Source organism: Triturus cristatus, chromosome 3_2, assembly GCF_964204655.1.
Source record: "Triturus cristatus chromosome 3_2, aTriCri1.1, whole genome shotgun sequence".
In the NCBI taxonomy this organism is placed as follows: domain Eukaryota; kingdom Metazoa; phylum Chordata; class Amphibia; order Caudata; family Salamandridae; genus Triturus; species Triturus cristatus.
The window spans coordinates 782,825,446-782,897,534 of NC_140584.1; the positions used below are offsets into that span (position 1 = coordinate 782,825,446).

The 72,089-nt window shown below is 46.4% G+C and overlaps 1 protein-coding gene across 2 annotated transcripts; it reads left to right on the forward strand.

Moving 5' to 3' along the window:
- Window positions 1-11,814: 11,814 nt before the first annotated feature.
- On the forward strand, window positions 11,815-37,847 carry LOC146858128 (gamma-crystallin 1-like). 2 transcript variants are annotated; one of them, XM_085646893.1, is made up of 3 exons: window positions 11,815-11,894; window positions 32,371-32,613; window positions 36,998-37,358. In XM_085646893.1, the coding sequence occupies exons 1-3, from the start codon at window positions 11,886-11,888 to the stop codon at window positions 37,274-37,276; spliced, it is 531 nt and encodes a 176-aa protein (XP_085503019.1). In that variant the 5' UTR covers window positions 11,815-11,885; the 3' UTR covers window positions 37,277-37,358. The 2 variants fall into 2 exon arrangements, with proteins under 2 accessions (XP_085503019.1, XP_085503017.1); XM_085646891.1 differs by lacking the exon at window positions 11,815-11,894 and having other exon boundaries at window positions 32,305-32,613; window positions 37,001-37,847.
- The last annotated feature ends 34,242 nt before the right edge of the window (window positions 37,848-72,089 follow it).

The window sequence follows — 72,089 nt, forward strand, 5'->3', positions numbered from 1 at the left end:
AGCGTGAGTTCTATGCCCTGGGAGGGATGCCCCATGTCATTGGGTCCATAGATGGGACACATGTTGCGTTGGTACCACCACAGGCACAGGAGGTGGTGTATAGGAATCGCAAACATTATCACTCCATTAATGCCCTTGTGGTGTGTCTGTCCAACATGGTGATTTCACATGTCTGTGTTCGCTTTCCAGGATCAGCACACGATGCCTTCATCATGAGGCGTAGCAGGGTGCCAGAAATGATGCTGCAGCTGCGGAACGAGCGAGCATGTATTGTTGGTGGGTAGACTCTGGCAGTTCAGTGTTTGGCGTCATCTTCCAATCTCACTGCCTGTGCTGACACACTTCTGTCCATGATGTTTCCTTGTAGGGGACGCTGGCTATCCCAACATGCCATGGCTGATGACGCCTGTCCGCAACCCCAGCACGGCTGCCGAGCACCTCTACAACAACGCACATGGGCGGACCAGGAGAGTCATTGAGAGGACGTTTGGACTTCTGAAGAGCCGATTCCGGTGCCTCCACAAGACCGGCGGAGCACTCCCATATGCCCCGGTGAAGGTGTGCAAGATCATCATCGTCTGCTGCATGCTGCACAACATGGCAGTGGAGGAAGCTGTTCCACTCATACTGGATCAAGATGACCAGGACCATCCACCCGTGGAGGATGAAGGGCTTGGTGACGGGGCAAGTGATGTGGAGGAGGAGGAGGCTGTGGAGGACATGCGGAGTCGGCTCATACGCAACTTCTTTGCTTAGTGGTGAGTTCCAGTGTCTGAGTGTGCACGCATTGGGCCGTGTGTGGCATGTGTTGCAATGTGTGTGTCCATCTGCATGTCTGCCAAGTGAGTCAGTGGTGTGTATTGAAGTGTCACTCAAGTGATGGCGCAATGGAAGGATGTTGTCTGAGGGTCATCATTGTCACCTGTCATGTTAACAACATGATACGTGTTAAGTACATGCTTGCGGATGTGCTCCTTTGTGCTGAATCCTTGTGTGTCTCTCTTCCACAGGTCCATGTGCATGCTGTCTGCTGGTGGCATTGTTGTGCTCCTGCTACTCCTCATGAACACAGCGACATGTGCTGATTCAGCGTCACATGCACGGGCAAGTGTTGAAATCTCCTCAGGGTAAGGGATGCCTCACGTCGTTTTGGGTGTGTGAATTGTTTGTAGTCTGTGTGCACTTCTCCGGTTCATGTGTGTTCCATTTGCATACATGGTGATCCTACATGGGGAACATGACATGGGGCAGGCTTCACCTGGAGCCATGCTCAGACTTGGTGACTGTCATGTGGCAGGGGATTGGGGATTGTGATGAGGCCATCATTGTGTGTAACACTGGCCTCGGAAACATACAGGTTGCACCGGGTTGACATGGTGTGTGATTGCCCCATCAGGGCCTCAATGGTGTATAGCGGCCTCTCCGTGGCAGCAGGGGGTGTTTAGCTGTTATCCGTCACTTGTGTGCCAGGTCAATGGGATGCCAGCATCTGTGTTGCAATGGGGGGTGCCAGTGTTGCTCCCACATGTACATCCACATGACCTGTGTATGTGTTGACAGAGTATCATTGTCATTCCAACACACATGACTAATAAATTTGTCCCTCTGTCTCCAAGGTGCCTCTTCCCTGTCAATGGTGCCCTGTTGCCACTGTGCGTGCCGCAGGTCTGGCATAGTTTTCATAGGTGGTGCATATGTGTCTATGTGTAGAGTGACAAGATGCTAGGGGTTTGTCAGGGAGTGGGAACTGTATTATGCACAAGATGCACAGTTCCATCCACCTCAAGGCAAGAGAGACCATCCCCCAGGGAAACTACAACATCTGTGTAGAATCCTACCCTGCAGTCTACGGACATGTGCCTCACGACTCCCATGGTACTTGTCCATATCCGGAGTGCATCTGCACAGCTCTGCTACTGCGTCGGGCAACCAGGCCACATCAACGTCCTAACGGGATGGGGGGAATGTTTCACAGCCAGCTGCAGGATGACCTTCTAGATCCACGCCCACACTCATGATGCAGCCCACAACCCCAACACAACCATGTGGCACAGTGATCCTAAACTGCATTCTGGCATCTCCATGCATCCAACCTTGGCCTAGCCACCATTCTCAACATCCGCCTGACGCAAGCATGCTGCACATTGTAGGGACACATGTCTAGACATACCTGGGAGCGGCAAGCCAGGTCACTCCACATGATCCCTGACCTCTGCGCATGACTGTTGCTCCCCTGAATGTGTCTGTAGCCACAGTTGTGCGGGAACCACTCAGCTGGTTGGGCCCAGCACAGGTGAGTTTGGTACTCCATGTCTGTATCAGATGAGACATTGGGACCCATGTGTGTCCTGGGCAAGACTGCGACCCCACGGTTTGGATGGTTGGAGTTAATTCTGAGATCAGGCATGCTTTGACTGTACGACACACACATGTATTGTAATAATGTAGAATCACGGCATCATCTTGTAAGTGTGATTAATTTATTTGTGGTGGGGTACGGGTTTGTGGGGATGACAAGAGGTGCACAGCGGGAGTGTAGAATCCAAAGTTCACTGGGGGAGTTGGTATCCTTGTCGTAGCAAAATGTCAGAGTCCATGCCACAGTCTTCGTCAACATAGGTCAGACAGTGACCAGCAAGTCCATGTGGCAGAGAATGTCATGTGCTGCTATTGGGCCAGAGGGCCAGGTGCCAGGCCAGGTGACCTGGGAGATGGTGATGTTCTGCTGACTCTCACAGTCTTTTTCGTGGACGACCCACCTTCCTGCGGGGACCCTCGGAAGCAGTCCGTGACGATGTCTGTGACGCTCCGTCGGATGAATCCTCCTCCTCCTGATCCCTCCCTGTGTCTGGTAATGGCCTTCGCCTGGTGCCACAGGGAGGGTTGCCCATGTTGTCGGCAATCCGACGGAGTACACCGGTCATTTGGGTTTGCACCGCCACGAGCTCAGCCTGTCTATCCTCCATCCTTCCTTGGTGTTGCAGTTGACAGGCATGTTGCTGGGACTGCAGGGTCTTCATCTCCTGGAGGGTCCCCTTGATGTCATTGAGGGTGGACGCAATCTGGTCCATGCCCCTGGTGTCACGCCGGTATGTATCCAGGATGTTGCTGACCTGGGACACTACCGGGTCCTGAGCTGCCTGGTCAGGTTCGCGCCTCCGCCGTCCTCCACTCCCGCCACCCCTGCCCACGTGCACCTGGCCTGCCGTTGTGGGTGCATCGGGTCTCCGGGACCCCTGAGGGATGGCATCTGCGTTGCCGCCTGCCTCCTCCTGGGTGCCCGGAGGACCGTGTCCCTCCTGGGCAGACTGGCTGGGTGGTCGTGTGCGGGCAGGGCTCCTGGACGTCTCCTGGGATGTGGCAGGAATGGGGGTGGTGGTTGGCACAGTTGTACCTGACGCAGGTGCTGCAGGTGGTTGGACACCAGAGGGGCCAGGTTGGTCTGGGTCATCCACGGAGTGGTGAGAGTCATCGCTGGCGGTGGGGTCATCATCCCGCGGAGCCTGGTCCTGTGTGACTTCCCCCCCAGTGTTGGGGGGTGTTCGTCGACGTTGACCTGTGTGTGAGAGAGACAATGTTAACAGTGTCACATGTGGCATCCATGTTGCATGCATTTCTGATTTGGCACTCTTCCTCTGGGTAGTTGGATCTGTCCTGCATTCCTCTCACAGTGCACTTGTGCATGGCTATGTCCCTTGGCCACAGCTGTCAGGGCTTTACGCATGTGTGAGACACAATCTTAGTTGATGCATCTATTTGGGTACACAGTCAGCAGTGTGGTGTGCGGGCGTAGCGAGCCATGCAGAGGCGCCTTACGTGTTGCACTGTACGTGGCCAAATGGTGTTTTGGCAAGGCAATTTGATGTTGCAGGTAGGGGACTGAAGCATTTGTGACAGGGTTCTTACCGACACGGTGGGTGGGTATACTGGGTGTGTGGTTAGGTCTGTGCCTGCAGCACGGATGGACTCGTGCACAGATTGACACATGGACCGGTCTTCATCTACGGAAGGGGGGGTTGAGGCACTGCCAGACCTGGTCTGCATGCACACAGTCCACCGGCTGACGAGTGGACATGGCCACACCACCCAAGGGTGATTTAGTCTCCCTGTGTCTCCCTTCCTCCCTCCCTCTGTCACCCTCCTCCCTCCCTCTGTCGGTCTCCCTCTGTCACCCTACTCCCTCCCTCTGTCTGTCTCCCTGTGTCCCCCCTCTGTCTCCTTCCCTCTCATTCCCCCTCTCCCTCCCTCTCTTTGTCACTCTCTGTCACCTCAGGCCAGCTTCCTGGGCACACACAGTTAGCCGGTCTTTGAATGGCCATTGGCTTGTTCATGTGAGTTAGTCCCTGTTCTCCGGGCACCCATTGGGCAGTGTGTCTGAGTGTAGGCTGCTGCTGTGGCGGTGTGTGCTGAGACTCTATCAGAGCGATGCATCTTCATTGTCTGCTGTTATGTGCAAATTGTGCCTTCAGACCCATGGCATCCTGCATGGCAGCCATCATTTGCAGGCAAGACAGTACTGTGTGGGTACACACAGTTTGTATGGCTGTGCCCTGGGCCATATGGGCTGAGGGCATTGTTGTGTGCTTGTGAGTTGCTCAATGTTAGTTTTGCTGCCCCCACTCCCAGCATCGACCACATCCTGTGTTGTGTTGGTGTTTTGTGTGGCCTGTGACTTGGCATGGCCCTGATTGATGCATGGGGCATGGAGGTGCCAGTGGCATGTGTGTGTTTGTGGAGTGTTGTTGTGTCCGGTGGTGGCTTGGGGGGGGTGGCATGCATGATTGATTGTGTATGGCATCCCCCCCATGTGAGGTGAGTTGTTTGTGTACTCACCAGGGTCTGGGAGTCCTGGCAGTCCGTGTAGTCCCTCCACCGCCAGCGTGGACATCACCTTCTCCTCCCAGGGATGGTATTGTACCGGTCTGGGGGGCGGCCCTCCTCCAGTGATGTTCCCCTGGTTGTGATTGTCAGTCATCTTCCTCTTGACCGTCCTCCGCAGATCGTACCACCTGGATTGGCACTCGTGCCTGGTCCTTCTGGTTGTCCCAACAGCATTCACAGAATCGACGATCCTCTGCCACATGGCGGTTTTTTCGGATATGCTGGTCTGTCTGACCAATGTCCCAAAGAGCTGTGGCTCGACTCTGAGGATTTCGTCGACAAGGATCTCCAGCTCCTCCTTTGTGAACTTTGGATTCTTGGTGGTGGACATGGCGTGGGGTGTGGTTGTGGGGGTGTGGGTGTGGATGGCTGTGGGTGTGTGGGTGTGGTAGTGGAGGTGTGTGTGTGAATGTGATGAGGGGGTGTTTGTGTAGGTGGTTGTGTGAAGGTATGCAAGTGTGAGGTTCAAGTATGGTGGTGTGGGTCGTCTGTGGGCTCTGGCAGCAGTGGGTCTGTTGCAAAGGCTCATGGTTTGTGTGTGTGGTCCATTTTTATTGGTCCATTTGTGGGTGTGGCTGTGTTTGAAATTTGTGTGGGTGTGTTATGAGGAGTGATTGAGTTTTGGGCCTCTGTTTGGCAGTTTGGCAGTTGCAGGTGAGTGTATGTGATGTTTGTGGGGTTGTTGGGCCTGTTTGGTGGTGTGGGGAAACTCTACTTGACTCTCCTTGTGTAAATATGGTTTGTCCGGGTTCAGTACGTGTTTTTTTGGCGTCAGTACGGTCCGTACATGCACTGGTGGGGGTGCGGTCCGTACATTCCCTGGTGGGGTGGTGGTTAGGTGCGTACATACACGGCTGGGGTGGGGGTTTGGTGCGTACATACACGGCTGGTGGTTCGGTGCGTACATACACGGCTGGGGGGGGTTCGGGGGCGTACATACACGGCTGGTGGTTCGGTGCGTACATACACGGCTGGGGGGGGGTTCGGGGGCGTACATACACGGGTGGGTGTTTGGTGCGTACATACACGGCTGGTGGTTCGGTGCGTACATACACGGCTGGGGGGGGGTTCGGGGGCGTACATACACGGGTGGGTGTTTGGTGCGTACATACACGGCTGGTGGTTCGGTGCGTACATACACGGCTGGGGTGGGGGTTTGGTGCGTACATACACGGCTGGTGGTTCGGTGCGTACATACACGGCTGGGGGGGGTTCGGGGGCGTACATACACGGCTGGTGGTTCGGTGCGTACATACACGGCTGGGGGGGGGTTCGGGGGCGTACATACACGGGTGGGTGTTTGGTGCGTACATACACGGCTGGTGGTTCGGTGCGTACATACACGGCTGGGGTGGGGGTTTGGTGCGTACATACACGGCTGGTGGTTCGGTGCGTACATACACGGCTGGGGGGGGTTCGGGGGCGTACATACACGGCTGGTGGTTCGGTGCGTACATACACGGCTGGGGGGGGGTTCGGGGGCGTACATACACGGGTGGGTGTTTGGTGCGTACATACACGGCTGGTGGTTCGGTGCGTACATACACGGCTGGGGGGGGGTTCGGGGGCGTACATACACGGGTGGGTGTTTGGTGCGTACATACACGGCTGGTGGTTCGGTGCGTACATACACGGCTGGGGTGGGGGTTTGGTGCGTACATACACGGCTGGTGGTTCGGTGCGTACATACACGGCTGGGGGGGGTTCGGGGGCGTACATACACGGCTGGTGGTTCGGTGCGTACATACACGGCTGGGGGGGGGTTCGGGGGCGTACATACACGGCTGGTGGTTCGGTGCGTACATACACGGCTGGGGGGGGGGTTCGGGGGCGTACATACATGGGTGGGTGTTTGGTGCGTACATACACGGCTGGTGGTTCGGTGCGTACATACACGGCTGGGGTGGGGGTTTGGTGCGTACATACACGGCTGGTGGTTCGGTGCGTACATACACGGCTGGGGGGGGTTCGGGGGCGTACATACACGGCTGGTGGTTCGGTGCGTACATACACGGCTGGGGGGGGTTCGGGGGCGTACATACACGGGTGGGTGTTTGGTGCGTACATACACGGCTGGTGGTTCGGTGCGTACATACACGGCTGGGGGGGGGATTCGGGGGCGTACATACACGGGTGGGTGTTTGGTGCGTACATACACGGCTGGTGGTTCGGTGCGTACATACACGGCTGGGGTGGGGGTTTGGTGCGTACATACACGGCTGGTGGTTCGGTGCGTACATACACGGCTGGGGGGGGGTTCGGGGGCGTACATACACGGCTGGTGGTTCGGTGCGTACATACACGGCTGGGGGGGGGTTCGGGGGCGTACATACACGGGTGGGTGTTTGGTGCGTACATACACGGCTGGTGGTTCGGTGCGTACATACACGGCTGGGGGGGGTTCGGGGGCGTACATACACGGGTGGGTGTTTGGTGCGTACATACACGGCTGGTGGTTCGGTCCGTACATACACGGCTGGGGGGGGTTCGGGGGCGTACATACACGGCTGGTGGTTCGGTGCGTACATACAGGGCTGGGGGGGGGGTTTGGTGCGTACATACACGGCTGGTGGTTCGGTGCGTACATACACGGCTGGGGGGGGTTCGGGGGCGTACATACACGGCTGGTGGTTCGGTGCGTACATACACGGCTGGGGGGGGTTCGGGGGCGTACATACACGGGTGGGTGTTTGGTGCGTACATACACGGGTGGGGGTTCGGGGCGTACATACGCGGGCGGGGGGTGGTGGGGTGTTCGGCGCGTATGCGGGCACATGTCTCCATGGTTGCTATGGGAGTTCGGTTCGGACGGTGTTTTTTGCGTACGGTTGTGAAATGGGGAGGACGGGAGGGATCGTACTTGCGCAGTCGGACTTTATTTTTCCGCACGGTGGGTTTCTCGCCCGGGGACGTGTCGGTGACTTTTCCCGACCCGAGGACGTGTGGGGAAATCTTCCCAATGCGATTCGTATGGACTTTTTTCCGTTCGAATCGTACTTGGCAGTTTGTACGCTACTTTGACGATTCGGACGGAAAAAAATCCGGATACGAGTCGGACGGGGAATTTTTTTACCGGATCGGAATTGGCACCATTATGTGAAAGCACAGATTGCACATGTCTTATACTTTAACCACACAACCTGTGCTCGTCACCGTATAAATCGGGGAAGCAATATCTTTTGATAGCGTGATCTCACCAGATACAGGAATTAAAACAGAACTATGATTCAATGCTATTATTAGGAAATCAGAATAAGAACTTAAAGGAAATGCTCTAAACTCATATTGCCTATGTGTTATAAATTGTACGTATCACTTTTTAAAGTGTATGTTACAGGCCAAATTCACAATGGCTCACTTAAGGGAACAATCTCTCTCCAATAATCTGTATACACAATTGTCCATCCAAGAGTGGAAACCATAAGAAACCTAAATAAATCCAATCTAAATATATCACAGAAAACAACTAGAAGGAAGAGCTAAAGTATATATTGTATAATTGGACAATGACACATTGATTGATATTATTGTGAGTGTTAGAAATGGGGGGTCTCTAGTTGGCAATGGTTTGCACCTTTGTCCAATAAGGGACCCTTCTTCCAAGTTATGGTAAGGGGGATACACTTCTAAAATAACCACTGCTCACCCCCTTGGTAGCCTGGCTTATCTCAGAGGCAGTGTGTAAAGCATTTGTGTACACATACAGAAATACACAAAAACACTACAAATGTACACCACACCAGTTTAGAAAAATAAGTAATCTTTATCTAAACCAAACAAGACCAAAACGACACAACTCTACAATACAGTAATCAAAATATGATCTTTGAAAGGTAGAAACGGTTCTGTCCCTAGCAAATTATACTTGCGACACTTTCAACACAAAGTACCTTGGATGTGTCAAAATCATAAACAAAAATAGCTGCAGGGAAGGTGATGCGTCGGTTCAATACGCACTGGAAAGTTGGGGCGTCGGTTCCTTATTCCAGGGAAGGTGATGCGTCGGTTCCTTACTGCCACGCATGGGAGGTTATGCATCGGTTTCTTCCTGTGCAGGGAGGTGATGCGTCAGTTTCTTGTTGTGGCCTCAGCGTTCTTGTAGACTTGGTGCCCCGGTGCGATGTGTGATGATCATAAATGCGTTGGTTCTCGAGGCACTGCATTGGTTTCTCCGGCAGCGGTCCCACAATGCATTTGTTCTTGCAGCCACACAGCATGCCCTGCATCGGAATCGGTGCGGTGAGCTCAGCCTTCGTACATCGTGCACTCGCTGAGGCGTGAGGCTATTTCTCCAGCCGCAGGCAGGCCCTGCATCGACTTCTTCTGTGATACATTGGAAACAGGTGCAGATGCATTGTGCTTCTCGTAGTTGAGTCTCTTTTCCAGCTCCCAACAACAGGAACAACCTCCAGAGGCCCAATTGAGCAACAGGCACCTCATGGCAGGTCAGAACTCCCAGCAAGGAAGTTTGGGCCCCACTTTTTATAGCACAAATTCCTTTGTTCTCTGGTGGCAGAGAAGCTCTTGCCCAGCCAACACCAGTTCTGTACTTTCTGGTGCAGCTGCCCGGGAGGAGGTGGAGACAGCAATGTCCAAGGCAGACCAGACCCATTCAGGTGTGAAAGAAATCTTCTCCCCCTACTCTGAATGCAGCCCAGGTCTATTCAATCCAGCCCTGACTCACCCTGGAAAGGCACAGAATGCACATCACCAGCCCTGTCACTCCAAAGCCAGACAGTCAATACACAAACCTAGCAGAGGCTAAGCAAGAAAATACCCACTTTCTAAAAGTGATATTTAAAAACCTAGAATGTAAAAATCATCCTCACTGAAAGATGCATCCTTACATTCTGAGTTAAGGCATACTAAACTTTACCTTCCTATCTTGTCCCCATGGGAAATTTATATGTATATGATGTTATAAACAAACTCCTATTCTATCCTATGGGACAGGTAGCCTTTGAATAGTGAAAAACGAAATTGGCAGTATTTCACTATCAGAACATGCGACGCACATCAGGGGATGTCCTACCTTTCACGTACTCTGCACCCTACCCACAGGGGTAACTTGGGCCTACCTTAGGGGTGACTCACATGTAAGAAAAGGGAAAGTTAGGGCCTGGTAAGTGGGTGAACTTGACAGGTCGACATAGCAGTACTGAACTTTACACAGACACTGCGATGGCAGATCGGAGACCCTTTTGCAAGGCTGCTTGTGTGGGTGGCACAATCAGTGCTGCAAGCCCACGAGAATGATGGATTTAACCCAGATCTCTTGACTGGGGGTGAATGTTATGATTTGTTCTGCATTCCGTCCATCAAGTGTGTGTCTTTTGCTTTCTCGCCCTAAGTGCGCCGGGTATGCCCAGACGTGGGTCCCGGGCTCACTGTGCCACTGGAATCAAGCTATCCTGGCTGATGAGGGGTGTAACCTGAAACCGGTCCCAGGATGCTTGTTTCCGGTCCAGAGAGGACCTGGCTTGGCAGTTCGGGCTGGACTGTTCCCATGAGGCACAGGGTCAAGTCTGATTTGCATATGGCAAGGTCTAAACTGGGGTGGCATGGTGAGCAAAAGAGTGATGGATTTAACCCAGATTTTTTGACTAGGGGTGAATTTTGTGATTTGGTCTGCATTCCGTCCATCAATTGTGTGTCTTTTGCAAGCCCACTAGCAGCATTTGATTTACAGGCCCTGGGCACACACAGTGCACTGTAATATGGATTTAACAGTAAACCAAATAAGCAAATTATGGAAACACTAATCCATGCCAACAATTTACAGAGGGAGCACTTGCACTTTGGCACTGAACAGCAGTGACAAAGTGCCCAAAGCATCTAGACCAGCAAAAACGAAGTCCAACACACAGTAAAAACACAGGAGGCAAAGATAAAAATACATGGCAAACCCATGCCAGGTCTAACAGTGAGCAGCTCATTATTATAAAAGTTGCTCACTAACTACAAACACAGCTATTTCAAGACAATAAGAAGGACAATATCAATGTTCAAAAATCCTAGTGCTGTTTTGTGTTTTTTAAATAATATTTTCCATTTCAGAAACTTTTAGGTGGACGGACCTTCAGTTTGGTGGAAAGGGTATTAATCTCCCTTGCGAAGGAGTACCCTCTCAGAGAAAACTCTAAATCTGCCCCTTAATTTTCTCCCAACAGAGTGAAGTAAGTTCTAGATTAGGACGTAGGTCGCAGCAATCTGCTTGGTAAGTAAGTGGTCCTCCTGCCCTTAGTCTATGTGGTCTACTTGATGCCTTTCGGCCTGATTTAGATTTCGGGGGCGGGTTGCTCCTTCACAGCGATGATGGATATCCCGTCCAGAGAAATATAAATCCCGTAGAAAATATTGAAATCTAAATCAGACCCTGTGTCAGGAGTTTATTTCACACAAGTGAACAGCGACCAATGCACGGTGCACATATTTCCTTGTACACATACACAGATGTGCCCCAAAGAACATACACTGCCAAAGACAATCTAAGCATTTTTATAAACTGAAACAAAATGAAGGTACCTTACTACAACGTAAACCTTTCTTTTCACACGTGTCCGTAGGCCCCAGTCCCCCCCGTGATACACACATCTGTCATAAACCCACTTGCTTTGTGAATTCGAACCTGTGAGACGTGCTTGACATACAAGTCAGAGCCAGGCCTCGAATGCCTCAGCGCAGCACGGACATTCAGCAATGAATGATGATCGCGTTCAGCCAAACACAGAACATGCAGGATGATGGGGACCCCGGTGAAACTGCAGCAGCTTGTGCTTTTATTTGTTTGATTTCATTTGTTTATCTGCGCCCTATGCGTGGAGGGAGGTTTGGGAGAGAGGAGAGCGGCTAAAGTTGCTTACCCGTAGTTTCTATTTAAATCAGACTTTGTTATGCAAACAGCACGTGTGCTGCAGACCTGTATAAATACAGTAGGACAAGCAGCGCTCGGGACCGTAGCACATCAGCTGGGCAGCCACAGGGCCAACCACCGCCACCCCACCATGGGAAAGGTAAAGCAATAATGCTAATGCCGCTAACTCTTGTTGGTGTTATCTTTTTTTCTACCCGAGCTTGTCTTGGCTCTACGATTATAATCCATGCTTTTAAAGAGGCATTTTATTTAACCTCTTTGCGACAGTGGGTTATATGACTAATATTGTATGTGCTTTCTCTCGCCCGCTAGTATTCCAGGACACTTATCTGACAGCTTGGCACGCTCAGTCTCGAAAAGGATAGCTGTAAAAAGTAGATCGTTGTAATCAGTATATTTGCAGTCCTGTAAAAGGCGAAATGTCTTACACTCTTTAACTATTCCCCTGTCTTCCAACATATAGCTCCAGGGTAGACGTTTAGAGAGTGAGGCCCAATTCACACTTGTGAGTCGGTGTGACATATTCTTGACGTAGGCGAGGTTTACCTCTGAATTTCCCCAAAAATCAAATATTAGCGAATCTGTCCTTGAGTTTGGAGATGTGGGGCCCGATCTTTATAAGGATTTTCACCTTTGCAAAGCCTTCGCTTTTTAAAGTAGCAGGTTATGTGAGGAGGAAATTGCAATGCATTAAAATGATAATGGAAACATTGCAAGTCCTTATGAACCACAAGGACGTGGACAGGCTTGGGTGTGGGGGAGAGGGTGGGGCTATGAGGCAGCATAGAATAGTTTCCCCCTTTCTGTGTGATCTATAAGGAAACGCATCAGTGGTTTGTTACTGTTCTGGGTTACGAACCACAACAATGAAGGTAAATGTGTGCCCTTCAAGTGCTTAGTGCCAGTTGGTTCTGCACCAATCATTTTGCACTTGCCTTTGTTTTGCTTTTAATCGAATGCTGTGCTCCTAAAGGTTTTTCTGCTGATGTTGCCCCAATAGTGACTTTGCACCTAAATGTGATTTTTCACCTAAATATGATTTTGCAGTAAATATGATTTTGCTCATAGTTGAAATTCAAATATGTTGCTTACTTTACACCAACGGTGATTTTGCACCTCTAGATTTGATAGTGAACATGAATGTGATTAGTGCTCTTAAATCCTTCCCAGACTCAAGTTAGTGTTGCATCAAGTGTGGGGTCTTACTAATGCAAACTTTTGGCACTTAACGTGACAAGGCAACAGGCCGTCTCCATCTGGGCACCTAAGATCTGTTACAATATCTCCAATAACGATAAAGACTACCACAACCTTCCACCAGCTTAGGAAAGAGCTGAAGATACACTTCTTTAAAGTACACTACATAATTTTTTGTAACTTTTAAAAATTAACTTTAGCATCAACAGCAACAGCTTATAATCGGATAAACGATACATCAGTAGCTGGAGGAAAGACATCACTGTGGAACAAATAAGTATCTGCGAAAAGGATTCAGGGTGCACATTTGTAGTGGTGGCTTCTCCACTAAGGCGGAGGAGCGTTGCCCCACTGCTTTGAAGCAGTGAACAAAAGGAAAAATAAAATGATAATAACGTAATATTATTATTATCTTATTTTGTCCTGCTGCAGAAGATTTGCGGGGCGGGCTGCTCGGCTCACAAGGCAGGTTAGGAGAGGAGTGGTAGCATCCTCCTAAGTGCACAATGACTGTTTGGCCGGCCCTCTCATGCGCACTACGCATGTCTTCCATGCAGGCTGCCTTACAGCCTGCGTAGAGAACATGCCCAGGCCCCCACTCCCTGGCTGAGCACTGAACCACGGCGTTCAGACCAATCACAACCCTGTGTTGCAGCATTGTGAATGGTCAGGGAAACCTGGCTGCCTGCTTCCGGTTTCATTCCAGAGGAGAGACGGAGAGACGTGGTGGTAAGGGTGTTTTTTTCTTTCTTTTATCATCCCCTTACCCCCACTACCCTCTGCCCTGCCACCTCCGATCCATGCCAGCCGCTACTGCACATTTGTTAATTCTCCCCCCACCAGTGAGAATATAAGGGCATCAAGTGTCAAACAATGGTAGAACAACATAGGATAAATTCCCTCCAATGCATGTGAGACTTCAAACTTTCCCAACATTGGTGAAAATTTGGAACAAACTGTGAATGAAAGGGTAAGGCGGCAGAGTACTCTGGTGAACTGGGTAGGGTTGAAAGGTCTGAAACATTGTGAAGGGGAAATGAGCAGATAAATGGCATGGTCAGTTGAACTGGGGGGCCAACTATGTAGGAGAGGCCCTGAGATGAAACCAATGGCTCGAGTGGCTGTAGAAAGGGGAAGGGAGGCTGTGAGTCAGTCCCCCATATCAGTATTTAATAAAGAATAACTCCAAAAACAGGATTTGGGTCCCAAGTAGTGAGCTGCAGAGAGCAGGGTAGGGGGCATCGACCAAGAGGGGTTCATGGTGAAGAAGTGCTCTCAAAGTGAGGGTTATAAATTTTGACAGTGACAGGAGCCTGTCCCATTTATGAGCAATTGGACATCCTCGGGGATGCCTTCTCGCGTGTAAAGTCTGAGCCTCTGCCCCAGCCCATCCAATCTAAATGTTTGCCGCCGGGCCTGACTAAGATGAGGCAACACATTTTTCAATTTTGTTAGCCTTGTCATCCTTATGGTGGTCTTCCCCCAAACCTTTTGCCTGCTTAACTCCTCTTTTTACTGAATCTTTTGTTGGCCTTAGGACTCTGAGCCCTTTACCACTGCTAACCAGTGCTAAAGTATATGTGCTTTTCCCCTACACATGGTAACATTGTGTACACAATTGGTATATTTAGTTTACTTGTAAGTCCCTTGTTGTAAAGTGGTATACCTTGTACTCATTGCTTGTAAATTAAATGCTATTAGTGGGACTGCAATATTAAATGTGCCTCCCATACAAGTAGGCTTTCAAAGCTGTCTTAGGCCTGCCACTGCAGAGCCTGTGTGTGCAGTTTCTCTGTCACTTCGAGATGACATTTAAAACCCTTTTGCCAAGCCTTAAACTCCTCTTTTATTACGAATGAGTCACCACTAAGGTAGGTTCTAGGTAGCCCATAGGGCTGTCTACGTAAAAGGTAGGACATGTACTTTGAGGTTTTCCTTGTCCTGGTAGTAATAAACAACTGAATTAATGTTTCACTTCTGTGAGACCTACTTCTCTCATTCATTAACTCTGGGAATTCCTTAATACACTTTTAAGATGTAATTCCTGATTGGAAAGGAGTAGCTGAGGCACGTTTTATGTCTTTGGAATGGAATAACAAATCCTCCTTGCTGATGAAGTTGGATTTGACTTTCTATTTTAGAAATGCTACTTTTAGAAAGTGGATATTTCTAAGCTCTTACAGCACTCTATGGCTGCAGCCTGTCTCCAATACACGTCTGGGGTGGGTGACAGCTACACTTTTTGCATTCCCTCTAGACAGCCACAAACACAGGAAGGTTAGGTGTGTCTGAGGACTCATCTGCATTCTGATGGCTCTTCCTGGGCAGGAAGGGAGGGTCTGACACTTACACATAATTAGGCAGTGCCCTGCCCCCATAAAAAGGGCTGATTACCCGCTACTGATAGTCTGGAGTCAAGTCTGGGAAGAAAGGGCTCTTCTTTGAAGTCACCTCCACTTCAAAAGCCCAACTGGGTCTACGTGCTGGGACTCTGACCCCACTAAATCAGACACTCCTGGACCAGTAACCGAACTCTGCATCAAGGACTGACACTCTGCTAGACTGCTGATCTGGAAGACCTACTTTTCTGCTGTGCTGCTGTGCCACCTGCTGCTCTCTGACACCAATGAGGGATAGCTGGACTCTGCCTTGCAATTGAAGTGATCTCCAAAGGCGTGTTTGTTTTCCTCCAGTTGCTTGAGACTCAGGGCTATCAAAGTTTCTACCCCTGCTCCTGTGCCTGATTTACTTGAAGTGGGCCCAGATGCTTTCACCAGAGAAATCAATGCATCTCCAGTCTGCGTGTTGCAGAACCGGTGCATCAACCCCGTTGCAGGATTAGAACCAGTGCATCACACTCAGAACGGCCGCATTGCATCTGGAACCGTCACTTTGGAACCAACGCATCACCCCCACTGCATGGAGAAGATTTACCCATCACCCTTCCAGAATGGATTAACCCGGCACCTCGGCTTTGGAACCGCCGCACTCAGAACCAGCACTTCACTCAATGGACCCAATGCATCGCTGCCACTGCGTGAAGAAGCTCGACAAATCACCTTGACTGTTGGCTCGATATCGACGCATTGCTCGTCTGCACCCCGCATCTCGCTGTTGTAATGATGATCAAGGTAATCTGTTCACCAGGTCTGCGTGGCTCCTGTCCTTGGCTAGCACTCCGTCATGGTCGGCTTCAACTGTTGACTTTGTCTCGGTCCAGCGCAACCAGATAACCCCATAGGCACGTATTGCTTCCAAGCACTAGAACTCTTTTTATTCTTTAAAAATTCATAACTCAACTTCTACTTATTGGATTTTTGTCATTTTTGTCTTGATTTATTTATATAATTATTGTCTATTTCTCTAAACCAATGTGGAGTCTTTTTGTGGTGTTTTCATTGTGTTACTGTTTGTGTGTGTGTGTGTTGCACAAATACTTTACACCTTGCCTCTTTAGAGAAGCCTGACTGCTCTGTGCCAAACTGCCAGAGGGTGAGCACAGGTTATCTTTTAGTGTGCATCTGACTTACCCTAGAGTGGTAATTTCTAGTGTAATAGTACTTTAAAGTACACTACATTATGATTAAGGCTCCTGGTTTTCTGTTTTTCCTGTTTTTTTACAGATATTTACAGACAGCAAACATTTATTTTCTTGCCTATATTTATTATTAAATGTGGATAAAAACTGAAATATGGTTGCTTTTTTAGTAATTTTAAATGCTGTCTGTCATTTCTGCCTGTCCAATAGCTGTGTGGTTTGATAGGTATGGGGGTTAAAAAAGAAAGGAATTGTAGTAAAGAGGCTTTAACAGCTGTAGATATGCACAAGGATGATATTTAAATTTGCATATTTTCCTATATGTGCATTGATATATCTTCTGCCGGTGTACACAGCATTGAAACCTGGCAGGCACGCATGAGTGCTTATTTATCGGTTAAAGAAATGTGGAAATATACACATTTAAGCAGAATTTTTCCATAAAACCTGAAATAAATATGGATAAATACAGATAAAATGAGCAAAAAATAAATATGGATAAATACAGACAGATATGTAAAAAAAAATAAACACCATAAAACCGGGAACCCTCATTATGATGCATTAACAGTCCACAAACCAGCTACCCCTCCCATCAGATGTTGATTGCATCTTTGATTTGTCCCTGTACAATGCTCAGATGGCTTTTGTCTAGGTTTGGGCTATATAAATAACCCACATGTAAATATATTTACTAGTTCATTTGTCTTTGTGCTAAGTGATACCCCAATTCTATGTATTCACGTAGCCCCATCCTGAATCTTTTTCTCAAGGTCGACTTCCTACAAATATTTTTGTGGTCTTACTTTGGCCACCAAACATAAAACAAAGAGAGTTTGTTGTCAGATCAGACTCCAGGATGCCTATAACAACACCTCAGACATTCTGTTCTCAACTGTCTTATGAAAGCTACGAAGCAACTATAATCAGCGGCATACATTATAGTCTCGAATGTGCTCCATTAAAATTGACCTACTTTTCGTTTTTTTTTATAAAGGATATTATTCCTGGACTAATGCAATGTTCTTTTCTTCTTAGTCTCAAAGACATATGTTAATAGAAGGCACTATCTCAGGTTGCCATAACCATAATATGAGCCACACTACACCTTGTATGAAAGTTTAAAGGTCATCATCCAACAGGGTGTCAGAGTCCACACTTCCACCTCATTGTTTGATATCCTGAAGGCCCTATCAGTTTCCACTACGGCAAGAAATCTTAGCACTGATAGTTACTTCCTCTGTCAACTGATTATGACATCACCAATTAATCCTCATCCATGCTTCTTCTCGTTATCACCCACAAACCCTTGGGAAATTAATGCCGACAGCATAAATCATGGAACTATGGATGATAACCTGTTAAAAAGCTACTTCTAACACAGATCAAATTACTAATGCTACAGCCATCCAGTAACCACCCCGCCATTGGATACAGCCACCCTATGTGCATGCCAGCTCCCAGTCAAGTCAAGCTACACCAAAACAAATTGACTCTCCGTAGAATCATGCATGGGCTTTATTTACATGAGAAAATGTGGCCACTACTGTTATATTTCAGTATTGCCTCTTACTTCCAAAAAGAGCACACATTTCTTGTCTACTCCCATATGTAAACTGCTTGACATCAAAGTTAAGTTATCTCACCAGCATAAGATCATACAAAGGTGTCAAACCAAGCTCTCCATTTCTATTTCACAAGCTCTCTCCTCCCATGGACTGCTCTCCTAAGCCCCCAACCCTATTACACCTCACTCGATCCACTTACTGCTGAAGATCACAACATGCATATGAACACCAATGCTTCAGAGAATTCCTCCATGCATATTACCCCAAACCAGTTAACTCACCTGAATTCGCTGACGTTACAGACCCCACAACATGTCCTGCTACCACAGTCTTCACAGTTAGGTATCCGAAGCACAACAAAAGACCAATCTGCCTGCGCAACATCAGAAAAATCAACTTCTCAACGTAGTAATTCCATATCCTATCTATGCCATGAAAGCTACCATCCTCATCCTGAAACAATTGCACTTATGTCTGCCTGATCAGGGTGGCTCCTCGGCTAAGGCGGAGGAGCGTCACCCCACTGCCTTGCAGCAGTAAAAAAAAGGAAAAAAATAAAATGATAATAACATAATGTTATCATTTTATTTTGTCCTCCTGTGGGGCGGGGCTGTAGAGCAGTGGAGGAAGGGTAGAAACCTCTTTAGTGCGCAATGACTATTTGGTCGGCCCTCCCTGACCACCCAAAACAGTCATGCGGATTTTTCTTGTTCTCCATGCAGCATGGAGAACATGCCCAGCCCCCCTGTCCCTGGCTGAGTGCCGAACTGCAGGGCTCAGACCAAACACAATGCTGCATTGCAGGGTTGTGATTGGTCAGGGGAGACTGGGCGCTTACCAATCACTATGCTGCACTGCAGCGTTGTGATTGGTCAGGGGAGCCTGGCAATTTCTCGGAGTCTGAGATGGAGGGGAGCATAGATGCGGGACCCGGCAACAAGGTGAATGCATTTTTTTTTTATTTAAAAATGTGACCCACCGACCTCCCTCCCTCCCGCTGCACCTCTCATTGCCTGCCCCGCCACACACAAGCTGTGCCGGCCGCCACTGTGCCTGATTCGGATTATTTTCCATACTGCTGTCTTACCACTAAAATACCAAATCATGCGCCCTTTACAGGACAGAAAAAAAGCTAGTGGGAGGTTGCATTTCTTGACAAGGCGAATTTTAAATTAGAAAATGATTACTTCAAAAAACTCTTCCTCTTTCCAATATCTCACTGTGGAGATTACAAACAAAAGACCAAAACCAGTGAGACTGAACATCTTACACCACCCACATGGCAGCAAAGGTGTGGCTGGCCCAGTGACAGAGTATGCATATGTGGCGTCTTGTTTGCTGAGTTGTATGCAGCTATGTGCAGCTATATATTCATTGATGTATTTGCATTTTTAATGAATAAGGACTGCCACTCAAAACTCATTAGCACTCTAGCTGGCAAGAAATTAGTATTTTGAATTAGAACACTTCCTTTGAAGGCTCCTTTGTCATTACCCTTATTCCTGCTATCTTGTCCCTTCCTTTCCTCTCTCTTCAAAGTTCTTTCCCATTTCCCAGCTCTGACCCCATAATCCCCACTGTACTAATGAAGCAGGGTGTAACACAAGCCCCCGAAGTCTCTTGCAGGTGTGTCCCCAGGCTATCTGTCCTGGAGCGGGCACCTTTGCCTTTGACTGCCGTGCTGTATTTGCACAGCTTGAGTGCAGACAAAGTGACCCTGCAGCTGCTCTGCAAAAAGTGAAACTGGAAAGGAAATTAATCTTTTTTTTTTAATCGGGAAGGAAGCAAAGTGTAACGATTTCTGGCTTAGGGGCCATGCATAGGTGCATCTCTGCCAAGTACCACACATCTGGGGTTAGACTATCGCATTTCAGTGTGGTGGTCCGCATCACCGCACTGAAATGCGAAGTCATGCATATTAGCGCCTCCTGAGCTGTGCTTGTGAAGCGCTGTCACCCGAGAGCACTGTCTGCTTATTTAATTATAAGAAACTATTTGTGAAAGCAAGTGTGACAGCAGGCAGCGAGCGGGCGTGCGAGCTGCTCGCCAGACTTGGGGGCCGGCTGAGGCTGCCTGCTGTTGAGCAATGCAAACTAGCGAGCCTGCTGTTCCTGGGCACACTCTTCTACTCAACTGTGCTGCACCGCTAGGTCCCAGGAGTGGGGGAGCATTGACTCGTGTCCTTCTCCAACCAAGCTACCTTGCAAGCTCTATCATTTATCTCCGCTTTTGTTTTGTTTTCCTGTCACATCACCACAATGTCAGTGCAGGTCTGCATTGCAGCCAGCTTCCATAGTTAATCCAAAATCTATTGACCCATTGTGCGTCTCCCTCTACCAGCTAAACTCTTTGAAAAGATCATGAACACTCAGCTGGCACTATTTATTGAGGAGAATAAGCTGCTGGATGATACACAGTTTGGCTTTAGGAAAGGACATAGCACAGAAACAGCGCTCATTAAAGCGTCGGATGAAATTAGGTTTGTGCTGGACAAAAGGGGCGCAGCAGCACTGGTGCTATTAGATCTATCGGCAACTTTCGACACGGTTGATCATGCTACGCTGCTCAATCTTGTCTCAGCCTTAGGCATTGAGCACAAGGCCAAAGCCCTTCTGCCCTCATTTCTATCCAATCGCACCCAGTCAGTTTGTTTGTGCGACTTCACCTCACCAGTTTTCTCACTCCCATGTGGAGTTCCGCAAGGATCATAGCTAAGTCCAATATTGTTTAACATCTACGTTATGGCCTTAGCACGAGTAATTAAATCATTAGGAATGGGTCTCACGTCCTACGCGGATGACACTCAATTGGTGCTTGTTGTGCATAAAAATGGGGATGTAGTTTCGGCCAGCTTTCATGATGGTATGCTGGCCATTAGTACCTGGATGTCAAATCACTGTCTCCAATTGAACTCAACCAAAACAGAAGTGTTGGTCTTTGGAAATCTTTCCTCAGGATGGTCTCCAGCCTGGTGACCAGATACTTTGGGATTACCTACAATCCCTGTAATAAAGGCCAGGAACTTGGGTGTCATTTTTGACGACAGATTATCTTTTATACATCACGCTAACGCAGTGGTCTCTTCAACCTTTTATCTGTTAAGAATGATAAAGAAATTGTTACCTTTTGTGCCGGCCAAAACCGGAAGAAAGTTAATCGGTGCTCTGGTCATGTCTAAGGCTGACTACTGCAACAGCCTGTTAATTAATGCCCAGGAAAGGGTTCTGGGCAGGCTGCAGTTGGTACAGAACAAAGCCGCCAGGATGCTGTCGGGTACTCCCAAGTTCAAGTCCATCTCTAATGTGGTGCGACAGCTCCATAGGCTGCCCATAAAAGTAGAACAGAATTTAAAGCTCTTTGTATTGCCTACAAGGCAATTCACAATAGAGGTCCGGAATACTTGAACAAAGCCTTTTTGGCTTACATGCCCATCAGACCTCTTTGCTCAGCAGATTCTAAACTTCTGGCCGTCCCTAGAACCAAAAAAGCCAACTTGGGCTACAGAAGCTTCATAGTCACCACATCTAAATTATGGCATTATCTTCCTGTGCAGATTAAGGCTAGTCCCACACTGCTATTATTTAGAAAACAAATAAAAACTTGGCTTTTCAAACAATAGGCTTTTTCCTACCAGCCATTACCTACCCTTCCAGCATAATGTCGCGAGACACCTACGGGTATTTGTGCGCATTACAAGTTGTTAAAATAAATAAATAAATATAAAATACAGAGCTGGGATGGCAGATAGAGGAGGTACCCCTCCCAGACCCCTATGCGCGAGACCCAGGAGATTGAGGGGTGGTGAATTTGTTCACACAAGGTGCCACTGAAAGCCGAGGAAATGCCGGTATGAACTTTGCCCACTTGTGTTCAAGACGGAGGTCTGGTAATGGGAGCTCTGTTTTTACACAGGTATGTAGGACAAGATTAACTTCATTTCTTTTTGGCTTGGCGGGAGCTCCCTATATTTACAGTGGTGCTTGTGCTAACAGCATCGCTCATCAAACTCTTTCTGCCGTACATTATGCTGTCTGATTCCTGTACATGGTTTGGCTGTCGTTATCCCTGCCGGCGTTGCGTCTATTTTGCTGAGTATCCACGCGTCCTCACGTATCCATGCGTCTTCATGCCCTGGTAGAGCTGAGCTTCTGAAAGGGCAGAAGTCTTAAGTATATGCACTCATGTTTTGCTAGTCCTGAACACTACTTCCAAGAATAAAGAATAACTGCTACATTTAAATTATTAAAATATGTTTGGAAACTCTGAAAGGAAACCCCCAGTTAAGTTTTTTAAGTATATGCTTTCATGTTTTGCCTAGCCCCAAACAGTACTCAAAGAATAATTGCTACATTTAAATCATTAAAGTGCTGATTCTATATGGAAAGCGTTTCGTTAGAACAGTGTGGGTTAGGTTAATTTTAACACAACAAATCTGAAAACTTTTCCATTCCAAGATGATGTCTATGTTTGTGTGCATTTCCACTTGAACTCGGCGGTCTGACCCGGAAGTACATTGACCGTTGACTTATGTTTTTTTTTCTTCATGTGGTATTGTGAAGCTTGTATTCTAAAACTCTGCCCCTCAGACCACACCCATAGCTCTTCTCCTTTTGTTCCAGTTTAACTTGTTGCTGAAAGTGGACGTAGGTGCTAGTTACATTTTTCAAGTACTTTTTTACTTTTATTTTCTGGCTGTAGATTGCTAATTGGACGAATAAAACGGTTCAGTGACTAAATATCGAGGGACACAATATAGAATGCACAAAATATCGACACCAAAATATCGAGGGACAGAATATCGACTCCCTATCTACAAACAGGTAAGTACTAAAATATCGATTCCAAAATATAGTATGTTAAAATATAGTTAGCCAAAATATCGAATTTTTTAAATGTATTAAAAATAATATCAAATTAATTAAATATTAACAACAATTAAATAAAACATACATAATATAATATAAAAAAGGTTAAAATGTAAACATAATAAAAACAAATGTAAAAAAAAGTAGAGATTTTGTTGGATAGTGAGAGCGTAAAAATTACTATTCCCACTCAAGTAATTGCAACAGTAGGGAAAACGTTGGATAGCGTAGGGGTAAAAATTACTTTTCCCACTCCAAAGAGTGCAACAGTAGGGAAAGCGTTGGATAGCGGGAAGGTAAAAACTACTATTCCCACTCCAGTGAGTGCAACAGTAGGGAAAACGTTGGATAGCGTAGGGGTAAACATTACTATTCCCAGTCCAAAGAGTGCAACAGTAGGGAAAGCATTGAATAGCGGGAGAGTAAAAATTAATATTCCCACTCCAGAGAGTGCAACAGTAGGGAAATCATTGGATAGCAGGAAGGGAAAAATTACTATTCCCACTCCACTGACTCCAACAATAGGGAAAGCATTGGATAGCGTAGGGGTAAAAATTACTATTCCCACTCCAGAGAGTGCAACAGTACGGAAAGCATTGTATAACGGAAAGAGAAAGATTACGATTCCCACTCCAATGAGTGCAACAGTAGAGAAAGCGTTGGATAGCGTAGGGATAAAAATTACTATTCCCACTCCAATGAGTGCAACAGTAGGGAAAACGTTGGATAGCGTAGGGGTCAAAATTACTATTCCTACTCCAAAGTGTGCAACAGTAGGCAAAGCGTTGGATAGCGGGAGGGTAAACATTACTATTCCCACTCCAGACAGTGCAACAGTAGGGAAAACGTTGGATAGTGTAGGTGGAAAAATTACTATTCCCACTCCAAAGAGTGTAACAGTAGGGAAAGCTTTGTATAGCGGGAGGGTAAAAATTAATATTCCCACTCGAATGAGTGCAACAGTAGGGAAAGCGTTGGATAGCGGGAGAGTAAAAATTATTATTCCCACTCCACTGAGTGCAACAGTATGGAAAGCGTTGGATAGCGGTAGGGTAAAAGTTACTATTCCCACTCCATAGAGTGCAACAGTAGGGAAAGCATTGGATAGCGGGAAGGTAAAAATTACTATTCTCACTCCAGTGAGTGCAACAGTAGGGAAAGTGATGGATAGCGGGAAGGTAAAAATTACTATTCCCTCTCCAGTGACTGCAACAGTAGGGAAAGAGTTGGATAGCGGGAGGTTACAAAATACTATTCCCACTCCTCAGAGTGCAACAGCAGGGAAAACATTGGATAGCGTAGGGGGAAAAATTACTATTCCCACTCCAAAGAGTGTAACAGTAGGGAAAGCGTTGGATAGCGGGAGGGTAAAAACTTACTATTCCTACTCCAGTGAGTGCAACAGTAGGAAAAGCATTGGATAGCGGGAGGGTAAAAATTATTATTCCCACTCCAGTGAGTGCAACAGTAGGAAAAACGTTGGATAGCGGGAGGATAAAAATTACTATTCCCACTCCAGAGAGTGCAACAGTTGGGAAAGCGTTGGATAGTGTAGGGGGAAAAATTACTATTCCCACTCCAAAGAGTGTAACAGTAGGGAAAGCGTTGGATAGCGGGAGGGTAAAAACTTACTATTCCTACTCCAGTGAGTGCAACAGTAGGAAAAGCATTGGATAGCGGGAGGGTAAAAATTATTATTCCCACTCCAGTGAGTGCAACAGTAGGAAAAGCGTTGGATAGCGGGAGGGTAAAAGTTACTATTCCCACTCCAGAGAGTGCAACAGTAGGGAAATAGTTGGATAGAGGGAGGGTAAAAAAACACTATTCCCACTCCTGAGAGTGCAACAGTAGAGAAAGTAATGCTTTAATTTTAAAATAAGATTACATTAATTATCAATACCAATAAAAAGTTAATTAAAATTAATTATAATTATTAAAAATTAATTACCATTGGTAAAAAAATAATTACCAATTAATAAAAATTAATTACAATTAATAATTAATTATCAATTAATTATCAGTACACATAAATTAAAAATATTAATATTTACTTTATCACAATTAAATTACTTCCCACCCAATTCCCCTATAAGCCCACAACCCACTCCCAATAATAAAAAATACAATTAAGATTATAATCAATTAATCAATTAATACAAATTATTTAGCAATTAATAAAAATTAATTAGCAATTCATACAAATGAATTACCCGTTAAGACAAATGAATTACCAATTAATAATTAATTATCAATTAATTATCAATACACATAAATTAAAAAAAATATATTTACTTTATTACAATTAAATTACTTCCCACCCAATTCCCCTATAAACCCACAACCCGCTGCTAATAATCAAAATTAAAATTAACATAATTATCAATTAATCAATTAATATAAATTAATTATCAATTAATAAAAATTAATGACCAATTAATAATTAATTGTCAATCAATTAATTATCAAAACATATAAATATAATTAATATTTAATTTGCCATAATTAAATTACTTGCCACCCTATTCCCCTATAAACCCACAACCCGCTACGGAATTAAATTACGCAAAAATTAAATTACATAATATTCATTAGTTTAAAAAAATTTAAATACATTACAAAAATAATACATAATTTTAACACATATACTACCATACATAACACTAAAAGAAATTCGATATTATGGAATTCTATATTTTTAAAGGCAATATTATGGAATTCTATATTTTTAAAGTCGATATTATGGAATTCTATATTTTTATATTCTATATTATGGAAATCGATATTTCGTACCCCAATTTCGATATTTTGACCTATCTATATTTTGCTTTTCGATATTCTGACCTATCTATATTTTGGAGTCGATATTCTGTCCATTCGATATTTTGGAATCGATATTTAGGTCGCTCACCGAATAAAACTATCTTGCCAAAATCTTTCTCTTGCTCGTTCCTTAGTCTTGTTGACATACCTGTTTGAGACGCTAACAGTGCCCTGGATGGTTGTAAGCTATGTTTCTCTGCCTCACTCTCCTGAGGCTTGCCTGATGCTAAGTGTCTGTGGCAGCTGACCGATCAGGTTACAAGGGCGAGGTTAGTGCCCTTCCATTTCTGGTGCTTTGCAGTAGTTTTAAGATCTCCTTAGAGTTTCTTGTTGCTCAAATGTGTGTAATTTCTGATAATTTATATGTTTCGCTCATCTTCATTGCTTGATTTTGCTCGCGAGAAAGTGTCACTCCTAGTGGTTGAAATGTCAATCACAATTACACAGAAATCATGAAAATCTCACACATAGCAATCTGAAACCTTGGCAGCTATGTAGGTGCAATTCACAGGAGGAGGGAGTCTTCTGCCAGGCTCCAGCTGCCATACCCATAAGCAAGCAAACCAGTCACTGAGAGGCATAGGTAGTTCTCTTAAGTTCTCAAGTCATGCATCCAGCAATGCCTGTTGAAGCCACCAGGGTCCAAGACCCACTGCTCGTGATCCACTTTGCTATTCCATTCAAAGCCTTCCAAAACAGATGACACAAACTCTTACACTTTCTAAACTAAGCACTGCATGGTTCTGTAAAAATAAGGTGTTTTTTTGTAAGTGTCTTCTGAACCAGCTGGCCATGTTTTCTGTTTACCCAAATGTTCAATGTGCAGTGGATAAACATCCACATTCAGACAGCATGCAGTGCCTCCTGCTGGCAGGTGGGGGAAGGAGATGGCTGCCATGCCACTATCCATGTCTATTATGTTATGATTGATATGTTAAGTGGATTTGTAAAACATGGCTTATCACCCGTGAGGGTATCCCAGCGCTGAGTAGGTATGAGGTATGGAGAGTCAGATTCAGGGGTCAGGCTGAACAACCTGACTCTGGGGTTTCCTTGGAGTAAATCAGATTAGCCAGGTCCAGAGCTTTTTCTGGAACTAGAAGATCGGGGTGGAGACCCTTATGTGGTGCTGGAGTCCATTCCAGGACTTGGCTGCATATATGAGAATGGGCAGCCTCCAGTTCTGCTTCGGTGGATGTGGTGAATGTGTGCTAGGGAGAGTGCTGCAGATTGGAGTGGTCTGGTATGCTGGTGGAAGTTCAGACGGTGTTTGGGTTATGAGAGACCGGTGTTGTCAATGTGTGTCAGAAGTTTGAAGAGGCAACAGTTATGTACTGGGAGCCAGTGGAACTCTCTGAGCTGTGGTGTGATGTGGGTGTGTCCTGCTAAACCTAAGCATCCTATACCAAATTTTCTGACACGTGATGAGGAAGCCCTGAAGCAGCCCATCCTCATACACGGTGAGTGAACCATTCTGCACCATGATGTGGGCAGGACAGGTACCTCCCAAACTATGTTCCCCTCCTGTGCCTTCTCGAACTCTAGAACCCAGCCTCAGAAGCCTTCTTGCAGTATCAGGGCCACATTTTGAGAAATAAGGGTTTGTGGCCATCACACTTCAAATCTCCTTGTTTTTCCTCAATGTGTTGGTGAGCCTCTCCTGGTCTATGAAACCACTGACCTTCAACAGGAGGGTATTGCCCCTTGCTTTTTATTGGGTCACATTTTTTTAACATGGATATTATCACCAGAGGTGCTGCTGTCCAAGCCTTTTGAAGGTTTGAAAATTCCAAGTTTGTCCATGAAGTGAGCAAAGAAATAATAAGCTATATAATTTAAGGTGAATGGTTTAGCATTTTTAAAAATATATGTGGTTTCTTGAAGGCCCAGAGAGACATAGGGCCCCATTTATTAAAAATGACGCATCGGGCCCTCCTTGCGACATGCTGAATGCGTCATATTTACAGTATGACGCATCATGTTGCAAGTAGTTACAGATACGTCAGTATTTCTGACGTATCTGTAGGCGCAAAATTGACGCATTGCTGGAGTGTGTCACGAAAGCTCATAAATAAGCCCCATAGTGTGGGCAAGGGGTGCTCCCTTTTAATTCTTTGCAGCGGGGCCCTCCAGGTGTCGTTACACTCGATTGGTGTGATAAAGCAAATAAGCAACATAGGGGCAGATTTACAATGAAAGTGACTCGCCGCCGAACGCAAGCCATTTGGATGCGCCGCACTGAGTCACTTTCAAAGCACAGGGATGCAACATATTTATAACAATATGGTGCAGCTCTGGGCTTCCCCCTGCGCTGGCGCACAAACTGCTGCCATGCACCGGCACAGGCACCCTTGCACCATGGTGCAAGGGTGCCTGCATCAGGGGGTGGGAGATTGTTTTTGTTCAGGAAGGATTCCCTTCTTGCATAAAAACAATCTGAAATGCTATTTTTCACCGTCTATGTGTGCTGCATTAGCACACATAGAAGTTGAAAAACATAATTGTTTCAATGATTGTTTATGTGCAGGAAGGGAACCCTTACTGAACAAAACAATCATTAGAGGTGATTTCCTCTTTGTATGCGTGCTGCAGAATAGAGCACACATAGAAAGAGGAAAAGAAAACGAGGAGAAATGAATACATTTCTCCTTGTTGCACCTCCCCATGCCTTCCCTGGGAGTCGTAGCATTCCTCGTAAATCTGGAAATGTGTCTTGTTCCATGGGTGCTGCGTGGGAACACCCCCAAGAACACCCCTTTCACGCAAAGTACTGCGTGCAAAGGGGTCATATTTACAAGGACAAGAAAAGCCATGCAGGGTGGCTTTTCCTGTCTTTATAAATATGTAACAGGAAAATGCGCCACCGGTACGACACAAAAGGTGACGTACCGGTGGCGCAAGGGGCTTGTAAATCTGCCCATAGTTTTCCCCAGGGCCACTTTTGATTTCCAGTCAGATCCTGCTTCCAGTCAGATCCTGCTTCCTATTCTGATAACAATGCCCTGTCTTAGTAAAACAGGACACATTCAACTATGGAAAGTGACACAGAGGTGATAAGCTGGCGCTATATGAAGCATCTTAACAAAGTAAAGAAATAAATGCCAGTGACATAGCATGTCTGATTGATACTATGGACTCCTTTGGACTCATTCTAATCAATAAGGGCCCAACACATAAGGCTGGACATATGTTGGATGGCATCTTTTCCACTGATGATGCCATTAAACGTTTTCCAACCTTTCCAGTGACATGGTCTGACCACTAGGTGATTCAATGGCTAATAAAAACTAAAAAAAACATCCAACATAGGGCCACCATTCAACAAGTAAGAGGCAGAGCCTGGCAAAAACTACGCAGATTTAGGAGAGGCCACTACCTCAATTCCCTGTCAACTAGGAGATAATTTGGAGGAGAATGTGGAGAATTTTTTGTTCTGGTTATAAACTGCTTTAGACACCGTAGCACCAACCACTTACAAAAATTCAAATGGGAAAAAAGTCAAAGCCATGGCATAATGAGGACCTAAGGTTATCCAGGCAGGATTGCCGCAGACAAGAGCAAAGATGGAGAAAAAATTATGAGGCAGAAGAAAGGATTATTTATAAATCTAAATTAGCAAAGCATAAAGAGAGCATCCTAACAGCAAAGACCATCTATTTCACAGAGCACATAAAAGCCGCCTGTGAATCTAACAAAACCAAGACTTCTGCGACATGCTAGCTAGTTTTTTTCAGGAGAAGGCTGTTAACACTTACATTGAATTTGCGGCAACAAAAGTAGATAACTATCAGGCTGAACTGATGACAACCAATCTAGAGGACAGAAGGAGTTTCTCCACTTTCACGACCCCTATGGAGGAACAACTTAGAGACCTAATTCTGTCAATTAAATCTAGCTCACCATATGATCCCTGCCCGTCCAGTATAATGCATATGTTGCCAGCCCAAGTGACAAAAACCTTGGGATTTATCCTTAACTAGTGGAACCTTCCCCACTCAGTGGAAACTTGCCTCTACTCTCCCACTTCTGAAGAAAGACAACCTGGATTCTGTGGACCCGAGCAACTATTGTCCCATTTTGAGACTCCCTTTTGCTGCTAAATTGGCAGAGAAAATTATGAATCAACAAATTTCAAAATATACAGAAGAGAACTCATTGTTAGATGACATACAACACGGATTTAGGAAACACCATAGCACTGAATCAGCACTAATTGTGGCAACGGGAAACATACGGGAAATTCTGGATGGAGGGGGGACGGCGGAATTGGTGCTGCTTGATCTCTCCTTGGCCTTTGATATTGTCGGCCACAAGATCTTGGTCGACCGGCTCCAGGACCTGGGGTTAAAAGGAACGGCTATGGATCGTGGCAATGGGCAATTGTGTCTCCAAGCAGTTCTCCCTGCCATGTGGAGTACCACAGGGATCAGCATTGAGCCCTACACTCTTTAATCTATATGTTACACCACTGGCGTCGATTATCAAAAATGCGAGCTTTACTCTGGCCTCATATGCAGACGAAACCCAAATTTTGGTGTCTCTAACTAACGGGGGAAACAGCGCTGACGTGGCATTCAGCTCATGCATGAAGAAGGTGAGCAATTGGATGGATTGCAATTGCCTGAAGCTAAATGCCTCAAAAACCGAGGTTATCATCTTCAGCAACAAACCCTCTCTCTGGACACTAGACTGGTGGACGCCTAAGCTAGACACACTGCTGGACAGTGAGTTAAAATTTAAAGAGCAAGTTAACAAAATAACATTTGCTTCTTTTTGCTCCATAAGCATGTTAAAAAAAATCAAAAAGTATCTACCCCCTGATCTTTTAAAAACAGTGACCATGGCTTTGGTCCTTACACGGATAGACTACTGTAATAGTCTCTACCTCACCTTGACATCAGGCCTTCTGAACAGACTCCAGATTCTGCAGAATGCAGCGGCTCGCTTTATTTTCAAAATACCTAAATATGAATCAGCAAGAGAAGCCATCAGAAGACTACACGGGTTGCCAGTTAGAGAACGGTGTAAGTTTAAAGCCCTCTGTTTGGTGTTTAAGTCTTTGCAAGGACTGGGGCCTGATCGGTTTATGAAAAGATTTAAATGGTATATACCGGCAAGAACATTGCGCTCAGGCTCAGCCAGGAACATGGTGGTTCCCCCATTTAAAAAGGTCACATGGGGGGTGGGGAGAGGCATTTACAGGACAACAGCAATGCTTTGGAATGATTTGCCACTTTCCCTAAAAACAGCCGCTTCTCTTCTCAGTTTCAGGAAGACACGAAAAACATGGCTTTTTACACAGTATAGTTAAAGCCTTTTTGCTCCCGTCTACCACAGTGCTTAGCTCCGCTGACCTTTGATTAGAAGACTACCGCGCCAAGACGCTTTTGGGCATAAGCCGCGCTTTATAAATTAAATTTACATTACATTACATCCTAGAGTTTTAATCAGTGAAAACATGTCACATTTCTTACTTAATAAACCATCCTACAAACATTATTGTAAAGAGTTGATTAATGGTAGTAAATCTTGCACTCAAGTTTATTAACCAATTCTCAGATGGCTCGTTTGGTGCCATGATTTATATTCCTTACGAGTGCATGAAAATTGTTGGCGGTAACTTTACACCTGGTAAACTTTTTCCTGCAGAGTGTGTAATTAACTGGTATGTAAGTACCACGTCACTATGGGTTTTAGCCTCCTTTAATGAAGATAACGTGCTAATAGCACATTTACAGCATTCCAAGGTGCTACAAATTTGCAAAAATCGATGGGTATATCAACAAGCTGGCGATAAAAAATTCTCGCCGCTTTTGTGGCCGTTTTCGGCCGAAAAGCGGCGATAATCTTATCGCTATATCAACAAGGTCACGCTATCGCGTGAGTCCTTGCCTTAGCGCCCTTTTCCGTAATGCCCATTGTTGCATCTCTATTGAGATGCAAAGGGAGCATTCCTTCACAAAATAACTGGAGAAATGTTGTTAACCTTCATTTCTCCAATTATCAATGGACACGCTAACAAGCATAGCGATAAGAAAAGTAGCGCTAACCTTGGTTATCGCTACTTTCCTTACACCAGCTTTTAGTTTGACTTAGGCATGATATCCAATGGAAGGTGGATATCATGGCTGAGTCTGCCCTGCCCTATCAGCAAGCTATCACCAAACATTGTGCGATTATCGCTGTATTTCCAGCGATAATCGCACAATTGGCAACTTGCACCTGGAATTTTATCACTTTTGAGATAAGCGTTGCTAATAGCATGCTATCTCAGCGATAAAATTCGGCGATGGCCGGCGATAATTATCCTAGCGCTAAGTGCGCTTAGTGATAATTATCGTCAGTTGTTGCTGATATGCCCCCTTGTTAGCAGACACACGTGGGTATATTCCTGTGTGCGCGTGTATCTATAGCACTCAGAATAAGCCCAGTAGGGCGTCCAACATGTTTGATGAATAATGTAGATGCAATCTGCTAGGCCACGCCATACAGTGAATGTTAATCCTCAGATGTGTTCGGGGCTCTCTGATAAACTGTCCCTATGCACGCTCTGTTCGCACACACTGCAGATACATTATGCAAGTCGATAAAGTACTGTTCTGCCATAATGTTTTGTGTTACTCGCAGATAATCTTCTACGAGGACAGGAACTTCCAGGGGCGCTCCTATGAGTCCAGCACAGACTCCGCTGAACTACAGTCCTACTTCAACCGCTGCAACTCCATCCGGGTGGAGAACGGGAACTGGATGGTCTATGAGCGGCCCAACTACACGGGCCACCAGTACTTTGTGAAAAGAGGGGAGTATCCTGACTGCCAGCACTGGATGGGCCTCGGGGACTCCATCAGGTCTTGTCGCTTGATTCCACAGGTAGGATTTGATTTCCATTTTGTCCTGACATAAAATGGAGGACGCAGTCAGTTGAGGAAGAAAAGTGTAGATTCAATTCTTGCGAAGAGTAACCCTGGGATTTTAAAACTGACCTAATTTATCTCTCAAAATTAAATTTTACGAAATTGAACATATAAAACCTAGTTATATCAAGTAGTTCCTCGCAAGCATCTCTCTTGCTACAAGATGGCAGGATCTGTGGTCCAGCCAGAAATATTTGCTGTGTCAGAGTTATACATGGAAGCAGGTGGATAATTATTATTATTGGTAATATTAATAATCAATATGTAAGAGTGAGAAAACCTTACGCTCGAAGAAATACATCTGAGCAAATACATTTTAAAAAATTGTATTAATTGAAGGAGCATACAAGAATAAATATCGAAAGTCCATTAATCTTAGATATATTGTATTTTTCATTTTAAGCGAACAAGTCCACAAGCAGCTCTGATTCATTTGGAGTTTTGTTTGCACGTGCATGAGCCCATGGCCTACTTTTCCTGGAACACCTCGTTTACAAAGACATTCAAAATATTCTAGACTCTCCCGTGCATCTACCACTCTCCCTTAGCCCAGTGTCTTCCCTCATAAACTTGCAAAATTGGGGAACACCCCAGTAAGCCCTTACAACTCACTCTCTGCATACCCCTAATCACCTCTCCTTCAGTGCTTCCTAAACTTTGCAGATCCCCTTACCTCATCCACTCCTCACTGCCAGAATGTTTCATGAGACGCAAATCCGAAGCCAAGCCTTTGTCCAACCTTGTACCCGTTACCACTTATCCTTTAGTGCTTACTTAACTTTTGCTGATCTCTTTGCCCCGTCTACCTCTTATTATGCCTCTCGGATGTTACTAGTACAACCAGGGGAAACTCCCTGTTCCCTCAGTTGCGTTTGAAGGCATGGCCAAAGTGGGTATGTGCCCTTTTTCCCTCTCTGCTGCATCTTGAGGATTTTGGGACCCAGGCAAGACCTATTTCCGTTGTTTAATGTGATCCCATTTCTGAAAGTTTAATGCGTATATTAATACTTTTAGGCGTCTTGTAGGCTTCAATTAATACAATTAATACAAAATGGGTAATGAAATTCAATACTGTTCCAAACAGGGGAATCCAAAATATGCCATTCCCAAAATGGCACTGTCTCGGTCTTCTCCAGCCCGCCCTGGGTTCGCCTCCCAATGCCTCAAAAATCCTCGAGATTACTCGTTTCCCAGAGGAACAGCAGGCCACACAGCAAGCTTGTGCAGAGGTGACCCAAGCAACGTGAGAGGTGTGCCATTGTACATTTCCCTTCATTGCAGAGCTCTTGGACACACCAGCACCACGTTAACAAATCAAAAAGGCCAGTTCTGTTTTGCTATTTTGCATATGTTGGAAAATGGCCCTCTCTGAAGGGTCACCCCAAACTTGATGCCTTTCTCTTCCTTTTTTTCTGGCTTTCTTTTTGCTGGCTTTAGGACTCTGGGCACTTTACCACTGCTGACCAGTGCTAAAGTGCATCTGCTCTCTTCCCTAAACATTTGTGCAATTGGTGTTTACAAGATTGACATATTTAACATACTTATAAGTCCCTTGTAAAGTGGTGTACCGTATAACAAGGGGCCTGTACGGTAAATGCTACTAGTGAGCTACAGCACTGATTGTGCCACCCACAGAAGTATCCTTTTAAACTTGTCTCAGGCCTGCCACTGCAGTGCCTGTGTCAGCATGTCTACTGCCACTTCGACTTGGCATTTAAAACAACTTGCCAAGCTTTAAACTCCCCTTTAGTACATATAAGTCATCCAAAGGTAGGCCCTAGGTAGCCCTAAGGGTAGGGTGCTATGTAAGTAAAAGGTAGGACATGTGACATGTACTCTTAGGTTTTGCATGTCCTGGACGGGACAAACGGCTACATTTGTTTGTCAGTACTGTGAGGCCTACCCCTCTCATAGCTTAGCCTTGGGAATTTGCTTATACCTGTTTAAGTGGTAATTCCTGATCAGACAAGAGTGGCTTTTTCATATTTAATATCTTTGGATTGGTAATGATAAATTCTCCCTACTGGATTTAACCTTACTGATTTAGAAATGCCAGTTTTAGAAAGTGGACATTTCTCTGTACTTACAGATCTATGTGCCTGAGAGCCTGTCTCCAATACATGTCTGGGCTGGGTGAGAGCTACATTTTTGCATTCCCTTTAGACAGCCAAAACACAGGACACTCAACTGCATCTGCATTCATCTACATTCTGATGGGTCTTCCTGGACGAAGGGAATAGGAGGGGCGGGCACTTACACTTCAATAGGTAGTGTCCTGTCCATGCACAAAGGACTGATTACCCCCACCAATATACTGGTAGACAGGACTGGGTTGAAAGGGATCCTTGTGCACTTTAGAATGCTCCTTTAAAGTCATCCCCTATATCAAAGGTACTTTTGGGTATAAGTATTGGGTCTCTGACCCCATCTAATCAGACACTTTTTGACCTGTAACCAGACATCGCTGGTTCTACATACACACAATGCCAGAAGGACTGCTGTGCTTCCAGGAGGGACAGCCACTCTGCTGACAGCTCTGCTATGTTGGCCTGCTACATTTGAGGCTGCAGTAGGGACTGCAACTTTGCTACCTGCCTTGCTGTGCTGGCCTACTGTCTGCTACCTCTGCGCTATGTTGACCTAAAGCGTTCTCCAAGGGCTTGTTAGCTTGCCTCATGTTCTTGTAGTCTCAGGGCCATCAAAGACTTTGCTTTCCCTCTCACTGCCTTGGGCCTCTGCCATCATGAGTCCAGTAGCTACACTTTTACCCAAGCAGACTGTGCCTGATCACCAGCTTGTGCTGTGGTCTATCAAGCACTTGGTCGGGAGAGAGATCGGTGCCTTTTTGCTTCACTCTGATCCTGTGTGTGCCTGGCTTCAGTGGATGATGCCGCAGTGCCAAGGAAAGCTGCCGTGCCGCTGCCAAAGCAGCGCCACAAGAGCACCTGACTAACTGTGGCCCCAGAACATAGACCGCCGTGCCGTGGAGTCTTTTTGTGGTGTATTCATTATGTTAATCTGTGTGTGTGTGTCTTTTCACATTGTCTCTTTTGATAAGCCTGTCTGATCTTCACCAGGCTGCCAGAGGGTGAGCACAGGTTATCTTGGTTGTGTATCTAGCTTACCCTGACTAGAGTGGTGGGTTCTACTTGGCATGGGTGTAGAACTTATCCAAACAGAATTCCAATTTCTAAAAGCAGATGTATTTCCAGAGCTATAAAGGTTCCAAAAAGGAAGCCTTTGCTTTAGACAAGCAAATGATACACAGTATTAAAATTAATAATAATACTGGAGAAATGCAACTGTATCTGAGAGGTCTTACAGCTGCTTTGGTGGCAAGATTATGTAAAACAACAATGCCCATACAGGTATCATTTAAACATATGTTTGAGTGATTTGCACACGATTGTGAGCATCTTATACCAGGACATCCAATGTTACTACACCAAATTATTAAAAAATAATCATGTGACCAAAATTGTTTAACTGGGCACACAACGGTATCCGCTCTGCTCCTGAAAGTAATGAACTCTGAAGAGAGGGTAAGGTATTTAAAAAAAAATATAGAGGTTGTTGGCATTTTCACCAGTTCTTGAGACCGAGTAGAGGGAAAAACCTTGACGTTAATAATTAAATAAATACATATTTTTATATGTTGATGAAGTGACATAAGAGGCATGAAAATAGCTGTCTACAGTTGGTCTGCTCTTTTTCATTGACGATCTGAGTACTCAGATTGTTGCATTTTTAAAATGCAATCCTGAACATTGGATACTCGAAGATTATATAAAAACATTTGTGAAAGCTGTTATTTCTAGATTAATTGAGACATATTGCACAATGGTAGCCTTCAAAGGATTTTTTGGGGGGGCAAGAAGCGTTAACATTCAAGTGAACCTCTTCGTATAGATCAGTGAGTGAGTCTGGGACCTATTTCTAGAACGGTTTATTGTCAAAAAAGTGAATTTAGAAGCACTTGAAGGAATGTCAATGTTATAATAAGGGCATTATGGATACCCTAGGGCGCTACAGAAAAGGACACATGATTTTGCTAAATTGCAACAAATGGCTGGAGAAATTGGCTTGTTGTTAGGGGGGAAGCAGAGCAACTAAATGATAAAATATAACTTTGTCTGTGGCCCCCAATTTTTCCCACAGGACCTGCTTGAAGAAGTAGATTCTTTATTTTTAAGATACCTTATTCTTTCAAAAAGCCTTGTCTCTTGGGAATTCTTTTAACTTCCCAATAAGTCTATCTGGTTTTGACCTTAAAGTCAAAGGATTGGACATGCCATAGAAACTATATTAACAATATTTATTTATCTCTCTTTCCACCGCAGCAGCACCGCAGCTCCTACCGGATCAGAATCTACGAGAGAGAGGACTTCCGAGGCCAGATGATGGAGTTCACCGAGGATTGCCCTCATGTGAAGGAGGAGTTCAACTACCACGAGATCAACTCCTGCAACGTGCTGGAGGGCCACTGGGTCTTCTATGAGCAGCCCAACTACAGAGGGCGGCAGTACTACCTGCGGCCCGGGGAATACAGGCGCTTCACTGACTGGAATGCCATGAGTGCCAGGGTCGGCTCTTTTAGGCGCATTGCTGACTTTTATTAAACTGATGACTTTCCCATGCCCGAAAATTTATATTTATTAAATCAATAAATTAATATTCCCTCAAAAAGCAATTTTACATGTGAAGTACTTTTCTCAGTGTGCTTCTCGTGCCTGTTTTAGGTCTCACCTAACTGTGCAGTGGTGCGGTCTTTGAGGTATGTGCGTACAGAGTGCCTGATAAAATCTAAGATGATGTGCCCACATTTAACTATTTGTCCAGCATCTGCCCGATATGTCTGGGAGCAATCCGCTACAGCCTCCACCATGCAAAATGAAGCTTTGGAAGACAAACAGTTGCAGAGGAAAACATAAGTGCAGTTGACTCAATCATATGACCGAGGTGGCACAGCACTGCACACTGGATCCATAACTAGCGTGTGGTGGGTGGTGAGTCTGGGTAGAGGTGGAGTGTAGTGACATGTGAGCCTTGAGCACGATGGCAGAGAGCGAGAGAATTCCTCACCTGAACATCACACCGTTAGGAGGGATGCCTCAACCAGGGAAGGTGTTTGAGGCTTGAAAACATTGGAGAAGACACGTTGACTCACTTCACAGACTTCTGTTAATCTTTCGGTTCCTGTTTCCTTTTCAGGTGTTTCCATCCTCCCTACCACAGAGCGTAAGTGAGGCGCTTGTTTTTAGTCCAATGCGACGAGATGGCAGAGTTTGTAAAATGGTTTAGCTATAAATAAATTCTACAAAGGTGGTGAGACTCAAGGTTCTAAGTATGAGTGAAATTATTTAGTAGAAACCCCTACCATCAGACATCCTAAGAACGGATTTTGACAAAGTCCATCACCTTTTAAGGAATTTGTCGCTGGGTACAGTACATACGGCTAATTTTTAGGCTATTCAGTGGCACACTTTCTGCAGTTTCTCATCAGCCTCTGGGACAAAGAGCAGAGGATAGAATCAGAATGCTGTTTCTTGAATGTTTGAAAGATTTGAATTAAGCTGCTTCTGTATTTTGCACCACGCACACCACAGAGAACACACTTTACAGTCATCTGATCACCTGAGCAACTCGGGGTAGCTGTGCAAGTTTTAGAGGTGGTGGGTTTTGTTAGGGTCTTAAACTTGTTAGTGCTTGTGGATTTGCACTACGACCGCCATGGAGGGAACATTCTATCACACTACACTTGAACACTACTTTGTGATAGTGTTACTACGTGTGAAGAAAGAAGGGTGGAAATTCACCGGTTAATGGGCTGAGCGCTGCTTGTGAACGGATTTGTGCTCCAAGCGCTACCTTGGGCGCGTTATGTCCGCATTACTTTTCACCATCTCTTTTGTGAAGTATTACCAGATGAAAAAGCAGGCGAGTGCATCCCTGCAGCTTCCTAGGCAGGTGACAGAACAAGGCATGTTTGTTGATTTGCACCACAAACGCTGCATCAGACACTTTGAACCACACTATATTTCACCACCAACATTTTTGAAAGTGTTGGAAGCAGGCATGTGTGACTTGGATAGTTATACAGAGTTTAAAAGTCACTGCCTACTTGTGGATTTAAATTTCGAATTCTATCTACCTGTGGTCCGTTTGTCTGCAATACGTTTCAGCACCACCGTTTCAGAAAGACTCACAGTTTGTGGAGGAGAGTTCGGGTGACTTTGCAGGTTTTAAACATGTGACAGAGCACTGCACGCTTGTGGAGATGCGCTCCGAGCACAGCAGTAATCACACGAGGGGCAGAGTCTCAGAATCTCTGGTTTAAAAGACAAAATACAATGCACAGGAAGCCAACCAAAGCTGGGGCAGGTGAAAGCTGGAAACTGAGCAGTTTACTGCTGAAACTGCCGCTGTTGCGCTGTGTTGAGGATGTATACAACATGCATGGCACGGCACAGTCAGAAACCACAGGTTTTCCACATTGACCACTCAAACACATTTAAAGACAGCCTATAGTGTCATCAGCAGCACATCTTTGCATACAGGTAAGGGGGCAAATGCATTATCAACAGAGTTTTGCACAAGTGCACAGTTCCGTGTTGCGATTGATCGCGGTACCCGTTCAAGAGGTGCCTGGGTTTGGTGAAGTTCAAAGGAAATAAGAACACATAATCTGTGGGACCAGAGGAACAGGGTACTCCCTCCGTCGAAATGTGGCGGATGTCTCCTCCACCAGACTGCAAAAACAGGAGATCCAGGGGAACGGATTATGGTGACCAATAAAGCAATAAAGCACAGCCCAGCACAAGTAGGACAAAGTGTCTCGGGGCTCGGTGAACAGAATGAAGAGAGTGTGACTGGAGGCATCTGCTATCCACCAGATTTACAGTTACTGTATGTCTATCCCTTAAAATCTGTGTATCTGATGAATGAGAGTCTTAGAAACTCCAAGCAGCAGCTACACATTCAGAGTACCCCAGCCTTGGAAATGAAGGGTGCACATTGCTAACTGACTCATAAAACTGGAAACATAGGCATCTGAGGTCATTCTCTGAGTTCTAAATCAACTTAGTGTGCAGGCCAACCAGTGATGTACTTTAACATGTTAAAGTGATCTTATTACCTTAACTAACTATAATGTCATTTTTAACCTGAGTTATTCACTGTGAATTTTTAGGGGTTTTTTTAGGGAAAAGTAAGATAGGGCCATCCTATTTTTTTTATATGCAGAGAATCTGCAGTCGTAAAGATACTACTAGAGACATATCTTTGTGAATAACAAACAATTTAAACTTACACAAAAGTGAAATTTTACTTTGGTGAATCAGGCGCTGCATTTATTTTGTTATGTGGTCACCATTTTAAATTTTGGCATTGCAATTGCATATAAACAAAACAGAGGGATTATTCTGAAGTCTCTAGATAGCTTCTGAAAACATTGATTGGCACAACATACATTCATTCAACTCTTCTTCATCTCGTCTCCAAAAAGCCAAAAAGAGATAGTCTGAACTAAAAAATATATTGTCAATATGTCATTTTTTCACTTTATGGTTTTGAAAGGCCAGAGGGACTTTATTTGCCCACATGGGTTTGATTTATGTGTCTAGCAATACATCATGAATAGATAATTTCAGCTCGTTCTGTTTTTGTTGGAATCTGCAGTTAGATGTTACCTATTACCTTTTTAAATATTGTGGTTTGCGATTTAAGAGGATGTATGAGTGCTTTGGGGAGTCCCAGAATGGTGTTTGTGGGGACTCTGGTAATCTGAGTTTTTAAGTAAGTATCTGTGTCAGTCAGAATCTCATCCCAAAATTGAGTTAAGCTAGGACACTCCCAAAGGACATGTAATAAGGTTCCAAGGGAGCCACAGTGCCTCCAGCACTTATGAGTGACAATGTTTGTTACAGTCACTCTGCTTGATGTGTTGTTGGCTATATGTCATGCTTGATAATATATTTTCCTGCCACTCCTTAGAGGTTAGCTGTCTACCAAGTTCTGACTCCCATTTAACTTGTGCCGGGGTTTTTGATTCGGTCTCCTCATGGAGCAACATATCATACAGCTCCTTCCAACTCAAAAGGCGGTGAGGGCTACAAGATATGTGCTCTGATGTAAAGTATAGGTCAGTCCATTAAAGTAATTTCTCCACACTCTACTTTCAATGGTCCCACCGCCACTGGGCCACAATCCTCAAAATAAACCTCTCTTGAAAGGAGCGTCTTATTCCACAAGATTTGAACAATCTATTATTGAAGTAATGATTAGATACAAATAAAGTCCATAGGAAGTCTTGGATGTTTAGAAAACTCTGTAATTTATTTCAGAATCTCCCAGAATATTTAGATCCAAACAATATTAACACATATCAATCAGCCGCCGCGTTTCGTCCACACTTGGACATCATCAGGGCTGAAAAAAGAAAATGAATACATCAATAAATACTTACATGAATAATTCAATGTTTATTCACTGTACAACTTATACCAAGTGATCATTAATGTCCTAACAATTATGATGTCAACTTCATTTCTAAACATGAAGCCTCCCTATATCCAATCTATCACCCCTCCCAATATAGGATGTGAAGTATCGTCATCCCAACTTCACCACATTTCTCAATTATACATTCAGTTCTGATGACTCTTGTGTGAAAGTATACAATCCTCCCAAATTTTTTTATAGTTCCCAACATTTCATTTTTATAGAACAAAGCACTTTCAATTCAATCCCCTGGTTCTGGATGAGTCAAATTCATTACATTACATCAAAACATACTCCTGGAATTCATTTCATTATGTCCCTCGAAAGTGACAGAGACCATTGTCTTTGTAATTATTACAACACTTAGAACATACCTTCGAATTTATATATTGATAATTAACTTTGTGTATTCATCCTGAAGTCTCCTCTTTTCATCCCCTTAATGAGGAAGTTCTCTCAATCCAGTGCCTATTGCCTATTCGCTGAACCGCCCAATCCCGTCGGTGAGTCTAAGACAGTATCAACACCCTTACACAATACCACTCTATTCATTCCATATCCAAAGTTACTTATCCTTGAGCGCTAAGACCCACTATATGTGTTCAAATTAACCTGTTGCGAGTTATGCCCCCCAATGAAAATTATTGACAACTAATAAGTTGATTAAAAAAGAATTTTTTAAATAAAAGAATTTGTTTAAACAAAATAATTTTTTCGTACTCCATCCTGACCAATAGTACCCATAGTGGGTGAAGACAAAGCCATCCTGCCCCTTAATTCATCACCACGCTCTCACCTGATCAGCAGCGCATTCCCATCTGATGCATCTGTTCGCCAGGCCGGTTCGATAATTCCCGCCATGGGCTAACAAACACTCTCAACCTTCTTTTAAAAGACTATTGGACCAATCCGCAAGTGACAAGCTACCAGCCAATCACGAGCCTTTCAGTGACTTGCCTCCTTCCAGGCTTGGCCTCCTATGCACTGCATGTTTAAATGGTGTTTCCTATTTAGTCCTACACCTTGACAACCAATCACATAGGCGGTTCAATAATTCCCGCCATTGGCTAACCAACACACTCAACCTTGTTTTAAAAGACTATTGGACCAATCCGCAAGTGATATTTCAATTCACCTCATCTACATATTCAATCGTGGTTCCCTCTATAGTCCTCCAAACTACTAGCCAATCACGAGCCATTCAGTGACTCACCTCACTCTAGGCGTGGCCTCCGATTCCTAACATGTTTAAATGGTGTTTCCTCTCTGGTTCTACACTGTAAAAACCAATCACAGGTGCAGCCACTCCATCCTTAGAATTTCCATTTCCCTAATCTGCCTGACCCAAGGCGTAACCAAGATTCAAGCTTAAATCTTTTAGGGTGAGCGCGATGTTTTAACTTAAACAAAATCCTTTGAATCCCTCACCAGTGAAAAACTATTATTACTCATATTTAGGTGCCACTGTGTAGCCATAACCTGTCTAGTTCTGTCTCAGGGTTATTTTGATTAAAATAATATCTCGAAAATATGCTATGTGTACATTTTGTGCTCGGACCAAAAATTACAGCCCAATTTCTTCAAACATAGTCCATAATAGTCCATAACCTTCCCATGGGAGAGAAAAATATGTAAAATAAAGTTCAAAGATCATTCTAAGTCCCAAATCAAGTCTAAGTCCCAAAATCAAAATCAATCAGATTACATTGGTGCACATTATGTATAGATGCCTAAAAGGGACATCTTAATCATCATTATAGAAAGTAATGTAATTCGTTGTCACTGTTCAATCCCTGTGCCACCGATCTACATCTACTGATCCACCTTGACTCATCTCGCCTCAGTTTCAGTTCCCAGTCTCTCGCTCTTACATTGGGAGTAAATATTTGGATCCCATGAAATTTCACCGTGGTTTTGGTGGGGTGGCTGTCCTTAATATGCTGATAGAACAGTGATCTAACATCACCATTTGAAATTGCTCGACAGTGTTCCTGAATCCTGATTTTAAGTGTTCTTTTCGTGCTTCCAACATACATTTTGAAACACTCACATTTGATCACATAAATGACCCCACAGCTATTACAGTTGATTAATTCATTGATGTAGTACTGTTTATTGTACTTAAAATATTTCATGTGATTTATACCCAGCTCACAGACATTACATGATCTTCATACGTAAAAACCCTTAGGTTGATCTGGAAGCCAGTTCTCCCCAAGGTTACGTATGGGTTCCAAATAATTCCTAGTTATCAGGTTCCTAATAGTGGGACTCTTCCTACAAGTTACCACTGGTTTGTCCGTAATACTATCGGTCAATCCAGGAACTCCTTTCAGTAAACTCCAATTCCTGTTCAAAATCCTGTATATCCTGTCATGTTGTTTACTAAAAGTAGAGACAAAGGCTACTCGCTCCCTGACCTGAACCTTCTCTTTCCGCATTAATGTCTCTTCCCTTTTCAGTGTGTGTATCCTTTTTCTCGCTTTCGACAAACATCCTTCCGTATTACCTCTGGAAGACAATCTTTCCTGCAAATCGTCCAGTCCTTTCTTGAAGTCCCCAACCAAAATACAGTTCCCGCGAGTCTGCACAATCTCGCCAAAGGGAATACCTCTAATTACTGCAGGAGGATGTATACTGTCTGCTCTTAAAATGGAATTAGTTGCAGTTATTTTCCTGAAGAGCTTGCTGTGTATTCTATTATTCACTACAAACAACTTAACAACTAGAAATTAGATCTGGTCACTGTGATGACACATCATAAATCTAACATTGTGCTCATTCGTGTTCAAAAATTCAAAATACTCTGCTAGTTTCTGGCCTGTTCCTCTCCAGATTAGTAAAATATCGTCTATGAAGCGGCCCCAGAACAAAATTAAGTCCATCCATTTCACCGCTTGCTTGCTCCAGGCATGCTCCTTCTCAAACCACTCCATGAAGAAGTTGGCATAAGAAAGAGCAAAACTGGAACCCATGGCCGTACTGTTAAATGGTAGCTTCTGTTTCAGTCGATAACCTTTCAAGTATTTGCCCGGCGGTAATCGCCTCTTATACCACTCGATAATTTACCAATGAAAGAGGCAGGCGCCGGAGACTGGAAGGCAGGAAACAAAGTTTTATTCCGTCGGAGCAGAACACATCAGATCAGACAGCAAGGTATCGTTACGAGGTGCTCTAACTGCATCTCTGAGACCTGGTCTCTTATACACTGGTTTATTGCTTTATTACATATAGTACATTCTTGAGATTCCCTTGATGCCTGAAAGAACATCCCCTGAAGCCCCGGCTCAGATCCGATCCCACACATAGATACAGTAGAAGTTCCCACCCTACCCGCAGTGGGAGATGGCTATCGCGCAGCAGGGAATTCCGCTAATTCCCGGGGGTGTGTGCAACTGGCCGGGTCTCAGGGGGTAGGGGCTTTGATCTACTGTAATCCCTTTGATGTGGGGTGTTTCCCTTACAGTAGGGGCAGTAAACTGCATCCGCAGGGCTAGGTGATGGCCTGGGACCAGTTCAGACAATGGGGCGCAGAGGAAGGGGGTTATCAAAGGAGAGGCATGACCATGTATGGGTTGTCGGTTGGAAGTGGTTCCGTAGCAGGGTCGCGCAGAAGGAGAGGGTTTATGGCCTGTATGAGAGAGCGGGGGTGGCCGGCGCGCGGGGGATGCTTGCAGCGCCAGGGGAAAGCGCTGGCGGTCGAGAGTGAGCGGGGAGAGAGTGGGGTGCCTAAAATGGCGGCCGTGCATTCGTTGTGCGTGGCGTTGGGGAGAGGCAAGATGGCGCAGATAATGTTCAGTTTGCACGCTAAATTTCCACAGTCCTCCCTTTTAACATGTCTCGCCAGCTTGCCTAGTTTGGATCTATCCCCATAATACCCCGTACCTCCACCTCGTTCAGAGCTTTCATCCGCTCAGTTTCAAAGTCCAAAGTCTTAGGGCAGATGCAGTTCATAAAAAGCGAACATAAAGGTGGCAGACACTGAATCCCCAAGCAACATCCACATAGTATCACAATCGGTATCAGGATAAATGAAAACAGCCTCCATCCCCAACCTTTAATAGCGTCCCAAAACCAACTCCCCAGTGACCATTCTTCTTGTTCTTGATGAACCTCTGCGGACAGTCTGTGGAGATGTTCAATTGCTTTGTAGACTGAGGGTGAGTTATCCGGTACGTAGGTACAACAGCTGGACCCAATGATGCGGCATGCTCCTCCACGATCTGCCAGAACCACGTCTAGAACAAGGCGGTTCTGGAGAGCCACCAGGCGGACGGCCTGAAGCTCAGCAGTGTTGTTGGCGAGGGCGCCAGCTGTAATGTTCATTGCCGTTTCGACTGCCTGGGTTAAGTGGCGGATGGCACGGCTGTTTGCCATTGGACCCCAGAGTGGAACAAGGCCTTTGACTGCGTCCATGAACTGTGCTCTGGTGGAGTCGGCCTGCACAATGTCTTTGGCCCGTTTCTGTCGGTGATGGTTCGCTGGAGCCACATACGTCGGAGGAAGGACAAAGGCGATGTAGCAGGTGCCTCCCCAACCTTTCGGAAGCCAGGTGTAGGCCTTAGTACCACAGACGAAGTACATATTCGGGGAGGCAACAAAGGAGGGTGGGTCAACTGAGTCCAATGTTCGGGTGATGAGGCAGGAGCTGTGGCCCACCAGCTGTGCCCCCAGGCCTTCGAGGCATACAGACCCATTGATGTTGATGACGGACAGGGCCACTGTTAGGGTGGCGGCCGTCCGTTTCCGGAGGTAAGAGAAGGTGGGTCTGGCTGGATTGTTGAACACTTGCATTTCAACTCGTTCTTTGGCAGGGATGTCCATGTGAAAGGAAGTGTTCGATCTCAGAGGGCAGAAGAGGGCAGAAGTTCTTCCAGTTTTGTTCAGCCAGAACCCATGGTAAAAGTGTGACATGGTTCTGCCGGAAGTGGCATTGTCCTTGTAGCTTTCTTGCAGGAGGATCAGCCAGGCGAGGCAGGAACCATGGACAGAAAAAGGTGAAGGGATGAAAGGGATTGAGTGCCCAGTGGCATGTGGTAGCAATCCACAGATCCAGCAGTTAGTGGCGTTGGTGGCAAGATTGTGTTGGTGGAGTAACTGCACAAAAGAGTTATTCCAGAACTCCTTACGCCTTTCTCGGAGTTGGGGTGAAAGTGAGATCAGATGGTGTTCTTTCGTGGTGGTAGGTTGAACGGTAGTCAGCAATGTCTTATGAGCGGGTGTGCTCTCCTCCATGATCCAGAAGGTAACCACGAGGAGAAGGCAAAAGAGAAGGGAAATGAAAAGTGCTATTGTCTTAAAGCTGTGCATTCGGCCAGTCTTTGGGTTGTTGAAGTGGATCTTCGGACGTCCGGTTGCTTCCATCATCTTCGTGTCGGGCGCTTCCATCACCTTCAAGAGACTCGGTAGCGGGCAGAACCACAGACTTTGTTTTAGTTTCTCTCCTGGTGGCCTTTTAGGTGACTAGGCTACCGTTCTGAGATTTCCACTTAGCCTGTGGTCTGCTTAGCCGAAGTTCTCTCCTTTCGTCGCAAGTTATACCCTTCTTTGGATGGCACAGTGGGATCGGGATATTCAATCAACTCAAGAGTCTCTGTATCCGGGCAGCGGCTCAGGGATGGTCGGTCTTTGTCCAGTAGTTCCTCTTGGGCGGTGATGTTGTCCGTGGTTGTCAGGGTCGGTGATACCTTCTTGCAGTGGTGTGCATGCAGCCAATTGCGTTTCCCCTCCACTCGAAGAGCTGTTCGGGTGGTGATCAGGACTTGCAGGGGGCCCGTCCACCGGGGCTCCAGACTCTTGGTGCGCTGGAAGTTACGCACTGAGACGAAGTCACCGGGTTGGATGTCGTGTCCCGGGCCCCTGGAAACATCGGCAATGGCGTGCAGCACCTGCTGATGGATAACAGACAACGTCTTAGTTAGGTTATACAAATAGTCGGACATGAGGACGTCCGGGATGTCGTGGATGGATGATGGTTTTGGTGCAGTCCAAAGGTTCATGGGCCGCCCGAAGACGACCTCGTAGGGGGTTAAGTGGTGTTTGGTGGGGGTGGAACGCATTGATAGCAATGCTAGTGGGAGAGCGTCTGGCCATCTTAGTCCTGTGGTGGCGACTATTTTTGCTATCTTAAGCTTCAATGTGGCATTGTGTCGCTCAACCAGGCCTGCAGATTGGGGATGGAAGACCGCATGGAACTTCTGTTTTACACCCAACCCTTTTAAGATGAGTTGGATAACTTCGGCTACGAAGTGGGGGCCATTGTCGCTCCACAAAATTCGACAAAGGCCGTATCGGGGGAAGAACTCCTTCAGTAGTACTTTTGCGGTAGTCATAGCGGTGTTGTCGTGGGTTGGGTAGGCTTCCACCCACTTGCTGAAGGCACACACAACGACAAGCACATACTTTAAACCTTGGCACCTTTCTAGCTGGACGTAGTCCATTTGTAGGACTTCAAAGGGGTGATTGGGGACCCCAAACCCTCCCCGGGGTACAGCAGTTCCTTTCCCAGGGTTGTGTTGGAGGCATACTAGGCATTGTTGGACCAGACGTTTGGCTGAGTCTGGTATTCTGTCGTTGTGCCAGACTTTGGAGATGAGTTCGATCATGGGGGCAGACCCTATGTGTGCGGGGGAGTGTGTCATGGTCAGCATGGGGATCAAGTATGAGTCGGGTAGCAGCCATTTGTTCGAGTCTTTAGTTCGCCAACAACCGTCATCATCCTTCAACCCTACCCGGGCCCATTCAGTTAATTCGTGTGGTGTGCTGGCTAGTTGGATATCCCTAATCGTTTCCCTAGCATCCTTCCATTTCTCAGTTTGTGACCTGGTCACGTACATGCGGGTCGTGGACCTATTCTCGGCTGTGGTTCGGGCAGTAATGTCAGCTAGTGCATTTCCCTGTCCTATAATGTCTGTCACCTTCTTGTGTGCCTGGCATTTGATCACAGCTAACCGTGTGGGGAGGAGGACTGCTTCGGTCAGGGCAGAGACTAGGTCTCCATGCAGGATGGGTGTGCCATGAGAAGTCAAGAATCCCCTCTCTTTCCATAAGAGCCCGAAGTGGTGAACTACCCCAAAGGCATACTGACTGTCTGTGTAAATGTTTGCGGTTGTCCCCGCTGCCAGGATGCAGGCTCGTGTGAGGGCAATTAGTTCAGCCGCCTGTGCGGATCGCTGTGTGATGCGGGCTGTCTCAACAACTGTTCGGGCTGTGGTGACTGCATAGGCAGCTGAGGTGGTGCCATCAGGGAGCTTGATGCATGAGCCATCCACCCACAGTTCTCCGTCAGGGTCCGGGAAGGCAGTATCCCGGAGGTCAACCCTACTCTTGGTTTGCTCGTCGGTGAGGGTCACGCAGTCATGTATAGGGGATGCATTGGGGTCAGCGTCAGGGAGAGGTAGTAGAGTAGCTGGATTCAGAGTGGTGCATCGTTTCAATGTGATATGGGGTGCAAGCAGAGTCAGTTCATACCCAGTCAGTCGTGCGCTAGTCAGGTGTTGAGTCTTGGTTTGGTTCAGGAGGGTATCAACAGCATGGGGTACCAATACTGTGAGGGGGTTCGAGAGCACGATCCCCTCACTTTGTCGGATAGAGACAGCAGCGGCGGCTACTGCTCGAAGGCAGGCGGGCAAGGCTCTGGCTACGGGGTCGAGAGTGGCAGAGAAGTAGGCACAAGGGCGTTGCTTAGGGCCTATGGACTGGGTTAGGACAGACAACGCACATCCCTCCCTTTCGTGGGTGTAGAGGGAGAAAGGTTTAGTGTAGTCTGGGGTTCCTAGGACTGGGGCCGAGCAGAGGGCGTCTCGTAATTCTTTGAAGGAGGATTGGCATTCGGGTGTCCAGGGGAGGGGGAAGGGGACATCCTTAGCCAGCAGGGAAAGCAGAGGCTTTATGGTGAGACTGAAGTTTGGCAACCACTGTCGACAAAAGGAAGTGAGGCCCACTAGGGATCGTACTTGCTTCTGAGTTTTGGGAACAGGGGTTTCTAGGATGGTTTGAATTCGGTCAGGGGTAAGTTTCCTCCCGTCTTTGGATAGTAGGTGGCCTAGATAAGTTACCTGGGGCTGGCAGAATTGCAATTTCTTTCTGGAGACCTTGTGACCGTTCTCCGCAAGGAAGCGGAGGAGGTGAATGGTGGCTGTGACGGCAAGAGGAGTGGTGTCGGCCGCCAAAAAAATGTCATCGACGTACTGTATCAATACCACTCCATCGGGTAGTTGGACTGCATCCAGTTGCCTCTTGAGGGCTTGGCTGTAAATACTGGGACTCTCAGTGTAGCCTTGGGGTGCCCTGCAGAATCTGTACGAGCGGGCTTTTAAAGTGAAGCCGAACAGGTAGCGGCTGCCTGGGTGGATGGGGATGGAAAAGAATGCGTTCTTGAGGTCAATAACAGTAAAGATGGTGGCGGTGGATGGAATCAGGGTGAGGATGGTGGTGATGTCTGAGACTACGGGGTACTGGGGTATGACTACTTTGTTAACCTCTCGCAAGTCAACAATGAAACGGTAGGCTTTCTCATCTCCCTCGCCTTGCTTCTTTACAATGGGTAGGATAGGGCTGTTGCAAACATTACTCACTACTTCTTCTACCACTCCTGCCTCGACCAGGGACTCGATGATTTCCACCAATGCCCTCTCGCCTTCGGGTGATATCCGATACTGTGGAAGCTTTGGGAGCACTGCGTCCGGTTGGACGGTTATGTGTACCGGGTCGATCACCATGCGCCCTACATCTGAGTCGGTTTTAGCCCATAGATGTGAAGGTAATGTGTCGAGTAGGGACATATCAGCATCGGTTATAGAGAGCATACGCCGTGTGTGACAGGGTCTGGACAGATCTGGGTTATCGTGTAGGATGACTCGAACTCCGTTTGGGGAGCATCTGATAGTGGCTCGAAAATGTTTTAGCAAATCAAGTCCCATAATAGCATCGGGGGTGTTGGAGGAGAGCAGAAAGGTCGTGTCAGTGGTGTTATCTTCTAAGTCAAAGGGGATTGGTGCTGATAAGGGGTTAGTGGAGGGCGTTCCGTCAAAGCCTATTGAGGTTACGTGTGAGCCAGACAAGGGTGCCCTAGGAATCAGTCGTTTAGATAACGCACTACGTGTCGCCCCAGTATCTACCAGGAATGGAGATTTTGTGCCCAAGACCTTAGCGGTGACGTAAGGACCTTGCTGGTCAACACGGAGTTCGACTGGATCCCTCCCTTGCCCCTGGCGGTCCTATGCGAAGTCATGAGTGCTCTCATAGTCGGACTGTTGACACTGGTTTTGGCGGGGGCGATCAAAGGTGTTTGGTCTGCCTGGCCTATCGTTGATGGTGTTGTTCGTGTGCCCTCGTCCCTGTCCTCTATTTCTGGGGTCATATGCTGTGTCTCTGGGGTCCCTATTCTTGTTTATTTCCAGAAGGACCGGGCACTGGGATTTCCAGTGTCCGAACCCTCTACAGAACGCACATTGATTTCCATCTAGGTCTCTCCGTCCGTTGTAGGGTGTAGGTGTATGGTCTCTAGGGGGTAGCTTTCTGGGGGCGGTTGGTTGGTAATTCTCTTTTGGGGGTTCCCTTCCTATGGTCACCCCTTGCAACTGTGCTATCATCACCCTCTCCTTTAATTCCTTTTTCTTCTTCTCTGACGCCCTATCGTTCTCGTTCTTCTGATTTTCGTAGTATTGGGCCATCTGGAGAATTGCTGCGGGTTTGGAGGCTGCCCAACTACTCTCGCTGGTCTGTAGCTTCTGGGAGACTTCTTGAGACAGACCCTTTACATAATTCTGGACAAAGAGGTGGTGTCCGGTTGCGGTGGTCATGTCTTGGCCACTGTAATCTGAAAACACAGTCTCGAATCGGGAGAAGTATTCAGACACATCCTCCTGGGGTTTCTGGCGGCAAGCCGTCACTATCGACCAGTCTACCTTTCTTTCTGGGATTAGAGTCTTCAGCTTTTGTACAATCTTGTCTGGGAGCTCTAAGATGGCTTTCGGGGGTTTCTGTCCAGGTTCTCGCTGCTTGTCTATGGTATCGAGTTGTACCCAGGTATATCCGAACGGCTCGGCGTGGTCAACTTTCCGGATTTGTTTCCACACATCAGCCGGCAGGCATAGCCCAAAGAACAAGTCGATATCTGCCAACGTCATTATCGTTGAGCCTAAGGCTGTACCCAATTCAGTGTAGAAGGCGGTCGGGTTCTTTCTCAAGTCGGGTAGAGTCTTTCTAAAGGTCAAAATATCTTGCCGGTCCCACGGCTGGTAGACCCAGTTATATACAACCCTTCCCTTCGCATCTTGGTGGTTGATGTCGTCGTGTGTTCCCTGACCCCGTGGGGGGACCCAGTAGGGGGCAGCTTCTTTAATGGGCATCATGGCATCGGCCCTTCCTCCCTGGGGCTTGGTTGCTATGGGGGTTTCTGTTTTGGTGGTCTGTCCATGTTCTTTGAGGTGTCGGTAGACCTCGAGTGTACGAGTGAAGAGGTTCGTTACATCGCCCTCTCCTTCTTCCCCAATGTCTACCTTCCTATATAGGGCCGCTAAGCCTTCGGGACCTTTATCGTGGTATCTGTCCTCATATGCATTCAGGGCGTGATAACAGAGCCGTACGACGAAGTGTCGTCTGCGGCTGTCGGCATACGAGCTATACACGTCTGTTATATACTCCTCACTTTCTTTTCGCTCCACCAGCGTCCCTACTATTCTATCGATTCCTGATCTTTCATCCTTAGTTAATCGATTCATTCTGGTGGACTCTTTCTTTCCTATCTCATGGTCGTCTAGCGTTGTAGTCGACGTTGGGTTCGGCGCAAGAGGTTCAGCCGGCGCGGAGGCCGTGAGGGCCGAGGCCCTTGTACTGCTTTCGCTCGTGTTCGGGGGTTGTGGGTGTTGTACTATTGATTGGGAGGGTGCATACGGAGGGGGCATGTAAATGATCGGGGGACCTAACAGTAATTCGTCATTCGTTCGCTGCTTGGAGGACAACTCAGGGTAGAGCAAAGAAGGGGTCCTAACAGCGTACTGGCCTGAGGTTTCGGGCTCCTGTCTTAGTTTAGTTTCCCTTCTCTCTTTTATGTCTTCTTCTAACTTTTTAGCGGCAAGGTGAGCTGCCTTTCGTAATTCCTTTTCTGCTTTTACTTCTTCCCTCTTTTTCCGTTGCGTTGCTTCTTTGCGCCACATGCCGATACTGTCAAGCATAGTAGGCGTCGTCTTATTGCTACGCAGAGCTATTTCTAGCGCTTCTATCTTATGGTCGTCGAAGGATCCCATCAGTGGCCACTGACTTTCGGGGTCCTTCTTGGTATATTTATGCCACAGCTTGCTATAAGCTACGGCGACTAGTCCATATTTAGTGAACATGTCCTTATTAGGGGTGCCCTCCAGTGGAGCCGGATGGTTCACCTCTAATAAGCGGTCCGGGCAGAACCAACTACCAATCAGTGGGGAGAAGATAGGCATGACGGGTTTCAACGGGGACAAAAGTCAGCACTACCTATCTTTTCACTGCTTGCAAAGACTAGACAGAATATCTCTATTCTTCGTTATTTGTAAGCAGAGAATACCTCCAAAGAACCAATATCGAACAACTAGTGTTCGGACAATCAATCAATCAATCAATGGGGAGATAAAGATAGGCACGACGGGTTTCAACGGGGACAAAAGTCTGCGTTACCTACCCTTCACTATTTGCAAAGACTAGACAGAATATTCCTATTCTACGTTATTTGCAAACAGAGAATATCTCAAAAGCACTATTCTTCAAAACAATCAATGTTCGGACAATCAATCAATGGGGAGATAAAGATAGGCACGACGGGTTTCAACGGGGACAAAAGTCTGCGTTACCTACCCTTCACTATCTGCAAAGGGAGAGAGAGAGAGTATTTCTACTCCTCCCCGTTTGTAGACAGCGAATATCTCAAAGAGAACAATCAATGAGCACAATCAATGAGCAATACTAGTATTCAAACAATCAATCAATTATTTCGCACTTTTGTCGTATTTCACGACCTTACCCGGACCGCGTGGACAGTTTCTCGTCTTCCGCCTCCAGCGCCCGATCGTCCTCTATTCTCCGTATTTGCCGCGGCACTCCTGATGGTTCCCAGTCAGGACCGTAGATCACTCGAGAGAGGTCTGCTCGGAACCAGTGAAGTTCGGATGATCGGCTGCCAGACGAGGGTCTATTGGGCAGGAGCTCTCCCGATCGTTGCAGTCGTTCACTCTGTCGTCGGGACCTCTCCCACTGGATCCACGTGTCGCTGATGGGCCCCAAGTTTGGGACGCCAATTGTTAAATGGTAGCTTCTGTTTCAGTCGATAACCTTTCAAGTATTTGCCCGGCGGTAATCGCCTCTTATACCACTCGATAATTTACCAATGAAAGAGGCAGGCGCCGGAGACTGGAAGGCAGGAAACAAAGTTTTATTCCGTCGGAGCAGAACACATCAGATCAGACAGCAAGGTATCGTCACGAGGTGCTCTAACTGCATCTCTGAGACCTGGTCTCTTATACACTGGTTTATTGCTTTATTACATATAGTACATTCTTGAGATTCCCTTGATGCCTGAAAGAACATCCCCTGAAGCCCCGGCTCAGATCCGATCCCACACATAGATACAGTAGAAGTTCCCACCCTACCCGCAGTGGGAGATGGCTATCGCGCAGCAGGGAATTCCGCTAATTCCCGGGGGTGTGTGCAACTGGCCGGGTCTCAGGGGGTAGGGGCTTTGATCTACTGTAATCCCTTTGATGTGGGGTGTTTCCCTTACAGTAGGGGCAGTAAACTGCATCCGCAGGGCTAGGTGATGGCCTGGGACCAGTTCAGACAATGGGGCGCAGAGGAAGGGGGTTATCAAAGGAGAGGCATGACCATGTATGGGTTGTCGGTTGGAAGTGGTTCCGTAGCAGGGTCGCGCAGAAGGAGAGGGTTTATGGCCTGTATGAGAGAGCGGGGGTGGCCGGCGCGCGGGGGATGCTTGCAGCGCCAGGGGAAAGCGCTGGCGGTCGAGAGTGAGCGGGGAGAGAGTGGGGTGCCTAAAATGGCGGCCGTGCATTCGTTGTGCGTGGCGTTGGGGAGAGGCAAGATGGCGCAGATAATGTTCAGTTTGCACGCTAAATTTCCACAGTACCCCTGGTCTGATGGTACCACTCACCCTCGAACAAAAATAAATTATTCTGTAATAAAGGGCACTCATTGCCAGGATCATTTTGGAATGCTCATGTAAACTGGCACTACGATTCCCCATGAAGTGATTAAGTGCCCGTTCTCCCCTTTCGTTTTCTATATAAGTGTATAATCCCACTACATTCAGCATCACAAAACTCATTCCACGTTCCCAAACTACATCTTGTAATTTATTCAGTATGTCCACCGTATCTCTAATATACCAAGGTAGGTTAACAACCAAAGGTTTTAAAAACAGATCCACGAACTCGGAAAGATGTTCAGTCAAACTCCCTATACTTGAAACGATGGGTCTGCCTGGGGGATTCTGCATAGACTTATGAATCTTTGCCAAAGTGTATATAAAAGGAAAAGTGGAGCTGGTATTATTGAGATACTGAAATTCCTGTTCATCCAGTAACCCCTGCTCCCTCCATGTGTAAAGTTTCTCTGAAATGGATCTCCCTGCTGCTTTAGTGGGATTACATCTCAATTTCTTATAGCAAGTAGCATCTCCGAGCTGTCTCCTAATTTCCTTACTATAGTCTGATTTTCTCATTATAACAATGTTCCCGGCTTTGTCTGCTTCCCTTATCACTATGTTTTTATCATTCCTAAGGTTTGATAGGGCTTTAGGTTCTTCCTTTGAAATAATCTCCTTTCTGGTGTAATTAGAGTTCCGTCCACCCCCTTGGTCTTCCAATGTATGCAATTCATTCATGGTTCTCTTAACAAACAGATCTATTGCTGAAAATTGTGGCCCTTGTGGTACAAATTTAGAAGTGGGTTTCAAACCACTTGTGCAACCATAATCAGTGGGGATATCCAACATGGCCGTAACATCTTCAACCCCATACTCTTGCCCCTCGGTCAAAGATACAAGTATTTGTACAATACGCATATGTTCAATAGTTAACTCAGATCCTTTAATTGCACTTTTTTGTACATTCACAGGGTTGTCAACAGTGGAAAAAAAGCTTTTCAGTTTCAATGGTCTTGCAAATTTGAATACATCAATTTCCAAATCAGTGAAATCACACGTCTTATTCGGACAGTAAGAAAGCCCTCTCTTCAATACAGACAATTCATGCTGGCTCAAAACCTCGTCAGATAAATTGATAACCTCTAAGTCATTTCTTTCTGTTAGAGTTCCCATGTGCCCCATACTCTCACCTATTTCCTGATCTTGTTCTGGCTACGTGTATTAATTCTTATATTTTCTGTGCCTCCGCCTGCTCCTCCTTATTCTGTTAGCGCCTTTTTCTACCCCCTTCGCATCTTTTGTATTTCCTTGGAAAAAGAAGAACTAGTTACTGGTCTGAGCCCCTCCATATTCGTGGCCCCCTGCTCCTCACTTGACGAAAGATCGGCGCTACTGTAATTAACAGAGCTTGGTTCCCCAAGGTCATCTAACTCCTGTCGTTTTAGGTTTTTGTACTTCATCAAAACTTTTTCCAAAAGTGAACACCCTCCATAGATTATAATCTCTTTCGTCCCTCCTGATTTTACTAAATTTCTTGTCTTTAATCTGGAGCTGGTGCTTGCTAATCACCTCTTTCAAAATAACATCATTCTTATAAGTTAGCTCAAACAAATTTATATCCTTGATCTCTTTTTCTAGATCTACAATCTGAGATTTCAATTTCTCCACTTTTCTTTCCGCATTTTTTATAAGAATGTGCATCATGCAAAAGGAAGATGAATGGAAGTTCTCCTCCCCCTCTTTGGGGAGGCCGTCATCAAGATCATCGAAGGTGGGGAAAATCAATATCCTCAAGCCCCTAGGTACATGTTTTTGTTCCACCTAATTTCTTAGGGTGATGCCGTGCCACCATTTCAATAATTCTGTTTTTTTCAGTTTTTCTAACTTCTGAAATTTACTTTTCAAACTGCAACTTGGGAGATCTCTATTGCCTTCTGTTGCACCCTTTTTGCTCTGTTAGAATAATTCTACCGCAGGTTTCTAATGATCGGCATCCATCATGTTGCTCGTCACAATATAATAGATCAATTGTTCAGTATCAACCCACACAGTGCCGGAAAGACCATTTATACACAATCCATCCAACTCAAAAGGTGGTGAGGGCTACAAGATATGCGCACTGATGTAAAATTTAGGTCAGTCCATTAAAGTCATTTCTCCACGTTCTACTTTCAATGGTCCCACCGCAACTGGGCCCCAATCCTCAAAATAAACCTCTCAAGAAAGGAGCGTCTTATTCCACAAGATTTCAACAATCTATTATTGAAGTAATGATTAGATACGAATAAAGTCCATAGGCAGTCCTGGATGTGTAGAAAACTCTGCAATGTATTTCTGAATCTTCCAGATTATTTAGATCCAAACTATAATAACACATATCAATCAGCCACCGCGTTTTGTCCACACTTGGACATCATCAGGGCTGAAAAAAGAAAATGAATACATCAATAAATACTTCCATGAATAATTCAACGGTTATTCACTGTACAACTTATACCATGTGATCATTAATGTCCCAATAATTATGACGTCAACTTCATTTCTAAACATGAAGCCTGCCTATAACCAATCTATCAATCCTCCCAATACACAGGATGTGAAATATCGTCATACCAACTTCACCATAATTCCCAATTATACATTCAGTAATGATGACTCTTGTGTGAAAGTATACAATCCTCCCACCTTTTTTCATAGTTCCCAACATTTCAATTTTATAGAACAAATCATTTTCAATTCAATCCCCTAGTTCTGGATGAGTCAAATTCATTACATTACATTAAAACATACCCCTGGATTTCATTTAATTATCCCCCTCCCAAGTGACAGTGACCAATGTATTTGTAATTATTATAACACTTAGGGGGATATTCTCAAGAACGTGTGATAACCATTGCAAAATTAGCTTAACGCAACTCTTCACATCTCAGGTTATCGGGTGAAAATAACTCTGTGTTAACGTGGTATTCCCAAGCCGGCGGCACCATGCGATAGTCCCACGACAACGCATCAAATGACCATGTTAAAATCAACGCGACTCCACAAAAATGCAAAACACCAAAGCTAAAATTGTAGCGATGAGGTCAATCGCGATACAAAAATCAGCAAGAACCAGCGATAGGCCTGCAATTCCCATGCGTCATGCGGGAAAATGCACCATAAAAGCAGAGTACAAAAACAGTGAGATGACAATGTACGAGCACAACCCCACATTCGTGACGTAGAACAAATGACCATTGTCCCGCATCACATAGGCATCTTGTCACAGTCATAATGTACATTGACATACAGTCTGCATGTAATCTGCGCCGATGCTGACACATGCATGGAACACACAGGAAACCGCATCTCCCCTTCACATTGCAGAGGGACAAGCAACCCCTCCTGCACACAGACGTGTCATGCCCATGATCAATCAATTATGACAGCGTGCACGAATGTAGGGGCAGTGACTCCCGCTTACGTACATGTTGCCTATGTTGTGGGACTTGAGTCACAGGGGCATGTTATGTTATGTTAAAAGTTTTTGTAAAGCGCGCGTACACCACAACGGTTTCATGGCGCTATTGAATAATATGTAGCACAAGTATACTGGGCCAGAATGTTTATAGATAAGCCTGTGTGAATAAAAGAGTTTTAAGAAGGGTTCTGAACCGAAGAAAAGAAGTTTCAAGTCTGAGCTCAAGAGGGAAAGAATTCCAAAGTTGGGGAGCAAGGAACGAGAAACTTAATCCACCGTGTTTTTTCTGCTTAAAAGGGGGGGTGACAAGAAGGTTAGAGTGAGAGGAACGAAGAGCACGAGAGGGTGTGTAGCGGAGAACCAAAGAGGAGATGAAGACAGGGCCGAGGCCAGCTAAAGCTTTGAAAATGGTGCAGCCCAGTTTGAAGATACAATGCTTGGCCACTGGGAGCCAATGAAGGCTCTTCAACAGGGGACGGACATGTTGATGTCGTGGTTGTTGGAAGATAAGACGAGCAGCTTGGTTCTGAACCAATTGAAGGCGATGCAGTTGGTAGGCTGGAATGCCGACATACAGTGAGTTGGCGTAATCTATACGAGAAATGACTAAGGCCATGAGAACCAAGGTGAGGGCCTCGGTTGTTAGAAACCTCGAAATCTTGCGGATTCTGCGAAGATGGAAAAAGCAGGATGAAATCACCGCGCTGTTTTGGGCTTTCATGGTCAAGTCGTTGCTGATTATGACTCCGAGGCTTTTCACGGACTCGGTAGGTTTAGGAGGGTTACCTAACGTAGGAGGCCAAAAGTTGTTGTTCCAGGGATTGGAGGTGTCAGTCAAAACCAACTCAGTTTTATCAGGGTTGAGTTTGAGTTGATTGGCGTTCATCCAATCACTGATAAAACACAAGGTAGCCTGGAACCTAGTAACAGACGTAATGGAAGAATCGATTTCGAACACAAGTTGAAGGTCATCAGCGTAGTTAAAGGAAGCTACCTCGAAATTACGAAGAGAGCGGATCAAAGGAAACATGTACAAATTAAAAAGGAGAGGGGAAAGAGAGGATCCCTGAGGGACTCTGCAGGTCAGGCTCACCCTCCAGGCAGAAAAGGTGTCAAGGCGAACAGCCTGAGACCGATTTTCGAGAAAAGAGGAGATCCATTTTAGAGCTGTTCCAAGGATCAAGAGATTATTTTCGACCGTGTCAAAGGCGGCGGATAGATCCAGAAGGACAAGGGCCTGAGAGAGGTTCTTGTCGGCCCCCTTTCTGAGCTCATTCATGACTGCAAGTAAGACCAACTCAGTGGAATGAGCTGATCTGAAGCCAGCCTGTTGAGGGTCAAGAAAGGACGAGAGTTCAATGAATGAGCTGAGACAATGGGTGACATGGGCTTCTAGGATCTTGCTGAGGTAGGGGAGAAGAGAGATTGGATGATAGTTGGTGAGATTAGAGGGGTCAGCATTGAGTTTTTTTAGGATGGGTACAACCTCAGCAGCTTTAAAGGAATCGGGAACTAGGCCTAATTTCAGGGAATTATTGAGAAGTGCTAGAGGGGGATCAGGACAGGAACAGAAAGCTTCTTGGAGCAGGAGGGGGGGACATGGATCAGTGAGGGAACCAGAGCCGACCTTCTTTACAAGTATAAGAAAATCCTCTTTCGAAATCAGAGGTATCTGATCCAATACTTGTGAGTTCTTAAACGGGGTCACAGAAGCTGCAGGAGTAATTAGTGGAGGGATGCTACTTTTGATGGTGATAATTTTCTGCAAAAAGTAGTCATTGAGGGCATCGCATAGCTGTTGGGTAGGGAGAGGTTTGACTGTTACTCTATCAGGCAGAGATAATTTGTCCACGATAGCAAAAATGTCTTTCGTTTTAGCTGCAGAGCTTGTAATTTTTAAAGAAAAATACGTTGATTTGGCCTGAATTATGGATTTTTTATAATCATTAAGGAGCACGATGAATATAGCCTTCTTTTCAGGAGAGTAATTGCGTCGCCAAGAACGTTCCGCTTGTCTGAGCGTTAGTTTCCTTAGTTTTAAATCATTGGAAAACCAACATTGGGCATCGTGAGGTCGTCTAAGTGTGGATATTTTGAAGGGGGCAACGATATTGCTGGCAGAGTCAAGCCAGCATTTAATAGCAGCCGCCTGGTTGTTAAGGCAGTCAGTTTCGACGGGAATAGAGGTAGAAAGTAAGGAGCAAAACTCGTCCTTATTAGCCCGGTTCCAGTTTCTGGCCCAGAACTTATCCAAGGTCAGGGGTTTGGCAGGGAGGGGAAGAACCAAAGAGAATTGAATAATATGGTGGTCGGACCAGGGACATGGAGAAATGGAAAGGGGAGAGATGGTCAAATTGGCCGTCCAAATCTGGTCCAAGATATGGCCCTTAACATGAGTATCAGTGTGGACGTGCTGGGTGCAGTTTAGACCAGATAGTAGATCTGTAAATTCCAAAGAATTAGAGCTTTCTTTGGGGTCCGATGGCCAATAATTAAAATCACTGATTATAATCAATTTTGCATTATTAATAACTAGTTGGGAGATAAGTTCGCCAACCAGCTGAGCAAAGGAGGGCATGGATTGGGGGGGTCGATAGAAAAGGGCACAGATGAAAGGGGGATGGGGGGACTCACGTTTTAGAATGAGACTCTCAACGGAGGGTATGCTAGTGACCGTTAATGCAGTGAATCTAAGTTTGTGATGGATGATGGCAGCCACACCACCACCCGGTTTCCCAGGGAGTCTGTTGGCCTGGAGTATATAGTACCCCATGGGGATTGCTGCCAGGATGTCTGGTAAGGAGTCGGCTGTAAGCCAGGTCTCGGAGAGGAGGAGTATATCGGGTTGGTTAGAATCAAGGAAGTGGAAAATTTCTATTTGGTGTTTGGGTAGCGAGTGCGTATTAAGGTAATAAAACTCCATGCCTGATTTCTTGGAGGGAGGAGAGGGATTGGGGATTGTGGCTGAGTTACCAGAAGGTATCCTGCATCATGGTGGTACATAACCGACCCCAAAAGGAGACCTGTTGTCACCTGTAGCCCACAAATGGCATCCAAAATGGAAGATCTTAGACACATGTGAAACGCTGTAGAGTGGGATACCCTACTAACTGTGACACACAGAACTGGCAGTTCGAATACGTGACACCCCAAACAGCCTCTCTGCACAGAGGTGACACACCCACCATCCATGAACACATCACAAAATCGTAATTGACACATGTTGCGCTCACACTTGTCTGAGTGATGTGCCTGTACAGATGAGTGACATGCACTTGGGGAATATCATTTTGGAATGCATTTAATTGCACAAGCTGTGCCTGTGGTTATTCTGTACTGTCCCATGATTGCCAAGGACTCTCACAATGTGACGTGCTCATCTGAAGAAACTTGCAATGATGGTGTCCCTGCGGGCTATTCCTACTGTGGCTGCAGTGGGGTGTGGTCATCGTCCGGTGCCTCTGGAACTGGTATCCATGGTACCTTGCTGCGTACACATATGTTGTGCAACACACAACATGCAACGATCATCTTGCACACGATGTCTGGGCTGTTCAGGAGCCTTCCACCTGTGACGTCCAGGCACCTGAAACGTGACTTCAACACGCCAAATATGTGTTCCACGATGCCCCTGGTGCGTTTGTGGGCCTCATTGTACTGCCTCTGGGGCTGTGTGTTCGGGGCTCGGAGGGGTGTCATCATCAAAGCGCAGAGTGCATATCCTTGGTCACCTATGACAGTGCAGAGAGACATGAGTCAATAGTTGGTTATGCATGATGTGTTGGCAGGCTCACTGTTTCATTGGTGTGTGATATGTGTGACTTTGTGATTTCTGTATGACATGTACTGCTTGTTGCAAATGAGCGGCATCAATGTGTATTACATAGCCTCACTGCTGCTCCTCCCTCCCCCGAGCCTATTCACTAGTGAGCGCAGCGCAGTTGCATCACTTGCACCCCTATGAGACAGACCATTGTCATGCCTATCTGTGCATTTCCACAAGCCTGACAACGACACAGTCATGTTGTGCGCAGAAGGTCTGCGGCCACGTGTGTGTAGGCCTATGGTAAGGACAGGGCGGACACAGATGTAGAGTTAATGCCTGGCTGAACTCGCCCTGCGTTTGAGGGTAGACCTTTGGCTTATGCTGCGGAAATAGCTACACACACAACAGTTGGCATGTATGATCCCAGACAGGCTTGCTCACCCTCATGTACCCCTTGGCTGAGGCCGCACTCCGTGGGCATGCTACATAGCAAAATTGCAAATTGTGTGACGGTTGGCGCAGACACTACACAGAGACACATGCATCAGTTACCTCTTTGTCAAGGCCTAAACTCAACCATGCACAGAGCCACGTGTTGAATGACCACACCCCTACGCCATACTGCTGTACGCCGGTCCACTCCCTTACGCTCACAGGGGGGTCTGACACAGCCACATGTCCCAGGTCTACACAACTGCCTGAGGTGGCAATGTTGCGCACGCTGTACACAGCACAATGTGATATGGTATGTCCTGGGACCCTCATGCAGGAGCTGCTCTTACCCCTGTTTTTAATAGTATATTTAAGTGTGCCTTGTTTCCAAATTTCTGGAAAAAAGCCTCAATCCTCCCCCTTCTCAAGAAGGCCAATTTGGATCCCAAAGTGCTGAATAACTAGAGGCCCATTTCTCGACTTCCACTACCAGCCAAGCTGATCGAAAGAGAAATGAACAGCCAGCTGAATGCTTTCATTAAAAACAATGAACTCCTTGACCCTACTCAGTTTGGATTCCGTACAGAACATAGTACGGAGCTTGCGCTGTTTAACTCTACGGAGGAAATTAGAGAAACATTAGATCATGGCGGCGCGGCAATTCTGATCAAGTTGGACCTTTCTGCGGCCTTCGACACGGTCCACCATGAGGTGTTGTTGGACCGTTTAAGTGGAAAGGGGGTTACAGGCAAGGCACTTGCCCTTTTAAGATCCTTTCTTTTGGATCGAAATCAAACAGTAGACATTGGCACTGATTGCTCTAAGCCTTTTTCTCTGCCTTGTGGGGTTCCCCAGGGCTCGGCGCTCAGCCCCACGTTATTTAATATATATGTCTCTCCTCTGGCAGCCCTTATTCGTTCTTTTGGTTTCCAATTGACCTCTTATGCAGACGACACTCAAATTGTGTTATCCATCCAAAAAGGCAAAGAGGCTGAGGCCGGTCGGGACTGCTACAATTGTATGCAATCCGTTGCCGGCTGGATGGTAGCAAACTGTCTAAAGCTCAATGCAGGGAAAACTGAGGTGAATATTTTCGGTAATCCCTCAAATCTCTGGTCATCTAACTGGTGGCCTCAATCTTTGAGCTTACCTCCAGTTCCCACTGAGAAGGCAAAAAACTTGGGAGTTATGATAGACTCCAGACTGTCTTTTGCCGATCAAATAAGTAAGGTGGTATCATCCTGCTTTTTTATACTCAGGATTATGAGGAAAATTAAGCGCCTCCTCTCGGATGATAGCCTTAGGACAGTTGTAACGGCACTTGTGATGTCTCGTCTAGACTACTGTAATGCCTTATATATCAATATTCACAAAAGGCAGCTCAATCGACTACAGACGGTACAAAATGCTGCTGCCAGAGTTCTTCTGGGCATTCCCAAGTTTGTATCCATAAGGAAGGGAATTCGGGACCTTCATTGGTTACCTATGAGACAGCGGATAGAATTCAAGGCCCTCTGCCTTGTTTTCAAAACCCTGGAGGGATGCGGGCCGGCATTTATGAGTAAATACCTTCAATGGTATACCCCTTCCAGGGTCCTCCGTTCAACCAAAGCAAGGCTGGTAAAAGTCCAACGTGTTAAAACAGCCAGTTGGGGGGGCAGAAGTTTTTTCTGCTGTGCTGCAAAGCTTTGGAACGGCCTCCCTCCGCAGTTCAGAGCAGCGACTGGCCTCCTGAAGTTTAGAAGGGGCCTCAAAACCTGGTTCTTTTCCTAACAGATCCCAATTTAATTCATGTATTCATCCTCTCCACCAGTAGGCAATGCATTTCAGCGCCAGGACACCTAACGGTAACAGCGCGCTTTACAAGTCTTGTTAACATAACATAACATGCATAGATATTGACCACACAGACACACAGATAATTTGTGGAACTGGCTATGGGCACGTGCGCCCGGCACCTTTTAATGCCAGTGTCACACATCCAGTGACGCCTGTGCTGAATGGGTGTTGGGTAGTGTAAGCCACCCCTTAGGGGTTGGTTGGTGCTGACAACAACTACAACAGTGATCAGACAATCAGAAGTTCAAAGTACAAACAGCAAGGGTCCATGACTTGAGCTGTACAGAGTTAGGGGCCCCGGATGCACTGCGGCCAGCACAGGAACACCCGCAAGGGACGGAAGCAAGCAGAAACAGGCATTATGGAGGAGTTGAATGCTAGTCTCCTTTTTCCCACCATGTCAGTATCAGCTACATGAAGAAGACAACACCCAGGCCATAGACTCAGACGCCAACAAAGTTCAACGGGAGAGTGCCCATGGCTCCCGTGGCACAGAGTCAGTGGCACCAGAGCTGGAAGGGGATGCAGTCTGCGTTAAGGCCTGTATAATGATGTAAACTCTGCAATGAACAAATCAAGACTCAGTTCCAATTGCGTGTCCTACTCGACCGCAGTGTGTGCCGGAGGCAGCAGTCAGCGTGGAGCAACCGCTGTGCAGCCAGCTCCTCCTGGATCTCTAACACACGGCGTTGAAATGGCATGTGGAGAAGATTCCTGGTTGACAGAGGTGGAGGCACCAGAGCTGAGCGGGTGTGCACCCTGCGACGATGCCATGTCCTGCCTGGGACGGACTGGATTGGATTTGTCTGAGGCCTGCCAGACCTGTGTGTAGGCCTAAGGCAGAAGTCCGCAAGGGCCCACGGACACACGTGGTGGGAATGCTATGCACAGAGTTGGTGGCACCACATCGAAAGGAGTATAGGGATTTAAACGATGCCACGAATATGTACTCTGCCATCGTGTAATCAAGACTCAGTTCCAAATGTGTAACCTACTTGTCCGCTGTGTATGCCGGTGCAGTGCGTCAACTGGAAAAGAGTACTGAGGGCCTTGCTCGTGAAGGCCTCGATGGTCTGAGGAGGCAGCCAAGGTCACGGGCCTCTGGCTTGGAGCTAGCACAGGCACATAGTGGGCACTCTTGGAGAAATCCCGGTGTCTGCAGGTGAGCAGTGAGGCCTGGATGAGTAGGGGCAGACGAGACTGGTTCGAGGAGCAGCGGTCCGGGCTGCGGCAGGCGAACAGGATCGCAGGCACCGCCGCACATGGCGTCGGCCTCATGGCGGGGTGAGAGGCGCCACCCTGGCAGACACATTGGCCATTCCAGAAGAGAACCATGCCCAGGGCTACCTGCTTTTTATTCACACCCCTACGCTACCCTGGCGTACGCCGGGTGAGCCCACTCTGCACATGCTTACAGGGGGGACGTAACAAGCTACATTACCGTGATCTTCCCCACTGGCTGGGGTGACATGGTTGGTCCACAACACTACCAACACCAGCATTATATGTCGACATGGATATAACTGTGGACTGCATACTGCAGTCTGTCCAGCACATCTATGCCACACTTGGTAATGTGTGCATTCTTATTCTTGGGTCACTTGCATCCTTTGCACATGCCTGGTTGCCACCGACCTCAACATTCCACTGGTGTGTGGCTGGTGTGCCTTGACGTTGGTGGCTCATGTACATGGCTAGCCCAGGTTGCCACAGTAAGTTGTGCTGTCGTGTCTGGAGGGTGGGCATGTAGTTTGGCATGTTGTATGTGGGTTTGTAATGTGTGCATTGCCAGAGTTGTGAGTTGCATGATTGTTGACGAGCACTGCGTTTCCTTATGTGCCATCCTGGAAGCGTCGGTTGATGATGGACTCTCGGAAGATGTATGAGTCATGCACACTGCCTGGGTAGTTGGCGACGACATTGGTGATGAGTACCCGGTGGTGCACTATTGCCTGCACATTGATAGAATGCATGTGCATTATGTTGCAGTAATTGTGTGCAGTGTCAGCAGGGGGCACAAGCAGGACATGTGTGCAGTCAATTGCCCCCAACACATGCGGGAAGGCAGCAATGGCATTGAAGCCTTGCTTGGTCTCCAGCTGTTCCTGTGCAGTGTGGGGGAAGTATAGGTACTGGGGTACCAAGCTGATGATGGCATCCAGGACAGGCTTGCGGAACTTGGATAGGGCTGGCAGTGAGACTCCTCCGACTCTGGCAGTTGGTTGGAATGTCCCAGAGGCCAACAGGTGCAGCACTGCCAGGAGCTTTGTCTGCGGAGGGATGTTGGTTGTCCTCTGTGTTGGTACCGTCAGCCTGTGGGCAATGATGTTCAGGATGTGGAGGATGGTTGCTCTTTTGAGCCTGCAGTGGGCAATGACATACTCTGGTGTTAAGTCTGTGAGGCTGGTGCGTTTTCTGAAAGTCCACTGTCTTTGTCTGCGCTGTGTCTCTGGTGGTCCGGGAGGGGCGGTGGGCTTCCGGGGGGGTGTCGGTCCTGGGGGTGGTGGGGGTGGGTGTTGTGGCCCTGTTGGGGCTCCGAGCTGCATGATGAGTAGCTCCATGGCATCTGTTGTTCTTCAGGTGTGGCTCTGGGCTGGACTCCGTTTATGCTGCAGGTTGTCGTCCGGCTTTGCACCAGGCCTTATCGCATGTTTTGTGATCTTATCGCCGATCTGGCTGGCCGTTGAGAATGTTGCGGAGTGGTGTTGTCGCGGCTTTTTGCTCAGGAACGCCTACTCTGCATCTCATTAGCGATAGTTGCCGGGGTCATCTGTGGCAATGTTTATTGAGGATACTATTACCGGAAAACTGGTGATATGGGCTGTTAGCACCAGCTTGTGAATGGAGGATTACATTTATCACGACTTTGGCTGTGCTAAAGTGCCGATAACTCGGTGATAGATTCTTGAGAATATGCCCCGTAGAACATACCTTCGAATTTATATATTGATAATTAATTTCATGTAGTTATCCTGAAGTCTCCTCTTTTTAGCCCATTAATGAGGAAGTTCTCTATAAAACAAAATGAATATATTTATCGTTGAGTGCATTTGCGATAGACCTACAGTATTCAATCCAGTGCCTATTGCATATTCGCTGCACAGCCAAATCCCGTCGGTGAGTCATAGGACAGTATCAAAACCCTTACACAATACCACTCTATTCATTCCATATCCAAAGTTACTTATCCTTGAGCACTAAGACCCACTATATGTGACAAACCTGTTGCCAGCTACGCCCCCCAATGAAAACTATTGCCAACCAATAAATTGATTCAAAAAGAATTCTTTAAACAAAAGAATATTTTTAAACAAAATAATTTTTCATACTCCATCTTGACCAATAGTACCCATAGTAGGTGAAGACGAAGCCATCCTGCCCCTTAATTCATCATGACGCTCTCACCTGATCAGCAGCGCGTTCCCATCTAACGCGTCTGTTCGCCTGGTCGGTTCGATAATTCCCGCCATGGGCTAACAAACACCCTCAATCTTCTTTTAAAAGACTATTGGACCAATCCGCAAGTGACATTTCAATTTACCTCATGTACAGAAAGAGTGGTGTCATAGGGATACTAAGGGGAGCAGATGCATAGGTTTAGTGTGGAAGGGCCTGTATTCTTTGAGAATTGCCCCTGTGACTTGCTTTGTTAACATGTGGTTTCCAAGACATGCGCCCACTAAAGGTAGTACCCAAGTAAGTGAAACAGTCCACCGTCTCAAGATGTGCGCCTCCAATACTATGCCCTTCTTAGAAGATTTATGGGGATTAAACATTTTTGATTTAGTTGTGTTGATCTTCAGTCCCCTATCAAGACAGAACTCATCAAAACGTACCAAGAGTTTCTGTAGCCCACTCAGTGTCTTGGTGACCAAAAGCGTGTTGTCAGCGAAGACGAGTATTGGGGTTTTGATGCGAGTGAATAAAGGTGCATCTGCTTCAACCTGGGCTAAAAATGAGACAATGTCATTCATATATATATATAGAGAAAAGTGTGGGAGCCAGTGCGCAATCCTGTCGTACACCTCTAAGGACTGGGATCTTATTGGTTAGCTCGTCCTGTTTCCCCCATCTAATACATGCAAAATTGCTCTTGTGAAGACATATTACCAATGACAGTATACTCAAAGGCATTTTCATGTCTGTGAGGGCCTGCCAAAGAGTGGGGCATGGGATCAAGTCAAACGCAAATCAACAAAGGCAACATAAAGGTTACCCCTGCCGATAATGACGGTCCGCCAGTAGATCAAGAAAAAGTGGAAAGCTTGATTAATGGTGGAGACTTTCAACCGAAAACACGCTTTAAAGGGGCTGAGGATGTCCATCTCAGTCATCCAATCCTGAATTTAGGCCAGCACACACTGGCAAAAGCCTATCTGAATGCAGTCTTTCAGACTTATAGGTCTATAGTTGCTTGGTGAGAGACCTGTCATCTTTCTTATGTATAAGTATTACGGTGGCACCTTTCCATGTCTCGGGATGGGAGCCCCAGCAGGGATGGCATTGGCAATAGTGGAGATGTAGCAGGGCCAAGCCTCCATATCATATAGAAAGACATCAGCTGGGAAGTCGAACAGGGGAACAGAAGGGGTTGGACAAAGCAGGGTCCCAATGGATTCATTATGAGTAGGAAGATATCTGAGTATAACTAGCCGAAGCAGTCAGCCCAAAGAGGGCTGGCATTATTGTCGGGTTCCAATGGGGGTGTAGCTATGGTGTGGTAGACTAGCTGCCAAAATAGGGTGAGGTCTCTGCCAGCACAAGCATTAGGGGCGATCCATCTCTGCTCGTCCTATCTCTTTTTAGCATGAGAGATAGCCATTGTTTAGGCTTTCCTAGCTGGGGGAATGCTAGGCATGTCTCTAGTTTTGACGGCCCTGACTAGAGAGTGCTGGGACTTACAACATTCTGTATTGAACCAGGGTGAGATTTTTGGGGTCTCTCGGTTTTTACATGTGGCAGGGACTATGAAATGCCCTGATATACATTAAAAAAGGCTACATGGGTGGCAATTAGATGGTTTGGAATGACGGGCTGGCCAGTCACGAGCCCTAGATATAAACAAAGGGGGGGAAACAGAGGTGAGATTCAAAGTGGACTCGACCTCCTGTCATGCATACATAACCAAAAAGAGTCCACTTGTTTAGATTGACCATCCTATCCTTGTTATACGTGATGTTTCAGAGAAAACAATGGATTTTCTTAAAATAACCCTCACCCACCAAAGTGGCCCATGGTGGCATGCTTCATCGTTGGTTTCTTCCCGCCCGCTGCGGGACGGGGTGTGCTATGACCAACGGAGACGTGGGAGCACTTTGTTGGGTCAAGAAAAATAGTAAAGTTAAAAAGTACCTGGCTATTTGGAGTGAATTATTTATTAACTCCTCTAGCTGGTACTAGAAAAAAGGGGGTAAGTGGAGACTTCACACTATGATAGGTGCGTGTCTCCTGTTCTACATGTTTCAAGCCTAACCCCTAAGGCTTTTCATCAGGACCAAAGGAAATGATCCCATGCACCACTCCTAATCCTCAATGGTCTTGCTGTATATTCAGTTACAATGTTTCTTATAAATGAAATACTATTTCATGCACTTATAATACCTACTTGGTATGGATTCTCTTATTTAAGACCTACTTGATGCATACTTTCTGTTAAGACCTGTAAGGATAATACATCATTAACTCAATATATGATAGCATTTAAATGGTCAAACACATCACCATGTGGTGGAAAAAAGTGATATATTTTTCACATGTGCACGACTAATCTAAATAATTTAAAACTCTAATAGTGTTGTGCTGCCCTTGAGACGAACAAGACAAGACACAACAGATAACATAAATCACACACTCTATATATATGTATCCTGCAATGAGTACAGGAGATTGTGGTAATGATTATATGGCTTGTGAACTGAAAGAGAGATGCAGATAGCAACATACATGATAATTTCCTAATTAAGGCCCCATGAACTCTGCCCAGGTAGGAATGGACGCTTGTAGTCACACACAGGAAGAAAAGTAAAAAAGTGTCCATGATTTTACAAAGTTCCAGTAGCGAGCCTCCTTGACAAAAGTGTGTTTGCTTGTTGCCAATGGGATAAGGGTGTCTGTCATTCATCGGGGCTATGTGGTACTTACATCGTCAAAACGGTTTCCTTGCTTGGCATAATCTGCCTTACCCGTGCTTCCGAAAACAGGTGACTGATCGGGGAACTTCCTGATAAGGCATGCCTTCGCTGACGTCCTCGTGTATGTAAACACTGGACAGCCGACTTCTCAAAATAGCCGCCTCTACCAGAAACACTTCCTGTATCCTGTCTAGGAACATTTAGCTGTTCAGGCCAGCTATTCGGACCATTGTTTGGGCCTAACCTGGGGGGCAGCACATACCACGACACATTTCTTGGTGTGAAAAAGGCAGCTTTATTGGAAACAGGTGCACCTTACATCCAAATTTCCTTGGCCTGTGCCGTACAAAACTAAACCTCACTAAATAAAGTCTTCCTACCCCCTCCCCTAACATGTTTCCCCCCCACAACTATTATAAACAACTGGCCATTCCTAACTTCTCTACACCTACCTAACTAAATAACTTCTTATGTTATTCTGATAACTGTAACCATCCAACCTTATACCGAATCGACTAGGAGAAAACACCCCCGCAGCATATATCACCACACCCGCACCTGTTCCAGCGACAACCCCATACACATGTTCCCCCCGGATGCACCTGTTCCCCCAAAAGCCAACCAAAATCCTACACAAACCATCCAAAGTCCCCCGCCAACAGCCCCCACACGAGGATAAACAAACATGAGGGGGGGAGGGGAGGACAAAATTCAAACCCACCATAAGCCTCCCTCAACCAGCAGTCGTGTCACGGCCACCAAATGGTGGCTCGCGACACAAAATGGCCGGTTTTAAACCCTCCCGCCCAAAAACCGCCCAACCCCAGCCCAACGAGCCCAAAAGGAGCCCAAGGCATGACCCACGTGTTACGGCTGCCCCCACGGCCCAAAACTCCCCGGGGGTGGCAGGCCTCCCGCTGGTCGGCCGCCCCCCCAAAACCCCATTGGGCCTGTCCTGGGGGGCAGCACATACCACAACACATTTCTTGGTGTGAAAAAGGCCGCTTTATTGGAAACAGGTGCACCTTACATCCAAATTCCCTTGGCCTGTGCCGTACAAAACTAAACCTCACTAAATAAAGTCTTCCTACCTTACCCCCACCCCCTCCCCTAACATGTTCCCCCCCTGCAACCACTATAAACAACTGCGCATTCCTAACTTCTCTACACCTACCTAACTAAATAACTTCTTATGTTATTCTCATAACTGTATCCATCCAGCCTTATACCAAATCGACTAGGAGAAAACGCCACTCGAAGGGTGTCCTAGACAGCGTTCGACCCCCCCCCCCTAGGAATCCGAACACTTCGGGTATCTGCTTACCCCTATTGCCTTGTCCAATGCCTCCTTTAGCTGTACAATGTACAGCTCCATGCCGTAGGGAGACAGATGAACCCCATCCTCGCTAAAGAAGTATACTGCTGCATAGCGCAATTCCGGGTGCTCCATTCTCCCGAAACCCTCCTTATCGCAAAAGACCCGCATATCCCTATTGATCTTCCTACGCGCTCTGTCTATGGCCGCAGGACGCTCCGCCCCCCTCCAGCTTCTCCTGGGTACGAACTCAGACCAAATCACATGGCACCCGGACCACTGCATCCGGATCTCCCTCAAGTCCCGCTGCATCTGCTTCAACAAAGCCAAGCCCTTACATTGTACCAAGTCATTCTCCCCTAGATGGATGACCAAGACATCTGGACAAATCCCCCCCGACCACCTGATTCAACATGGGAATTAATTCATGCCACCTCATGCCCCCCTTTCCCTGCCAACGACAATTGAAAAGCCCAGGGTCCAGTCCTAAATTAAGATTCCTGTGCATATCCCATTCAGGGTGCTCAGCCCGTTTCACAAAAGAATGTCCAACGATGAGGATCGACAGTCCTTCCACGTCTGGCCCCGCCACTTCACCTGAAAAGAGACACATGTCAAAAAACTAAAAAACTCATGCCTCCTCCACCATCCCGTGCCCCCACAACCTAATGTATGTCTTGAAACAATCCGACTTCCACCTCCCCAAGCGCATAAGTTCCTCCCTCCCCCACCCATTCCGCGCTGCATCCGTTGCCGCCCCTATGCGAAAAGAGTGCGTCCCAAAACATCTGGGATCCTCCCCCAAGGCCTGCGGAGCGTGCCATAGCACCCAGAGCAGCTGTGACGCCGTCACCCTGCCTC

Excerpts from the sequence above, each read along its gene's own strand:
- LOC146858128 (XM_085646891.1), top strand. The coding sequence starts at position 32,320 with ATGCAAGTCGATAAAGTACTGTTCTGCCATAATGTTTTGTGTTACTCG. Across the intron at positions 32,614-37,000 it reads CTTGTCGCTTGATTCCACAG|CACCGCAGCTCCTACCGGAT; the intron begins GTAGGATTTGAT and ends CCACCGCAGCAG.